We start from the raw sequence: 72,089 nt of genomic DNA, 5'->3' as shown, positions 1-72,089 counted from the left end.
AGAATGCAGTTAGCTCTTGACTGTCCTCATGAAGAGGGACTTGCCAAAACCCTTGTAACAAATCTAGGGTTGAAAAGACTTTGTTATCTCCAATATTACGTAAAAGATCACCCAGTACAGGGAGTGGAAAGCGATCTGGAATGGTTTTCGCGTTTAACTTCCTAAAGTCAATTACTGGGCGCCAAGTACCATCCTTCTTAGGTACTAGTATCAAGGGTGCATTCCAAGGGGAATTGCTAGGTGCAATAACTCCATCATCAAGCATTTGATTGATCAATTCTTCTGCGACAGCAACTTGTGAATGAGGCATTCTGTACGCAGGTATGTAGATAGGTCTAGTACCAGGTTCAAGTGGAATACGATGGGACAATAAGTTCGTTATACCCATCTTCTCACCTGGTAAAGCAATGGCTTTATGACGTTTGTTCAACAGAGTCAACAAACGCTTGACTTCATCTGGGAAGTCAGTATGAGCTAAGTCTTTCTCCTCTACTGGTGGAACAGATTGATCCAGTGAAGTGGATGAGGTCTCCCCGGCAGAAATAGCACCGACCCACTGGTCGGGTGACAACTCATCCTCTACCTGAACAGGGTAAGGATAGTGAACAAGGTCAACAAGATTGGTATTTGCTCTAAGGCGAACACTGTGACCAGAAGTGTTGGCCAGGTAGAAATGGATCTTACTATCTCTTACAACATGTAAGGATGGTTCAACAAATAGACCTTTTACTTTGCAGGAATCACTGTCAACTAGGACGTTATCACCATCTGGAACACTAGGAACAACTACAGACACTCTAGTGAGAGCACTAGCCGCAACAGAGACGTCTTTCTGCAGACGGCATGTGACATCAACAAGAGATGGCATTACTAGTTGCAAGTAATTGTTTTCCGACAAGGCGTCCCCTGTGGAGAAACTACTACTCGAACTAGCAGGCATTGCAGGGATAGGTTGTGCACTCAAGGCAATCTGAGCGTCCTCGGACACTTGAGGCATCGGACTATCCTGCAAATCTGAAGGTATAGGTGGAACACTGATGGGAGTGACAGAATTACCAGTGCCTGACCACTTGGGTACGCTACTGGAGAATGCATTAGCTTGTAAGGACTTAATCCGTACATCATACTCTGCAGCAGTATAACAGATTTCTGATCCAAGTTGGTAACCCCAGAATGGAACGATCAAGTCGTCAATTTGTGCATGCCATCGATAAGGGTCGAGCACAATGCGTAAGTCTCGCATGGAAGCAAATCCCAGTAGAAAGTCACCAGGGAAAGTAATCTGGTCGACAACAAGGAAGGAAGCAGTGAAGTCTCTACCTAGGATAGAAAAGGTTAGGGAAGTCCGACCGCAGACACGCAGGTGAGAACCAGATACTCCACTAAGGGAGGACACAGGAGTCGGTTCTACGAGAAAGACATGTCGTAACTTCTTATCCTTAAACAAACTAGACCTAATAATATTGACTTGCGCACCAGAGTCCATGAACAAATGAACGGGCGCATTATAAACAGATGCTTGCACTATAGGGCCTATGGTTGCATTGGAAGTTATGTGCAAACAAAAAGGTGGATTGTCATCAGAAAAGACTTGTTCTACTCCATCCCCAAAATCATCTATGTCAGAGACATGTGAAGCAACATCATCAGCAGGGTTGTCATTCTCGAGACTGCTTAAGGCTTCAAAGGAATTGTGAACGGGGATGGTGTACTCATAATCACCTACTGTCACCATGGGACGGTTTGACTGGGGCGCTCGAATTCCCCCGAATTGGAAGAACGAGCCTGGTTCTGGTTAGTTTGAGAATTGAAAGAATGAGCCTGATTCTGGTTATTTTGAAAACCACGAGATCTGTTTCCTCTACGGGTTCTGCGGTTGGAACGACCACGGAAAGACCTAGAGTACTGAAGGTTATAGAGAGCATTACACTCAGATGTGTCATGTCCATGTATTCTATGATAAGTACAGTAGGGAAGATCTGAGTACTCATCATCAGTACGACGTCTCTTAGGGTAACTATCAGGACAATTAATTGCAATATGGCCACGGAAACCACAGTTGTAACAATTCCGCCGACTATGGTTACTGAATGTACTATGAATACTACGAGGTGTATAACAACTCTGTACACTGGTTCTTGGTGATCTCTGAGATGGTTGACGACCACTAATTGTCTCTGTGGCGCAAACAAGAGGTGGTGCAGACTGAGGCATATGTGTGACATTACTTTTAATACAAGGGAAAGTACCCTGGGGGCACAAGGAACGTACATGATTTAAGGCTGCAAGTGGTTCCATCGTTACAGTTGGAGGATGAGCCTCATAAGCACACACAGAAGCAGGTGGCATTAGTTCTTTAATTGCTCCAAAAGCTGCTATTTTAGCAAGTGATTCTGTAAATGGTTTAGCCTCTTCAGGGAGAAAAGATGATGATTGGACAGCATTGATAAATGATGATAAAAGTTTGTCTAATCTAACAGCAAATGCACTCAATGATTCATTACTCATGGGTGTAGCATTCACTAGTTCCCTAAGAACAACATATGGATCAGCTGTTTTTACTGGGACAAGGAAAGAACGAATCAGTTCCTCATATTGTGACCACTTAGTAAGATTCCTGAAGTCTCGCATATCAAGGAGATCAACAACGTGAACAGCAGCAGGAGATCGATAAAGAGCTTCTTTAGCAAGTCTGATAAGACTTTCCTCTGAAGGAGGACCTTCACCTAGAGCACTAGCACGAGAACGAATGGCTGCAAACCATGCTTAAAGACTATGTACATGGCCATTGAATAAAGGTAACGCATCAAGGGAATCACGAGTATAACTATAATATCTCGGTGTCTGGGTCGGTCTGTCAGTCGGTAAGGAACTGTGAGGACTGATGACAGGACTAGCAGGAGCCTGAGAGGTCTGAGTGTCGACATTCACTAAAGTATCACTTGACGGTATGTGAGACATAATGGCAAAGTAGCACGAGAACAAATAAGGCAAAAATAATGAACAATAAAATGATATAAAATTCTAGAATTGAAATAAAAGATATACAACTAATTCTGCAGAAGTAATAATGTCTAAGATACACTGCAAGAGGAAGGAAAACTCAATTTAAAGGACTATTGACCAAAATAAAAATTTACATTGAAATATACAAGTAAAAATATTACTGGAGACTGAATTAAATGCAGAATGAGCTGTCTTTACTCTTGCTAATAAAGAAATTAATTAATTAAATTTTTAAATCAATATGAAAGTATAAAATAAAATTATTAAATTGTTAACTGGGAAATTTAAGTATTTTCTAAGAATGCATAGACAAAATTAAAATATAATTCATAAAAATATCAATAAAAGAAAATAATTCACTTCAGAACAAGTGCAACAAAATAAAGTGTAGAAATAATCACTGCAGTAATAAAGTGTCACTGGGAAAACTCAGGTAAAATAATGAATTAAAATTATGAAGAAAAAAAAATAAACTGAACACTTTAACTCTTAATTGTAAATTAGACAAAACAATTTACTCAAGCAGAGTAAAGAAAACACTTTACGTTAAAAGTAATTAAAATTTCATCAAGAGTGAATTTGTTCAAAGAAATATAGAAATATGAATAAAATAAAACAAAGGAACAAAACGAGTAGGTCAACACTTACAGTGGCAGAGCACACTTCATTATAATATATTCTTACAACAAAATCCTGCTGTGACTGATACAACAAAATCTTGCTTTGACTGATACGACAAAAATTTGCTGGCAAAAATAATGGTACACAGTCTGCGAAAAAAATTAGAGGAATGAGACACTGCTGGCATACGAAAAAAAAGACACACATAGAAATAAATGGATAATTTAGTATACTGGGGTGAATATCACTGCATGAAATACAATGACAATTACTGGAGAATACAACGCTGAAAGAATACAATAAAAAAAAATGAATCACTTCACACAGAGTGACTGACTGGTACACTACACAATAATACTTACTAGAGACAGGAGTAGCATAAAGAAAAACACAGAATAAAAATATAAGATAAGTGAAAACACTGAAAAATATTGTAAAAATAATGAGTCAAAGAAATACTGCGTTTACACTGAAAACACAAGGTTTAGAGTACACAAGCAATTTACTATAAATGTCTCACACACGCAAATGTCTTTAAATGCAAGAAAAATGTCTCAAGAAAATTATCACTGGAGTCTGGAGTAGTAGACGGGCGATTACTGGTGATGTGGGCGGGTGGTAGGGTGTCCCGCGCGGTGATACTGACGCCTCCTACATTCACTGTTGTCGGAAGAAATGCGCGTTCTCGGGGAACTCACATAATTGGGTTGTCGTTGGCGCCAGCTACAATCTCTTGACCAATTATGTGAGCCAAAACAGTACTAGGACCCGGTACAAGGGTACAAACAACCACAGGTAGATGAGGTGTCTAGTGGTGGGAGAGAGTGGTGGTGGTGGGGTGGTGGGTGTGACTCTGCTGGCGCTCACTGGCGCGGACTCCACTCTCTACCCACGAAGGTGGCTTGATAACCCACTCTATGCCACAGGAATGGTGAAAACCACTCTTAGCATCCAACAGGGAGCACAAAGCGATATAGACAATACATCAGAGGAACTTGGCTTACTTCTTACTGCGTCGCTTACTTCTCTCTCTCAGCTGGGTTAGAAGCTGGGTTGGCTGACTGGCTTACCCCACGAGAATGGCTGACTGGAAGACGTGTAACGATGCACAAAGCATGGAGGAGCAGTTGGATGACAGGAGACAGGCTGGATGATAGGCTGACTGGCGTTCACTTCCACAGTCTGGCTTACTGACTGGCTTAATTGCAAAATCCGGGTCAACCCCTCGGAGATTGAAGCAATTAGCACACGAACTAAGCCAGGAAGCTTGAAACGGCTGCAACAGGCTTGCAGGCTGAAGGTTGTGAGTGAGGGTATAAGCGGCTGGCTGGAGGTTGTGAGGGGAGTAGGCGGCTGGCTGGAGATTCACCTTTGACCCTGCCGCTACTCTCACAACAGCCTTCTAACTTCTTGAATTACCCTTAAAAACGTAAATCCACGCTCCACACCGGTGCCACCATTTATCATGTGGGAGTTCGATACGTGGATTAGGTAAGAAATACTCACGTAGGCTGTTATTACGTATAATTGCAGTTATGTGGAGAGAGCCCTTGCCAGCCATGCCTATCTCACTCGCTCCTCTTGTAACACTGACTGGCCGCCCACAGTACCCTATGTGAGGGGGCCTTTGATACTGCTGAGGTCAGCACAATATGAATTCAGATAGTGACTCAGGCAGAGACGGTTGGTCGTTGAGTCAACGGTACCCTGGTTACTGGTAACTGGTTACTACTACTGAGACACACACACACACACACACACACACACACACACACACACACACACACACCACACACACACCACACACACACACACCACACACACACACACACACCACACACACACACGCACACACGCACACGTGCACACACACACACACACACACACACACACACACACACACACACGCACATACACACACACACACACACACACACACCCTCCACCACTTGACACAAACACTTGACACAAACACGACACAAACACGTACCACCCCTTCCCTAACCACCTCACCTTAGCCACCTACCCCTCCCCCAAACCACCTAACGCCTCCCCAAACCATCTAACCCCCGCCCAACAACCTCCCTCCCTCCAATAACCATCCTCCCCCTCCCCCATAACCATCCATCCCCTCTCTCCCCCAAACCATCTAACTCCCTCCCCCAACTATCTCTACTCCTCTAATAACCATCCTCCCCCTCCCCCACAACCATCCATCCCCTCTCCTAACCATCTATTCCCCTCCCCCTAACCAGGATGAGGACAAGGGGCTCCAAGGACGAATCTGAGAGGGAGGAATGGGAGGTAGAGCTCAAAAAAAGGGAGGAAGACTGGGGAAGGAGACTAGATGAGCTGGGAAGGAGACTAGATGAGCTGGAAAGGAAGATGGAAGAGAGGTTAGCAGCAGAATGCAGAAGGTGGAAGCAACAGGCCACAGCAGCAGAAATCAAGATAGAGAGATTAGAAGAGGAGCTGAGACATCTGAAACAGCACAGAGACAAAGATATTACAGAAGTAGCATCGGCAATGGCTACATCGAACACAGACAACAGGTCCGAAGGAAGCATGGAAACTAAACTGTATGCAGAGGTCCTGTCAAACCCACATGGGGCCAAAACAAAGACAGGGAGCACTCTAGGACAGAAAGAGAGGTTGGAAGACATTGAAGAAACTAGGACATGTGCAAGGACCTTACCAGATACCTGTGGGGGCCAGGAGCAGGTGAGCAGGAAGGATAAACCAAGAAGCATAGGGGCCATAACTAGGGAAGGGACTGAAGGAAGGAACACTCCACGGGAAGGAACTAAAACACTTCAGAGGATGCAATGGGAACCACAGTGGGAGGTGGAAAGGGAGAGATCCGTGTTTGTCTATGGGCTAGACGAAGCTAAAGGGGAAACTTATGATGAAAGAAAGCAGGAGGAGAAAAAAGCGATTGAAGACATCATGAAGGTGATAGGCGAGGGGGACATGACCCAGGTGGCAAATTTTCGGAGAATTGGGTGGTTCACAAAGAAAAGGAATCGGCCTCTCAAAGTAATTTTCAAGGCAGAATCAACCCGAACCATGATCCTGCAGGAGAAAGCACGGCTGAGAGGCAAGCAGGAGTTCCGGAGTGTGTACCTCGACCGAGACGGAACACAGGACGAAAGGAAGACAATGAAAGAGAGAGTTCAAAAACGAAAGAAGAAATGGGAGGAAATGAAAAAGGAGAGCAGAATAACCCAGGATCAAATGGAAGGACAAGCTCACCCCCCAGAAACACCTGCAGAAGGACTCCAGCCACGACACCCCCAAGGCAACTGAACAATCCAAACCAACCATCACACACCAATCCCTCTGTTTCCACCCCCCGCACCACAGTTACAGTATTAGAACAGAAGTTGAAGGTTTGGTACACAAATGCAGATGGATTAACGAATAAACATGAGGAATGGCAAGAAAGAATCAATGAGAAGTCCCCAGACATCATAGCAGTTACAGAAACAAAACTCATGGAGACAATAACAGATGCAATCTTCCCACCAGGATACCAGATCATGAGGAAAGATAGAAGGGGCAGGGGGGGAGGTGGGGTTGCTCTGCTCGTAAAAAACAGATGGAAATTCGAGAAAATGGAAGGAATAGATGAGACGGGAGAAAGAGACTACATAGCAGGTACACTTCAGTCTGGGGAACACAAAGTGGTCATTGCAGTGATGTATAATCCACCACAGAACTGCAGGAGGCCAAGAGAGGAATATGAAGAGAGCAACAGAGCAATGGTGGACACACTTGATGAGGTGGCAAGAAGAGCTCACTCCAGCAGAGCAAAGTTGCTGGTTATGGGGGATTTCAACCACTACCAGAGTGAGAGGGGAGGATGAACCAGCAAGATTGGACCTTGTGTTCTCCCTGGGCAGCTCACACATTGAGGACATCAAGTATGAGACTCCCCTAGGAGCTAGCGACCACGTGGTTCTGTGCTTTGAATACATAGTAGAGCTGCAAGTGGAGAGAATAACAGGGGTAGAATGGGAAAAGCCTGACTATAAAAGAGGGGACTACATAGGGTTGAAGAACTTCCTGCGGGAGGTCCAGTGGGACAGAGAACTGGCAGGAAAGCCAGTAAATGAAATGATGGAATATGTAGCAACAAAATGCAAGGAGGCAGTGGAAAGGTTCATTCCCAAGGGCAACAGTAACAACGGGAAGACCAGAACAAGCCCCTGGTTTACCCAACGGTGTAAGGAGGCAAAAACAAAGTGCAATAGAGAATGGAAAAAGTACAGAAGGCAGAGAACACACGAAAATAGGGAGATCAGTCGCAGAGCCAGGAATGAGTACGCACAGGTAAGGAGGGAGGCCCAGCGACAGTATGAAAATGACATAGCATCGAGAATCAAGACTGACCCGAAACTGTTGTATAGCCACATCAGGAGGAAGACAACAGTCAAAGACCAGGTGATCAGATTAAGGACAGAAGGTGGAGAACTCACAAGAAATGATCAGGAGGTATGTGAGGAGCTGAACAGGAGATTTAAGGAAGTTTTTACAGTAGAGACAGGAAGGGCTGTGGGAAGACAGCACAGAAGGGAACATCAAGAGGGAATATACCAACAAGTTTTGGATGACATACGAACAACTGAGGAGGAGGTGAAGAAGCTCTTAAGTGACCTTGACACCTCAAAGGCGATGGGACCGGACAACATCTCCCCATGGGTCCTTAGAGAAGGAGCAGAGATGCTGTGTGTGCCTCTAACCACAATCTTCAACACATCCCTTGTAACTGGGCAACTACCTGAGAAATGGAAGACAGCTAATGTAGTCCCCATATTTAAGAAAGGAAACAGAAACGAGGCACTAAACTACAGACCTGTGTCTCTGACATGTATTGTGTGCAAAGTCATGGAGAAGATTATCAGGAGGAGAGTGGTCGAACACCTGGAAAGGAACAAGATTATAAATGAAAACCAACATGGGTTCATGGAAGGCAAATCTTGTATCACAAACCTCCTGGAGTTTTATGACAAGGTAACAGAAGTAAGACACGAGAGAGAGGGTTGGGTAGATTGCGTTTTCCTAGACTGCAGGAAGGCCTTTGACACAGTTCCCCACAAGAGATTAGTGCAGAAGCTGGAGGATCAGGCACACATAAAAGGAAGGGCACTGCAATGGATAAGGGAATACCTGACAGGGAGGCAGCAACGAGTCATGGTACGTGAAGAGGTATCACAGTGGGCGCCTGTTACGAGCGGGGTCCCACAGGGGTCAGTTCTAGGACCAGTGCTATTTTTGATATATGTGAACGACATGATGGAAGGAATAGACTCTGAAGTGTCCCTGTTCGCAGATGACGTGAAGTTGATGAGAAGAATTAAATCGGACGAGGATGAGGCAGGACTGCAAAGAGACCTGGAGAGGCTGGACATGTGGTCCAGTAACTGGCTTCTCGAATTCAATCCAGCCAAATGCAAAGTCATGAAGATTGGGGAGGGGCAAAGAAGACCGCAGACAGAGTATAGGCTAGGTGGACAAAGACTACAGACCTCACTCAGGGAGAAAGACCTTGGGGTGACCATAACACCGAGCACATCACCGGAGGCACACATCAACCAAATAACTGCTGCAGCATACAGGCGCCTGGCAAACCTGAGAATAGCGTTCCGATACCTTAATAAGGAATCGTTCAAGACACTGTACACTGTGTATGTTAGGCCCATACTGGAGTATGCAGCACCAGTCTGGAACCCACACCTGGTCAAGCACGTCAAGAAGTTAGAGAAAGTACAAAGGTTTGCAACAAGGCTAGTCCCAGAGCTCAAGGGAATGTCGTACGAGGAAAGGTTAAGGGAAATCGGACTGACGACACTGGAGGACAGAAGGGTCAGGGGAGACATGATAACGACATACAAGATACTGCGGGGAATAGACAAGGTGGACAGAGATAGGATGTTCCAGAGAGGGGACACAGGGACAAGGGGTCACAACTGGAAGCTGAAGACTCAGACGAGTCACAGGGACGTTAGGAAGTATTTCTTCAGTCATAGAGTTGTCAGCAAGTGGAATAGCCTAGCAAGTGAAGTAGTGGAGGCAGGAACCATACATAGTTTTAAGAAGAGGTATGACAAAGCTCAGGAAGCAGAGAGAGAGAGGATCCAGTAGCGATCAGTGAAGAGGCGGGGCCAGGAGCTGAGTATCGACCCCTGCAACCACAATTAGGTGAGTACAATTAGGTGAGTACACACACACGCGCGCGCGCGCAACAGGACTAGTTCCAGAGCTAAGGGAAATGTCCTAAGAACAAGGGTTAAGGGAAATCGGCTTGAGGACACTGAAGGACAGGAGGGTTAGGGGAGACATGATAACGACATACAAAATACTGCGAGGAATTGACAAGGTGAACAGAGACAGGATGTTCCAGAGATGGGACACAGAAACAAGGGATCACAATTGGAAGTTGAAGATTCGGGTAAGTCAAAGAGATGTTAGGAAGTATTTCTTTAGTGACAGAGTTGTCAGGAAGTGGAATAGTCTAACAAGCGATGTAGTGGAGGCAGGAACCATATATAGTTTTAAGACTAGGTATGATAAAGCTCAAAGAGCAGGGAGAGAGAGGACCGAGTAGTGATCAGTGAAGAGGCGAGGCCAGGAGCTATGAATCGACCCTGCAACAACAAATAGGTGAGTACACAAACACACATTCATATATATATATATATATATATATATATATATATATATATATATATATATATATATATATATATATATATATATATATATATGCAAACAATCGCAGACGGGCAATCTTAACTATGCAGGACAAGCCACTGGGGGTGGAAATCTTTAGCTCAAGTACTTTCACACTTTTCAGTGCGTCATCAGGAGCTGTGCAATGTTACAAGGGAGCAACCAAAGCAGGGAGAGAGGTCTCAGAGTAGCGTAGGTGTCACTGGCCACGGTTACCCTTAGACTGGGTTAGTGGTCGGTGCCAACCCCACCCTTCCATCATCCACCTGCTACCCATATGGGGTAGGAGGGTTTCTGAGATGTCAAGTAGGAAATTATAAGATATAAAAAGCCAGCCCCAAGCTTTTCCTAATCGTTTATAACAGGTCATATGGTTTGAGAAAAAAGTTTCTCGTTAGATACTGTAGACATGGAAAGCTATTATTCTGTGTGACCTTTTCAAATAATGAAAGGAAAGAAAACAGTGTGCCCTTTGTCCGTTTAAATGTCCTGCTCTGGGGTGCTCGAATGTTCAACCAATGTACTCAGAAGTATCTCTTCCTACATATTGTCTACTATTTTCTCAGTGGCTGTTAATATGCCATACATGGGGACTTCTATGCCTATCCTTTCAATGACGTTACAATATCCAAAGTAAATGTTCTTTGTTCATATCATCACAAAGTCAAAACCACAATGGCATTATTCATAGGCTAAACAGGCCCAGCAAGGAAGAAAGCGCGTACCTGTCCTGTCCTGTCCCTTATGTGTCTTCTGCCCCGCATTCTCCACTTACTGGCGGTGAAGGATGGGGAGCGAGAAAGAGAGAGAAAATGAATTGTTAGAACGACCTTGAATACAATGAACACGCGGTTCCAGTCACTTTATCTAGTGTGAAAACATCCTTCTTGCCTTTCCCGCGTCTTGTAGCCACAAAAAAAAATGAAGAAATATCTCGTATGTTTCTAAACAAAACTTAGATCTGCTGTATTATTTGTAATTCCACTTAGGAAAAAATAAATATTCAAATGCCAATCACTGCCTTCCTGATACCTTCTAAGAAATGCAATGAACAGGAGAATGTTATAGTCAGCGTTAAAAGAAAGTCCATCTAGATTCTAGAGTCTAATGGTAAAAGAAGCAGGCAAGGCGGAACTACAGTCTCTCACCGAAATAATAAAATAAGTATCCGGCACCTACGTTTTCCCTTACCTGGAGGTTACCTGGAGGTTATTCCGGGGATCAACGCCCCCGCGGCCCGGTCCATGACCAGGCCTCCCGATGGATCAGGGCCTGATCAACTAGGCTGTTACTGCTGGTCGCACGCAGTCCAACGTACGAGCCACAGCCCGGCTGATCCGGCACTGACTTTAGATATCTGTCCAGCTCTCTCTTGAAGGCAGCCAGGGGTTTATTGGCAAATCCCCTAATGCTTGATGGGAGGCTGTTGAACAGTTTTGGGCCCCGGACACTTATGGTGTTTTCCCTTAGTGTACCAATGGCGCCCCTACTTTTTATTGGGGGCATTTTGCATCGCCTGCCCAGTCTTTTACTTTCGTAGGGAGTGATTTCTGTGTGCAGATTTGGGACCATTCCTTCCAAGATTTTCCAAGTGTAGATTATGATATATCTCTCCCTCCTGCGTTCCAACGAGTACAAGTCAAGTGCTTCCAAGCGTTCCCAGTAGTTAAGGTGCTTGACAGAACTTATACGTGCAGTAAAGGATCTCTGTACACTCTCTACATCTGCGATTTCACCTGCTTTGAATGGAGATGTTAATGTACAGCAGTATTCCAGCCTAGAGAGAACAAGTGATTTGAAAAGGATCATCATGGGCTTGGCATTTCTCGTTTTGAAAGTTCTCATTATCCATCCTATAATTTTCTTTGCACGTGCGATCGTGGCACTGTTGTGATCCTTGAAAGTGGGATCCTCAGACATTACTACTCCCAGGTCCCTTACATTATTTTTCCGCTCTATTGTATGGCCGGAGTCAGTAGTATACTCTGTTCTAGTTATTATCTCCTCCAGTTTTCCATAACGGAGTAGTTGGAATTTGTCCTCGTTGAACATCATATTGTTTACCGTTGCCCACTGGAAAACTTTGTTTATATCTTCTTGGAGGTTAACCGCGTCCTCAGCAGATGACAGCCTCATGCAGATCCTAGTATCATCCGCAAAGGATGATACGGTGCTGTGGTGTACATCTCTGTTTATGTCTGATATGAGGATTAGGAATAAGATGGGGGCGAGTACTGGGCCTTGTGGAACAGAGCTCTTCACTATGGCAGCCTCCGATTTAACTCTGTTGACCACTACTCTTTGTGTTCGATTTGTTAGGAAGTTGAAGATCCATCTCCCCACTTTCCCAGTTATTCCTTTAGAACGTATTTTATGGGCTATTACGCCATGATCGCATTTGTCAAATGCTTCTGCAAAGTCTGTGTATATTACATCTGCATTCTGATTTTCTTCCAGTGCATCCAAAGCCATGTCATAGTGATCCAGTAGTTGTGAGAGGCAGGAGCGACCTGCCCTGAACCCATGTTGCCTGGATTGTGCAGATTTTGGGAATCCAGGTGATTTGCAATCCTGCTTCTTAGCACTCTTTCAAAGATTTTTATGATGTGGGACGTCAGAGCTATTGGTCTATAGTTCTTAGCTAATGCTTTGCTGCTACCTTTATGGAGTGGGGCTATATCCGTTGTTTTAAGTGACTGTGGAATTTCACCCATGTCCAAGCTCCTCCTCCATAGTGTACTTAGGGCACGCAAGAGGGGTTTCTTGCAGTTCTTAATGAAAACAGAGTTCCACGAGTCTGGGCCCGGGGCTGAGTGCATAGGCATGTTGTCAATGGCTTTTTCGAAATCTATCGGAGTTAGGGTAATGTCGGAAATCTGGCATACATTTATGGAGTTTTGAGGCTCATTCATGAAGAAATCATTTGGGTCGTCGATCCTCAGAGCGATTAGTGGTTCACTAAACACAGAGTCGTACTGGGATTTCAATATTTCACTCATTTCCTTGTTGTCATCTGTGTAAGTCCCATCCTGTCTGAGTAAGGGCCCGATACTAGATGTGGTATTTGCCTTGTTTTTGGCATATGAAAAGAAATATTTTGAATTTCTTTCAATTTCACTAATAGCTTTAAGCTCCTCCTGCCTCTCCTGGTTCCTGTAAGAGTCATTTAGCTTAAGTTCGATAGTTTCCACTTCCCTGGTCAGCGCCTCCTTTCGTGTATCAGATATTCTAGCACTCCTGAGGAGCTCAGTGACTCTTCGTCGTCTTCTGTAGAGGGAGCGTCTTTTTCTCTCCAGTTTACTCCTGCTCTTCTTCTTTCTTAGGGGAATATGCCTAGAACATGCTTCGGCTACCAGGAAGTTGATCCTTTCAAGGCACTGGTTTGGATCCATGTCATTTAAGACATCTTCCCAACATGTTTCGTTTAGGACATGGTTTACCTGGTCCCAGTTGATGTTCTTGTTGTTGAAATTGTATTTTGTGAAGACACCTTCACAGGTACATGCATTCTGCTGTTCAGGACCCCTATGCATGTACGTCTGGACTTCGATTAGATTGTGATCGGAATTAGTTGTTTTTGATATTCTTATGTCTCTTATCAGGTCCTCATTATTTGTGAAGATAAGGTCAAGTGTGTTTTCTAGTCTTGTTGGCTCCACTATCTGCTGGCTTAAGGTGTGTTTTTCGCAGAGACTTAGTAGCTCATGTGTGTGTGACCTTTTATCTGCGCTACCTCCGGGGATTGTTTCAGCTATAACATTATTTGCTACATTCTTCCATTTTGTATGCCTTAGGTTGAAATCACCAAGCAGTAAGATGTTTGGGGATGGAGCTGGAAGGTTTTCCAAACAGTAATCGATTTTCAGTAGCTGTTCCTTGAACTGTTGTGAGGTTGCATCTGGTGGCTTGTATACAACCACAATGACTAGGTTTTGGTTCTCGATCTTTATTGATAGAACTTCAACTACCTCATTTGTGGTGTTCAGCAACTCCGTGCAGATAAGGGACTCTGACATACAGGCCAACCCCCCCTTGTTGCCTGTTTTTTCTGTCGCATCTAAAAAGGTTGTAACCACTTATCCATATTTCACTGTCAAAGTGATCTTTTGTGCGAGTCTCTGTGAAGGCTGCAAACATTGCATTAGACTCCACTAGAAGTCCACTGATAAAAGGTATTTTGTTGTTGGTGGATGGCTTAAGGACCTGTATATTAGCAAATATGAACGAGGTTGTATTCTGTGTTTGTTGGGGGGATTTTGTTATTGGCATCAGCAGTTGTAATTCTGGAGGGCCATGGGTGGCCACTGGCTGCGCCTCCAGTCCAACAAGGCTCCAAGGTGGTGGACTGTTTTTGTTATTTCCTTCCATTTTCTTTTTTCGTTTCCTGCCACTAAAAAATCACCTGGAGTTGGGTTGTCGTAGCTACTATTGTTTGTCTTGTAGGGTCTGTGCCTCCTGGTCCCTTTTAGATGGTATGCAGGGCATTCGATGTTGTAACACTGCTTCTGGAGGACCGAGGAGTGGCACATTTTTGGGTGAAAGAAAGTACAGGAAGAAGAACGACACACTCCTTTAGACAGGAGGTCGCTACATTTTTTGGGATGGTCAAAGTTGCACGTCCCATTTTTTTCCCCTGTTATTCCATGCTTACAGATGCCCCAAGCATAATATTTGCACAAATTCACCTTTGGTTGAGAATTGTTGGTAGGTGTGTTGTCAATTTCTGCAGGTTCTGGGACTGCACTATAATCCTCAGTATCCAAGCCAGGGCCACCCCGTCCTGGATTCCATCTACTTTCCCCAGTAGAGGAAGGAGAATCCTCTCCAACATCTGTACTGTGGGCCACGGTCTTGTGCAATGATGGTTGTATATTTACTGTTTTTGTGGTGGTTTGGGTAGTGTCCCTAGGAGAGTCTGGGCTGGCAGTAAGGCTGGGGGCTGGGTCTGGGTCAGCACTGGGGCTGGGGGCTGGGGCTGGGTCTGGGTCAGCAGCTGGGCCTGGGCCAGCACCAGCAGTGTGGGTATTAGTGCTATGACTGGGGGAGCCTGGGCCAGCACCAGCACTGTGGGTATTGGTGCTATGCCTGGGGGAGCCTGGGCCAGCACCAGCACTGTGGGTATTAGTGCTATGCCTGGGGGAGCCTGGGCCAGCACCAGCACTGTGGGTATTAGTGCTATGACTGGGGGAGCCTGGGCCAGCACCAGCACTGTGGGTATTAGTGCTATGACTGGGGGATGGGTCTGGCTTAGCACCATGTGGGTGACTAGATAGTTTCGAGTCATCTGTTGTGGTATGGACATTCTGCATTTTTTGATACACTATCTCTTGCTCCCATGTTTTATATATTTTGGTAGACTATCCAAGAGGTCATCCTTGTTTTCTTGATTATTTTTATCATTTATTACTCTCCTTAGTACCTTTCTGATACCTGCCCAAAGTTCTACATCTTTATTGCACAACCAGAAGCACCTTGCTAGTTCGAGGTCATTTTTTTGAGGCTGTATTTAGTCTAGTACAAGAGATATGGTGTTTGGAAGAGCATAGGTTGCATGTGATTCTTGATTTCCTTCCAAGGATTTTTTTACATGTCCCACAGATATGCTGTGCTGACATCCTGTCTGTATCCTACTACACTCTGTATGCCACGGAAGAAAACTGATTTCCACTTTACCTTTCTCTTGCTGGTGCCAGTAATATGCAAGATGTATTTATACGAACCAAGTTTGCAGTATGTGGGTGGTGGCGTAGGGTCGGTGGTGGGTGTAGGGTGGGTGTTAGCCGGGCAGACTTGCCCACACTGCCACACTTCACTATTTTTTTTTATTACTATTATTATTATTATTATTATTTAAATTCCTTTTATGTAGTGCTGTACACTGGTTATCTCAAGGATATACACTGTATTCTTTCAAAATACACTTTTCACTGCGTTATACTGGGATCATTGTTTTATTATTTACAGAGCAGCTAGGCCTACGCTAACTTTACCCTACACTTCTATGGAAAAGATTATTTCCTGTTTAGTAGAGGTAACGGTTGTATGCTCAATTTATGTATGCTGTGATTCTCTGCACCTCAATGCTAGCACCACTCGTTTCATATCTTATGACTATAGTAGTGGCCCGGTGGCCCGGTGGCCTGGTGGCTAAAGCTCCCGCTTCACACACGGAGGGCCCGGGTTCGATTCCCGGCGGGTGGAAACATTTCGACAAGTTTCCTTACACCTGTTGTCCTGTTCACCTAGCAGCAAATAGGTACCTGGGTGTTAGTCGACTGGTGTGGGTCGCATCCTGGGGGACAAGATTAAGGACCCCAATGGAAATAAGTTAGACAGTCCTCGATGACGCACTGACTTTCTTGGGTTATCCTGGGTGGCTAACCCTCCGGGGTTAAAAATCCGAACGAAATCTTATCTTATCCGTTATTAACACTTCACTGGACCTCTGGCAATAGTTCGCTAGTGCCAGTCGCTTGTAAGATATTCCCCTATCTACACTATATATTGTACGCTATACTTGGGGATAATTAAGATTACTCTTATCTACAATTTAGTTCACTATGTCACTGCACATATATATCCTTGTCACTCACTATAGTACTTATAGATAGATCGATATTTGTTTATTTCCACTTGTGTCGACATCCAGCAATAATTCACTAGTGCTGGTCAGGTCTATTTCCCACGGTAACCGTTTCTCCACCGGCACTCTCCATGTGACACTATAATCCATATTTTCCTATTTAGCGTTCACTGATATTCCTTTTTTGTTTGTTCAAAGGAGTATATGCACTTTATGGTTGCACACGCTTATTTCCCGCATTCTGTTCCTTCTGCTACTATCAAGACACGCAGTTTTTGACGGAGCACAAACGCTCTGTCTCCCTCACACTTCAGAAGAGATTGGAAAACATGTTCTCTCAGTAATTCCTAATATAACAGCTAAGTACAAGTTTGCTAAACTCATTTAGGAAACATCAAGGAGGACAACATCTCAGTCTTTTATAGAAATGATTATTTCAGAATTACATTTTTTTAGTCTCTGAAGACAAAAGGTAGTTGCGACATCTTCGGGCATTTACTGTACATCTGTTTTCCTCTACAAAAATATTGAAGTTACAAATGAAATAAACTGAATATGAGATTAATTAATATGTTTAGTCGTTTAAGATACAAAGATTACATCCAGCACAAGAAAACCTCAAATAAGACTTCCAATGGTTATAAGGTTGAGTAGAGATGATTACACAACCACATAGAGCCTCATGGTCAAAATAAAAGCTATAAGAGATTAAAAGATCGACCTCGCTTTAGCTAGTACTGTAAGCTCATAAGAACTTACAGTTCCCTTACAAAAAAAAAGAGTAAACATCCAAATTCCTCCTGATGACCAAGACACTTGACTGTTATCAAGTTTCTATAAAGCGAGAAGTGAGTCTGACATTCAAGACGAAGGTTAGTCTCCTCGGTGACCGAATATGGCAATAAAAAGAAGGAAAAACACTGTCATCCAGTTGCAGTAACATTCAAGGAAGAGGGGTAAGAGGTACGGGGTAAGACCGGAGATGATAAGAAGGGAAGGAGAAAGAACTACCATGACGTACTGAAAAACATACAAGGTTATTTAGAGAGAGGAGTAAAGACTTATTACAACTATTTTTGTTGCCACTACTACTATAATTAACTTATATTATCACTATAATTACTAATAAAAAAATATGCTAGGGTCTAGTCTGTCCATGGTACTACTACCACCACTACTAGTCTGGTGTCTGGGACAGCAAACTAACAAGTAGATATAAAGACACGTAATGTAGAGCAAGCACTTGTTTTATTTTTTCTACATTGCGTATCTTTATAACTCCTCGTCTCTGTTAACAAATCACCCTGGGTAGTTCATACACTAACTTATGGGTTCCGATGACTGTAAGACCTTGTGGGATTTAACTTCCTCTCGTTCATCTCAGCCGGCCATGGGAAGGATTTTGTAGTTCTAAGCAAACTCTGCACTATTTTAGGTTTGATCAATATTTGCAAAGTGCTTGTCTTAAATAACTGATGTTCTGTGCTTACATTAAGGTAATCTGCTCGTGTCCTATGGTCCTGTTGGCAAAAAATCCTTTGCTCATATTTGTGTTGTATCTCCTGTTCCTTAATGTTTCGTCTGATCTACTCACGTTTCACTTGAAAAAATTCTTTATTTTATAGTGCTTCAAATTTGTATATTATCTTAAAGGTATGAAAGAGATCTCCATGTAATCTTCATGTTCCACAGGCGAACAAGTTAAGACTCGGAGAAGAAAACAAAAGGGTTGCAGGGAGAAATTCTGTTGTGTACGAATGGTATATAATACCGACAAGATGAGAGTAAGACACATGTGCAACATCTGGGTATCTTTATTGTAGACGTTTCGCCATCCAGTGGCTTTATTGATAAAGCCACTGGATTTACAATTACCCAGATGTTGCACATGTGTTTACTCTCAGAAATTCTGTTATTTCTCCCCGAGGTCACTCAAGTTTTTTTGTTTTTTTTCCTCTCTACCATTTTTTAAACTTTTCAGAGTAAGTAATCTGAGTGTTTCTTCACAGGGTCTGTTCCTTAATAAAGATAACATCGTTGTTGGATTTTACTTCACCCTTTAAAATTTATCTTCATTATTTATGTAATTTACGGTATTAATATTTTCTCTGATATTTTGTATTCGATAATAAAAATAAAATTAGGAAACTGGAGGGGTTTAAACCCATGGTGAGTGCGTCCTAAAATTCACAGGCCACAGTTTTAGAATTCATTTGCCATGAGTTCAAAACCCACCCATAATTTGTTAGTAATCATGTTATTACGATTTCTTGAATTATGAAACATATATGAGCAATGCTGTTCGAAATTTGTTATTGTTAAGAGTACTGGAACACACTGCAAATGACACTGTATTCTAAACATTTTATATTAACAGTTTTATCTTTTACAAAGAGTACGTTGATCTTAATTTATCAACATTAATTAGTTTTTCCCATCTTAGGCTAATGTGCCAAATCATTGAGGCTCTTCCGAATGCCGTGTAACCCCGGTGTTCGAACGTACCGGACCTGGCTCACGAAATCGTAATGACACGATTGCAAACAAACCATACCACGGGCGGGATTTGAACCCGCGGTCAGAGAGTCTCAAAACTCCAGACCGTCGCGTTAGCCGCGGGTTCAAATCCCGCCCGTGGTATGGTTTGTTTGCAATCGTGTCATTACGATTTCGTGAGTCATGTTAACAGCTTTGAGGGGACTTGAGCTAGAGTTCGTCACGACCACGCTAGCTGGAGATTCGTCTGTAAAAACTTGCATTTGTGGTCACAGTGGTGCCTATGCTAACCTTCCTATGGTGTAGAAATATACCTAGTTGGATGAATCTTATTGTGGCTAGCTGGTCCAGTGGCTAACGCGACGGTCTGGAGTTTTGAGACTCTCTGACCGCTGGTTCAAATCCCGTCCGTGGTATGGTACCGGACCTCGAATAACCCGGAGTCCGAACAATTTTGTTCAGAAGAAATTGATCCGATCTTTGAACGTTTTTCCGGAGACCGAACGCAGTGACGTTTAAAATTAAGTTGTAAAAAACTTTTACAGGAAAGACCTGTTTCAAAAGTGCTTTGAAGTGACCTCTGACACTGACCTGACTCTCAGAGACTTTTGGAAGTCATTTCAACATCCTCCAGTTGATAATTAAAACAAGATATGAAGCCTGGGAAATACTGTTTTGGACACTGAACTCTTCGCAGTTCGAACACCAACTAGGACCCAATTAAGTTCGAACACCGGGGTTCCACTGTAAATCTACAGTCGCCCCCCTCCCTCAAGGGAGGTTCCATGATGCTGGTGAGGGTCTCTTGATCTAGGGAATTGGATCTGTGCTCCAGTTCCCTGAATTGAACATGAATATCATCCATCCTTCCCCCCCACACACAGGCACTGTATAATCCCTACGGGTTTAGCGCTGCCCCATAATTATAATATAATACAGTCGACCAAAAATGTGGTCTGCTTTCCAAACTTCGTGTTATCATTCACGTGAACTCTACTGTTTTTGATGTCACCCGCATTTTGAGGTCATTCAAATAATTTATGAAAAAGATTGAGCCACGAACTTATCCTCGAGAATTTCCATTTGTTACTTTCAGTGATGCAGAAACTTTCCTCTCAAAACCACACCGCTGTTTTACGCGCGCCACAATAATGCCACAAGTTTTGTTTCCTACACCTTGTGACTTTTGTAATTAACAATCTTATAAATACCTGTATACTGAATGTTTTCTGGAAATCGAAGAATACATCTGCGGGGACTTTTGCATCCCCTGTTTGTGTACATATACAACTGAAGAATGAAGCAGGGGTGAAGGCAGGGAGAGAAGGGGAAGAGGCTGGGGCGAGGAGGGGCAGGATAAGAGAGGTGAGCGCCCAGAAGTATAATGACCCCACGTTACTCTTCCTTCTCTGTCTACTCCTTCAATCCTTCTTCTCCTTTCCCCACCTAACAAGTAGCACCTTTCAACTCTTCCTTTCCCTTTCCTCAACCCAGGCCCTCACAGATTCTGCCCATCCTTCCCCATCCTCCTTATACTCCAATAGGCTACATAATTCAAATATAATTGTGTAGCCTCACACTGCAGGTGTGTCAAAGCTTGTTACCCTTCAGAGGGCAAGGCAGACTAAAATGCAGATTTTGAAAGTGATTTCGTATGAGGAGATAGAGCCACTCGATGTAAGGTCACTGAGACCATCCAAACAGAGTTGTGAAAGTAACATCTCGGGCAATTGCAGATATTCGAACACCGAGTATATGCGGTCCTGCCCGTTTGGGGTATAACAATTTAGAATGTTGCAAGGTTGCAATTGTTGAAAAAAAACGAAATAAATATTTTTTAAATTTATTATAAAAGTAGACAATATAAAAAACATAAATGGAACTTGTTTCTGAACAATTTATAAGCAGTAAAAAAATAGAAGTAGGAACTACTTATCAACAATGACACATTGCAATGAGATACAACTTACAAATGAAATATTCTTGAGTTCCCTGAGAAAGAACAATCCTTTTACATCACTAATTTCTGCAATGAAACTTTATGAAACAATTTCTATCCTTCTTGATGGATAGATTTACTTTGCATGTGGCACAGGAAAATGAAGATGCGACATGATTATTCTTGTTGCTGCAATACTTGCATGTAAGCAAGTATCTTCTTCTTGTTCAATTTCTTCTTTTTGGATGGTGGCATAGCTTCCTTCTCATCTGTTGGCACCTCTGCATCTTGTGGCAAGTATTCATCATCAGTTTCCACCACTTCCAGGTCATCTGGATCTTGATCTGAGTCACTGTCATCCCAAACACAGACAAATCTCGACTTATCCTTGGAGGACTCACCGTAGAACAATTTCTTATTGATCTGGAAGGACAATAAAAACGTTCTGTACACACCCAGACCATTACTGAATTCATATATACACTACCAAATTTTATGGAAATATTTATATACCGAAACTTGAAAACTGCACCTAAAAGGGCAGGAACGGCCGTCCTTGGTCCTATTTTGTTGCACTTTTTTCATTTGCATGGTGCACTCGTAATATGCTTCACAACGCCTTCATATATATATCAAAATATGGCTAAACTATTCATTTACACACTAGACACACAAATCAGTACTTACCGACATTGTATTGGGTGAAATGCTTCAGTATATAAGGAGCACTATACCGAGAAACACGAGTTTTGGCGCCGGCAAGGTAGAAGTGTTTACATTCTGCTGTCTCGACCAATGGGAAGCGAGCAGCCGCCATCACCGCTCAGCCTGGGCGACTCAGGGAAGGTCTGTGATTGGTCAGAAATAGAGAATGGGAACCTAGATACGCGGCGGGAGTTGTAGGACGTGCGCAAAAAAACCACGCTATGATGACCGCCTACACTCGGGTCTGCCCGGTAAAGGGGTTAAGCACCCACCCTAATAGACAACGCTACCCTCCCTCACTCTCCCACCCATCTCCCCCATTACCCAGGTCCCAAATACACATTAACGAGATATACAATGTTTTATTTTGCAACTAGCTTAACGATGTAACCTGCCCTTGATAAATGAATGCAATACAGTCCAGCTTAATCCTGCTCAACTTATCTTGCATCAGTCTAAATTTGGTTAGTGTTGCTTAGTATAAAAGAAGCATTGTCAATTTCTTGATGTTCAGGCTGGTTGTAGGTTAGGTTAGGTAAGGTTCGTCAGGAAACAGGACAAATGTTTCCTGACGCGGGTCTTAGTCAGATGATGACCCGCCTTTGGAGCTTTTGGTCATCTGACCGAGGCCTTCCGCTGGCTTACCGGTCCACCCCTTTAAAAATTATGGTCATTTATAACCATTGTTATTGCTGGTTGTAGCACAACTATTGCAACAGTGGATTTACGTTGTCTATGTATGTACACGTGAGTAAATGGGGTTTAGTAGTTAGCGTCTTAAAAGTTTTTTGCGTCACTTTGTAATGTGGAAGATATCTTCATAAATTACAATTCTCCTGTGTGGAGTAGGCCATCCTGAGATATGGTAATTCTAAAGTAACAAACTCCAGCTATGCTGGCACGAAACTTTTGAAACTGCCGTAGCTTCTGAACCTTCACTGAAATACTAGAAAATACCCTGATTACCCTACTGAAGTCTCCCAGCTCAGGCTGATAGATTTCATCACGTGATAAAACCTACCCTATGTGATGGAATATGGCAGGGCAACATAGCTAAGTTTTGTTCCCACTATGTAGCTAACACAGAGTAGGGTAACTGTGAACTGCAGATATATTCAATGTCATTTAATAAAAAAAAAAAACATTATATATTCCCTACCCCCAAACATCTGTCTCTTTCCTCCATTAATTCTCTTTTCCCAAAAGACCTCGACTGGAGCTTGACCTCGGAGTCAGTGACCTGCATGGCCTTGAACACTCTGACAGACGCTTGAACCAATACATTGTTTTTTTCGAATCAGCTTTATTATTTGCATGATTAACCGTATTAAGAACGATAATAATGATAAATAACAACAATTAGATATTTCGGCTCAAAACTGTAAGGACCCAGGTTAAATTTTGGATGGGAGCAAGACATATGGGCACCTCTCACCCGTGTTCATTTGGCAGTAAACAGATATTAGTTGGTTGTTGTAGGTGGCATCATGGAAAAGGACCTAGGAACCTTAACGGAAATAGACGCTGCTTCACTTTTTTTAGTTATTCTGAGTTATTAAGACTCTGGCGTTAATAATCCATGTAAAGTCTTGATCTTCATCATGGGGATATTTTCTTGCATCAGCCTGAAATACATCTACACTATCTTCTAAAAGCGAAGGTTGGTATAAAAACTGGGAAGTGTAGTCTCGTATTTGCGAATTATTAAACCAATTTTGGAGAAAACTGCTCTTAACCTGCTGGATAAATAAGATATACTTCAAGTTGCATGGGATAAGTTATTTTCTGACACCACTAACTTACTCCTGCCCCAGCCAAGCATATTTCAAGGGATAAATAATGCCAAGGGTGAGTTTTAAAGGTGCTTGTATGACCGAGAAACATAAGAATGACCTATAAATGATAAAATATATAGGAGAGTACAGATCGACTACCCTGGGCGTTTGATGTACGTAGGTGTGTGTGGGGGGAAGAGAAGGTGAGTTGCTGAGGTGTGAGAGTGAGTTGCTGGGATGTGAGAGTGAGTTGTTGGGGTGTGGGAGCAAAATGTAGGGCTATAAGAGTGAACTGTGGGAGCTGACATTCTTCAGAAACATCTAGGGATATGGCAACAAGTCCAGAAGTTAGAGCACAGTCTCCCCAAAAATAGCTAGGAGACAGTAGAAGAGCTAGGACCCAGAACTCTACACCCTGCAGCACAACTAAATAGATGATAGAGCCAGCAGCTGGAGATCAACACAGTTAAAATATATCCTGGTATATGGTAGTAGGTTCAAGAGCTAGTCCATCTACATATTTACCAAAAAAATATTTAGTATCATCCCTGTTCTAGTTTCTTAAGGCACGACAAGATTTCTTAATACCCTATCCAATAACAGAAAGCATGTAAGAATGGCTAGCTCCTCCTGCCTATGAGAGAAGAGGAAAGGGAAAAATAAAGATGGTATAATCATATATGAACGAATATATAAATATATATAAATATATATATATATATATATATATATATATATATATATATATATATATATATATATATATATATATAATATAAATATATATATATATATATATATATATATATATATATATATATATATATATATATATATATATATATATATATATATATATATATATATATATATATGTCGTGCCGAATATGTAAAACTGGTCAATTAGCAACAACTCATTTAAAATTGAGTCCTTTCTAGAAATTTCTCTTATACGTTTAAAGATACATTTTTTTCATTAATTTTAACGTAAAAACTTTTAATTTTGCACCAAAAGAATCTTAGAAAACTAACCTAACCTTATTATAACAAGCGCAATTTATTTTAGCCTAACCCAACTATATATATTTTAGATACGTTTACAATAATTTAATACTAAACAAACACAATGAAATATATTTTTTTCTCCTTAGGTTCAGAATAAATTTGACGAAATTATTGCATACACAAATTTTCACTTGTCCTATATGGCAAGATGAGCGTTGCTATTTAAGCCAAGATCGCAAGTTCTGTCTATTCGGCACGACATATATGTATATATATATATATATATATATATATATATATATATATATATATATATATATATATATATATATATATATATATATATATTGAAAAGAAGCATTTAAAAATCCTCAAATCCATAAATATAAAGCACCTATATGAAAACAGTACAGAATGGGTCACATAACCAGAGACCAAACAAAACGTTACTCGTCAGTCCTAACCAGCTTGATAAGAAGGGCTAAAAAATTTTATTATGAGAACAGATTATCCAAGACTCAAGAAATCGTAATGACACGATTGCAAATAAACCATACCCCCGGCCGGGATTGAACCCGCGGTCATAGAGTCTCAAAACTCCAGCCCGTCGCGTTAGCCACTAGACCAGCTAGCCACAATAAGATTCATCCAACTAGGTATATTTCTACACCATAGGAAAGTTAGCACAGGCACCTCTGTGACCACAAATGCAAGTTTTTACAGACGAATCTCCAGCTAGTGTGGCCGTGACGAACTCTAGCTCAAGTCCCTTCACTGCCGTCAACATGACTCTGTAAAAACTTGCATTTGTGGTCACAGAGGTGCCTGTGCTAATTTTCCTATGGTGTAGAAATATACCTAGTTGGATGAATCTTATTGTGGCTAGCTGGTCTAGTGGCTAACGCGACGGGCTGGAGTTTTGAGACTCTATGACAGCGGGTTCAATCCCGGCCGGGGGTATGGTTTAGATTATCCAACTTAAAAGGTGATATAAAAAAAGACCTGGAAAACCCTATCAGAAATTCTAGGAACAAAAAAGATATCAGGAAACAGAACAGTCAAACTAACAAAAACAGATGAACCCCAACTCCCACCGACTGAAACAGCAGACTCAATGTTTTCTTCTCCGCCATTGGAAAAAACCTGGCGAGCAAAATCCCAAGCTCAAACACCCCACCCAATGACTACCTCACTGGCAACTACCCGAACACACTGTTCCTAGCTCCGACCAACCCAACACAACTCTCCCTTATTATCAACACACTAAAGAACAAGGCAATAGATTTAAATACCTTACCACCCTTTATATACAAAAAAGCTTCACAAGTACTGTCACCAATTATTGCAACACTCTCTAACAAATCCATCGAATCCTCCACCTTCCCCACAGTTCTCAAAATAGCGAGGGTCACCTCGATATATAAAGGAGGAGATCAAGCAGACCTGAATAACTATAGGCCAATACCCAACTTACACCCTCTAAAATCTTTGAAAAATTAATTCATAGGCGAATCTATTCCTACCTCATCTCCCACAATATATTCAACCCCTGTCAGTTTGGGTTCAGGCCTAATAAAAATACGAATGATGCTATTATACACATGCTAGAACTAATATACACTGAACTGGAAAAAAAAGAAATCCCACTGGGAATCTTCATTGATTTACGTAAAGCTTTTGATACAGTTGACCATGATTTGTTGCACATACATTTATCACACTAGGGTATAAGAGGGCACTCCCTCAACTACCTAAAGAAGCTAATATGTGTACACAAATGGAGCTAACTCTTCCACACAACCAATTACAGTTGGTGTCCTACAGGGAAGTGTCCTTGGCCCTCTTCTCTTTCTCATTTACATAAACGACCTACCAAATGCATCTCAACTACTCAAACCCACACTATTTGCAGATGACCCTACATACGTCATTTCTCACCCAAGCCCAGTCATACTAGCCAATATTATAAATGCTGAATTACAGAAAATATCTACCTGTACGATGATTAACAAGCTTATTCTCAATATTAACAAAACCTACTTCATTCAGTTTGGGAACAGAACTACAAATGTTCCACTTAACATAATGATAAACGGATCACCTATCACAAAGCTCACAGAGGGAAAATTCTTAAGAATCCACCTTGACAATAGACTCAAATTTCAAACGCATGTACAACAAATTTCCAAGAAAATCTCCAAGACCGTAGGCATACTATCGAAGATACGATACTATGTTCCACAATCAGCTCTCCTGGCCCTATATCACTCAAACCATACCCCGGCCGGGATTGAACCCGCGGTCAGAGTCTCAAAACTCCAGACCGTCGCGTTAGCCACTAGACCAGCTAGCCACAATAAGATTCGTCCAACTAGGTATATTTCTACACCATAGGAAGGTTAGCACAGGCACCACTGTGACCACAAATGCAAGTTTTTACAGACGAATCTCCAGCTAGCGTGGCCGTGACGAACTCTAGCTCAAGAACCCTCACTGCCGCCAACATTTGTGGTCACAGTGGTGCCTGTGCTAACCTTCCTATGGTGTAGAAATATACCTAGTTGGACGAATTTTATTGTGGCTAGCTGGTCTAGTGGCTAACGCGACGGTCTGGAGTTTTGAGACTCTCTGACCGCGGGTTCAATCCCGGCCGGGGTATGGTTTGTTTGCAATCGTGTCATTACGATTTCGTGAGTCCTATATCACTCACTCATTTACCCCTATCTCACCTATGAAATTTGTGCATGGGGATCAACAACAATAAATCATCTCAGATCATTAATTACCCAACAGAAGTCTGCAGTCAGAATACCAAATTCCCACTCCAGCGTGCGCATTTTTATGGTCTGTGTTTATGGTGCTGGTTTTACCCCATAGGGTTAATTCAGTTGTTCAAATGCGATATGTTTATAGCAAATGTACTTTTTTCCATGTGTATATACCAAATAGTGGAATTGTGATGAGTAAACATTGCATGCCAGTATGGAGTAAGGTTTATGTTGTATGCATTGGCCTTGGTCACAAGGTTTCATAATTTTTTTTTTTACATGGGGGGGGGGGGTTAGTGGAGGTAGGAGGCATGGTGCCAATACTATTGTAGGCTGCAACCATTGTACTAGTTGCTCATGTATTTATTTGTTGGTGGTTTGCTTGTTAGGTAACCGTTGTGTTATGCATGGTGTCTTGTTTTCACGACCTGGTGTAGTGGCCGGTTGAGTTAATGTTTATACCACACACATAATTTTTAAAGGGGTGGACCGGTAAGCCAGCGGAAGGCCTCGGTCAGATGACCAAAAGCTCCAAAGGCGGGTCATCATCTGACTAAGACCCGCGTCAGGAAACATTTGTCCTGTTTCCTGACGAACCTTACCTAACCTAACCTAACCACACACATTGCATCTTTTCTTGTGTACCTAACCATGTATGAATAGGTATGAGCGGGTTCTAATAACATTAATATGCTATGCATTGTGTGTTTAGGTAGGAGTGTGTATTTATATTGTATTGTTTATGGTATAGGTTATTTTCCCTTTTAAAGTTAATGTTCAGTTGTATATATGCGTTATGTTTATTGTGAGTGTAATGTTTATCCTTTGTGTTATGGTTTATATGTATTTCGGCCTTGGTCACAGTGTGTCATATTCCAGGCAGCATATTCCACCAATATTCAAAATTCTAAACTTACTCACCGTACAAAACATCCATACTTATTATTATGCCTACTACATACATACAACACTTAACTCAGATATAAAGCCTCCCCTCAACAGAACACACGACCATAACACAAGACACAGATCACTCTTTGATGTTCCCCGTGTCAATCTCACACTTTGTAAAAACTCAATGCATATAAAAGGCCCAAAAATTTGGAATTCATTACCTGTGAATTCAAAAGAAACACTGTTTATCAATTCAAGACTCTTCTTAAAAACCACTTACTCACCCAAAACTAAATACACAGTACTTAACTCTACCAACAAAATTAACAAATCACTTTCTACTGCCTCAAAATATCATTAAACACTGTGTTACTCCCCTAGTCTCAGAACCCCATAATTAAATGCTCAAAGATCAATAAATATTGAATAACTGTATTTCATAAATGAATAACCCGTGAACCTATTAAACTACGTTTTTAATTGCATTACCTAATGCACAGTAACTCATCAAATGACCATATGAGCTGTTTGATTTTATTCGATTTGATCGGATTAATAAATTGTATGACTACATATAGTAAATTGATCATTGTTGTATTATACATTGTAATGCTACAAATTTGTACAACTATAATACTTCATAATTGAAATGTTCAAATTTCATTGTTTAAAATACTCAGTTGTACTTCATGTTGTAAATTGTTTACTGTGATTTTTACCACTGAATATCATAGCTTAGTTAATTTTAAGTCTGCCTATAATGCTCTGCATACAAGGGGCTTTTGGCATGTACACCCAGCTACTATAATTCCTTGTACAACTATGTATCATGTCCAAATAAACTATTATTATTATTATCATCATCATTATTATCATTAATCACAGCAATGAGGTCAATGATGCCAGATAAGCTACGACAGCCGAACCAACCAAACTCTTCATAAATAAAGGAGAATAAAATTGAAGATGAGCGAGAAGGCCCACCTCCACAACAAAATTAAAAATACCACTCTCCAGGAAAATAGCATGATCATGGAAGAGAGCGAGAGCAGGTAACCCACACTGTGACCTTGGCAGCCATGGAAGTATTGTACCTGCGCCACATCTTTCCTAAAGAGAAGCACTCGACCAGCAGGTGCTGTACGCTCAGGGAAGCCCTACAATCATCACAAGTAGGAGGCTGACTCTGGTACATTAAGTAACCATGAATAAGGAGAGTGGGGTATAAATTCAAGCAAATGATTGCCATCACCCACCAATGTGGCAATCCAGGAATACTGCCCAAAGCGAATCTACCTTATTACTTCTCGGAACAGTCACCTAGTAATGCTGCCAAGACACAGAATGAATTATCGAGAGAAAGTTCCCACAAAGGGCAAGAGCAACATCCACAAGTATCCAACAAAGTAACATCTCAATAACGTCATCTTTTCTAAGTTAGTCACTATATGATGCTCTTGATCCACAGAATTAGACGTTTCCATCCTTTCCTTGGATCGAACTGATTGCCTTCCATTTTTTTCCGCTGTACGACCCCTACGAGATGAGTGCTTCCCCAATGAATGCACTTATACATTGTGATGTATACTGTAACAGGAGACCGAAGAAACTTTTTTTAGCCCTAATTTAATTTAAATCAACAAAGAATGTAACGAGTTCAGAATTTCTACAATGTACAGCCTACATAGGAAATAATGACTGAGAGCAAAAAATGGCATAAATTTTTGAGGTCAAAATAGATACAGCAATATGAAAATTTCTATTGGCTAAACCCAGAACCGACACTACCAAACCCAAATTCCTGCACCGGACAGATCATACGAAAAACTGGAACACAGCCTACGTAGATGAAGAAATAGATATGAAAACTACAAAAGCAAGTACATAAAAACAGAAGTGATACAGATACAAACATACAGACATTATAGAAACTAAAACAGACGAGCGAGAACAGACAAGCGGAAACAGGTTGGCGATGCATAGAAGCAGATAATATCTGAGAAGTCGATGCAAAGAGTGATAAAGAGAATCAAAGATACAAGGAACACCGAGTGTAAAAGAGTTAACCATTATTGACAAGGTTACAAGACTGGCAATTGTCGCTACAAGAAGGTTGTCCCTCTGTTGACTTACTCCAACTGTGATGCTGATGGTACCACTGTTGACTGATTTCAACAGTTGTGCTGGTGTTACTACCACTGTTGACTCAATCCAACAGTGGTACTAATACCTTGTTGACTCCCTTCAACAGTGGTGTTACTGCTACTGTCACTGTAAACTCCAACAATGATGGTATAACAACCAACGTTGATTTGCTTGTGGAGGCTAGTACATCAAACGGGGAGTAGAATGAAATTAGATCTGAGGCACCCACACCATCATATGTCCTCGGATCATGGCACAACACCTAGCTCTGCTAGGTGCGTGATTTTTGTAGGATTGTATGGTCCAGTGGGATAAGAAAAAGATATATATATATATATATATATATATATATATATATATATATATATATATATATATATATATATATATATATATGAAAAGATGGGGTGGTAGGGAAAGTGGAATATTCAAACGGCTTCAGGAAGAAATCCAAATATTCATCCTTGAAGCCTTTTTATCCACTTTTCCGAGGCTATGGGTCCCACAATTTACACCAGAGGTGGACCCCATCCTATATATATATATATATAAAAGGAGGTACCACCTCTCGAACTGTCCTGGGGACCCTCATCCTCAGAGAAAAGAATAAACTTGTTTCAGGGAAAACTCAAGGTTCTCCCTGAAGCTGTTTGAAAGTTATATATGTCATGCCGAATAGGTAAAACAGGTCAACTGGAAAGAACACATTTAAAATTAAGTCCTCTAAAATTTTCTCTTATATGTTTAAAGATACATTTTATTCTTTTATGTTAATGTAAAAATTAATAATTTTGTATCAAAAGCGCCTTAGAAAACTTAACTAACCTTATTATAACAAGGGGAACTTAATTTAGCCTAATCCAACTAAATATATTTTAGATAAGTTTACAATAATTTAATAATAAACAAACACAATGGAATATATTATTTCGTTAGGTTCAGAATGATTTTTGCGAAATTATTGCATACACAAATTTTCCCTTGTCTTATTCGGCAAGAAGAGCGTTGCTATTTAAGCCAAAATCGCAAGTTTTACCAATTCTGCACTACACACACACACACACACACACACACACACACACACACACACACACACACACACACACACACACACACACACACACACACACACGCCAGGAGCTCGGACTCGGGGCCAGGAGCTCGGACTCGACCCCCGCAACCTCAACTAGGTGAGTACACACAAGTGGAGGGAGAAGCAGGAAGGCCAGGACGAATGAAGCCAAACTACAAGAAAGGGGACTACACAGGAATGAGGAACTACCTGAACGGGGTTCAGTGGGACAGAGAACTGGCAGGGAAGCCAGTTAATGAGATGATGGAATATGTAGCAACAAAATGCAAGGAGGCTGAGGAGAGGTTTGTACCCAAGGGTAACAGGAATAATGAAAAAGCCAGGATGAGCCCATGGTTTACCCAAAGGTGCAGGGAGGCAAAAACCAAGTGTGCTAGGGAATGGAAGAAATATAGAAGGCAAAGGACCCAGGAGAATAAGGAGAACAGTCGTAGAGCCAGAAACGAATATGCACAGATAAGAAGGGAGGCCCAAAGACAATATGAAAATGACATAGCAGCGAAAGCCAAATCTGACCCGAAACTGTTGTACAGGCACATCAGGAGGAAAACAACCTTCAAGGACCAGGTAATCAGGCTAAGGAAGGAAGGAGGAGAGACAACAAGAAATGACCGTGAAGTATGTGAAGAACTCAACAAGAGATTCAAAGAAGTGTTCACAGAGGAGACAGAAGGGACTCCAGAAAGACGGAGAGGTGGGGCACACCACCAAGTGCTGGACACAGTGCACACAACCGAGGAAGAAGTGAAGAGGCTTCTGAGTGAGCTAGATACCTCAAAGGCAATGGGGCCAGATAACATCTCCCCATGGGTATTGAGAGAGGGAGCAGAGGCGCTATGTGTACCCCTAACAACAATATTCAATACATCTATCGAAACAGGGAGATTGCCTGAGGCATGGAAGACAGCAAATGTAGTCCCAATCTTTAAAAAAGGAAACAGACATGAAGCATTAAACTACGGACCAGTGTCACTGACATGTATAGTATGCAAAATCATGGAGAAGATTATCAGGTGAAGAGTGGTGGAACACCTAGAAAGGAACGATCTCATCAACAGCAGCCAACATGGTTTCAGGGATGGGAAATCCTGTGTCACAAACCTACTGGAGTTCTATGACATGGTGACAGCAGTAAGACAAGAGAGAGAGGGGTGGGTGGATTGCATTTTCTTGGACTGCAAGAAGGCGTTTGACACAGTTCCACACAAGAGATTGGTGCAAAAACTGGAGGACCAAGCAGGGATAACAGGGAAGGCACTACAATGGATCAGGGAATACTTGTCAGGAAGACAGCAGCGAGTCATGGTACGTGGCGAGGTGTCAGAGTGGGCACCTATGACCAGCGGGGTCCCGCAGGGGTCAGTCCTAGGACCAGTGCTGTTTCTGGTATTTGTGAACGACATGACGGAAGGAATAGACTCTGAGGTGTCCCTGTTTGCAGATGACGTGAAGTTGATGAGAAGAATTCACTCGATCGAAGACCAGGCAGAACTACAAAGGGATCTGGACAGGCTGCAGACCTGGTCCAGCAATTGGCTCCTGGAGTTCAATCCCACCAAGTGCAAAGTCATGAAGATTGGGGAAGGGCAAAGAAGGCCGCAGACGGAGTACAGTCTAGGGGGTCAGAGACTACAAACCTCACTCAAGGAAAAAGATCTTGGGGTGAGTATAACACCAGGCACATCTCCTGAAGCGCACATCAACCAAATAACTGCTGCAGCATACGGGCGCCTAGCAAACCTCAGAACAGCATTCCGACATCTTAATAAGGAATCATTCAGGACCCTGTACACCGAGTACGTTAGGCCCATATTGGAGTATGCGGCACCAGTTTGGAACCCACACCTAGCCAAGCACGTGAAGAAACTAGAGAAAGTGCAAAGGTTTGCAACAAGACTAGTCCCAGAGCTAAGAGGTATGTCCTACGAGGAGAGGTTAAGGGAAATCAACCTGACGACACTGGAGGACAGGAGAGATAGGGGGGACATGATAACGACATACAAAATACTGAGAGGAATTGACAAGGTGGACAAAGACAGGATGTTCCAGAGATTGGACACAGTAACAAGGGGACACAGTTGGAAGCTGAAGACACAGATGAATCACAGGGATGTTAAGAAGTATTTCTTCAGCCACAGAGTAGTCAGTAAGTGGAATAGTTTGGGAAGCGATGTAGTGGAGGCAGGATCCATACATAGCTTTAAGCAGAGGTATGATAAAGCTCACGGCTCAGGGAGAGTGACCTAGTAGCGATCAGTGAAGAGGCGGGGCCAGGAGCTCGGACTCGACCCCCGCAACCTCAACTAGGTGAGTACACACACACACACACACACACACATATATATATATATATATATATATATATATATATATATATATATATATATATATATATATATATATGTATATATATATATCGCAATGAAGCCACGAAACAAGTGGTTTTTAATCATTTGCCAAACTGCGGCAGACCAGGGATTAAATATATATGTGTGTGTGTGTGTGTGTGTGTGTGTGTGTACTCACTCATATGTACTCACTTCTTTGTGGTTGTAGGGGTCGATTCACAGCTCCTGACCCCACCTCTTCACCGGTCTCTACTAAGTCCACTGGTCCACTCTCTCCCGGCTCCAATAACTTCATCGTACCTCTTCTTAAAGCTGTGTATGGATCCCGCCTCTATTCACTCTTCAAATTGTTCCAATTCCTGACAACCCTAAGGCTGAAGAAATGCTACATGATATCCCTAAAACTCATATGAGTTTTAAACTCACATCTCTGAAACTTTCTGTTCCTGTTCACCTTGTCAATTCCTCTCCGTATTTTGTACGTAGTTATCATATCCTCCCCAGCCCTCCTGTCCTCCAGTGTCATCAGGCTTAGTTCCCTTAACCTCTCTTCATAGGACATATCCCTTAACTCCGGGACTAATCTTGTTACAAATCTTTGTTGGCAATGTGTGGGTTTCATAATGGTGCTGTATACTCCAATAAGGGCCTGATGTACACGGTATACAGTCTCGTGAATGACTCCTTACTGAGATGTCCAAACGCTAGTCTTTTATTTGCCAGACGCGCATATACTGCGGCAGTTATTTGGTTGATGTGCATCTCAGGGGATGTGCTCGCTATGATACCCCAAGATCGTTCTCCTTGCGTGAGGTTTGCAGCCTTTGCCCCCCCCCCAGCCTGCACTCTTGTCTACGGTCATCGTTGTCCTTCCCCAAGCTTCATAACTTTGCGCTTGGTGGGGCTAAACGCCAGGAGCCATTTGCCGGACCAAGCTTGTAGCCTGTTCAGATCCCTTTGCAGCCTTTAATGGTCGTCGTCCGTTATATTCTCCTAATTAGTTTCACGACGTCTGCGACAGAGACACTTCTGACTCAACTAGGGGTAAATTTACTCCTTGGGGGTAAAAAAATTACCTGGCAAAGGGTAAATATGTGTGTGCTATTTTTTTTTTTTTTTGTGCAAAACCTGGATAATTTATTTTTTCTGACCTTGTTTTTCTGTCCCTTTATGATGGCGATAAATTATTTGTATGGAAGGGGGTAAATGAAGGAATACATCAAGCCGAGGGGTTAAATGATGGAGGAAACGTTGAGAATCCCTGCGGCTTGTCATGTCATTCACGTATACAAGGATGAACACCGGCCCTAGGACTGACCCTTGTGGAACCCCACTAGATACCTGCACCCATTCCGACACCTAGTCACGTACCATCACTGGTTGTTTCATTCCTGTCAGGTAATCCCTGATCCATTGTAGTGCTTTTCATATTATTCCTGCCTGCTCCTTGTGTGTGTTAGTTACCTTTCTGTCCTAGGCACATGTCAATTAGACACTACGCCTGTTGTATATGCATGCGTGCAAGCGTGCGTGCGTGTGTGTGTGTGTGTGTGTGTGTGTGTGAGAGAGAGAGAGAGAGAGAGAGAGAGAGAGAGAGAGAGAGAGAGAGAGTTACCATACTATCCTAGGCACATGTCGATTAGACACTATGCCTGTTGTATATGTGTGCGTGCGTGCGTGCGTGCGTGCGTGCGTGCGTGCGTGCGTGCGTGCGGGGGGGAGGAGGAATTCAGGGAAACCGGAAACAAGTCCTGGAAGTGGTTAAGTGCTTGCACTATGAGGGAAGGCTGGAGATGCTGCAATTGGAGGGTAACTGAATTGTGACATCGATACTGGCAAGACAGTGATTGAATGAATGATGGCGAATGTTTCCTTTTTTGTGGGGAGGAAGGAGGTCGAAGAGGTAATTTATCTATGATTTAAATGTGTGTGTGTGTGTGTGTGTGTGTGTGTGTGTGTGTATGTGTTCACTGTTGCACAATGGGTGATGGAACAAGTCAAAGCTCTATATGTAAGTGTGACAGTGAGGTACCCCAACGTTCAACACTACAGCAATACTTCCTGATAATGTCTTACAACACCTGATAAATCGTTCTCCTCTTAATCTCCCTCTCTCTTCTCCTCTCTTTTTCTTTTACATAATCACTACTAATACCCATTTAGTAAACTCTCCATTCTTGTGCATTCACCTTCTCATTCTCCCCTCTCTTTTCTTCCTTCATTTTCGTAAGTTTATCCTTTCTGTCGTCGCTGTTGACTAAAAAAAATTTATTTTGTATTTGTACGTCATCACACGACAGCAAAAAAAAAATAATGGTGTAGTTTTGCAAGCTAGTTAGGAAGGCATGAGGAAGTTCTGGAGCTTTCCAGCCTGTGTGCATAGTGGGTTAGTGTCCTGGGTAGGTTGTTGTGTCTGTGAGCACAGTATCTGCTGTTTTGGGTAGGTTGTCGTGTCTGTGAGCACGGTATCTGCTGTTTTGGGTAGGTTGTCGTGTCTGTGAGCACAGTATCTGCTGTTTTGGGTAGGTTGTCGTGTCTGTGAGCACAGTATCTGCTGTTTTGGGTAGGTTGTCGTGTCTGTGAGCACAGTATCTGCTGTTTTGGGTAGGTTGTCGTGTCTGTGAGCACGGTATCTGCTGTTTTGGGTAGGTTGTCGTGTCTGTAAAAAGGGTATCTACTGTCCTGAATAGGTTGTCGTGTCTGTGAGCGTCGCTCCTACCGTCCTGGATAGGTTACCCTGCCTGTGGTCACTGGACATGTCTTTCTAGTCAAAGTTGCAGTTCTCGGTACGTTGTCCTGCCTGTTGTCACAAGACCTGGTGTACCAGGTAGGTTGTCCTGCCTGTTGTCACAAGACTTGGTGTACCAGGTAGGTTGTCCTGCCTGTTGTCACAAGACCTGGTGTACCAGGTAGGTTGTCCTGCCTGTTGTCACAAGACCTGGTGTACCAGGTAGGTTGTCCTGCCTGTTGTCACAAGACCTGTTGTACCAGGTAGGTTGTCCTGCCTGTCACAAGACCTGGTGTACCAGGTAGGTTGTCCTGCCTGTTGTCACAAGACCTGGTGTACCAGGTAGGTTGTCCTGCCTGTTGTCACAAGACCTGGTGTACCAGGTAGGTTGTCCTGCCTGTAGTCACAAGACCTGGTGTACCAGGTAGGTTGTCCTGCCTGTTGTCACAAGACCTGGTGCACCCGGTAGGTTGTCCTGCCTGTAGTCACAAGACCTGGTGTACTAGGTAGGTTGTCCTGCCTGTTGTCACAAGACCTGGTGTACCAGGTAGGTTGTCCTGCCTGTAGTCACAAGACCTGGTGTACCAGGTTGGTTGTCCTGCCTGTAGTCACAAGATCTGGTGTACCAGGTTGGTTGTCCTGCCTGTGGTCACAAGACCTGGTGTACCAGGTAGGTTGTCCTGCCTGTAGTCATAACACCTGGTGTACCAGGTTGGTTGTCCTGCCTGTGGTCACAAGACCTGGTGTACCAGGTAGGTTGTCCTGCCTGTAGTCACAAGACCTGGTGTACCAATTTGGTTGTCCTGCCTGTGGTCACAAGACCTGGTGTACCAGGTAGGTTGTCCTGCCTGTAGTAATAAGACCTGGTGTACCAGGTTGGTTGTCCTGCCTGTGGTCACAAGACCTGGTGTACCAGGTAGGTTGTCCTGCCTGTAGTCATAAGACCTGGTGTACCAGGTTGGTTGTCCTGCCTGTGGTCACAAGACCTGGTGTACCAGGTAGGTTGTCCTGCCTGTAGTCACAAGATCTGGTATACCAGGTAGGTTGTCCTGCCTGTAGTCACAAGATCTGGTGTACCAGGTAGGTTGTCCTGCCTGTAGTCAAAAGACCTGGTGTACCAGGTAGGTTGTCCTGTCTGTAGTCACAAGACCTTGTGTACCAGGTAGATTGTCCTGCTTGTGGTCACAATACCTGGTGTACCAGACAGGTTGTCTTGTCTGTGGTCACAAAACCTGGTGTACCAGGTAGGTTGTCCTGCCTGTGGTCACAAAACCTGGTGTACCAGGTAGGTTGTCTTGTCTGTGGTCACAAGACCTGGTGTACCAGGTAGGTTGTCTTGCCTGTGGTCACAAGACCTGGTGTACCAGACAGGTTATCCTGCCTGTGGTCACAAGACTTGGTGTCCCAGACAGGTTGTCCTGGCTATTGTTCTTGGCAAGTTGTTCAACGTGGGGGTACAGGATCTGCTGTCTTATGCAGTCTTCCTAGGAGTGCTACATCTGTTGCCCTGGAAAGATTGTATACTGGTGTGAGTAAAGGACCTACTGATCTGGATTGCACTAGTGTGAGTGAAGGACCTTTGACCTGGATTGTACTGATGTGGGTGAAGGACCTGTTGACTTGGATTGTACTTTTGTGAGTGAAGGATCTTTGACCTGGATTGTACTGGTGTGAGTGAAGGAATTGTTGACCTGGATTGTACTGGTGTGAGCGGAGAACTTGTTGAACTGGTAAGATTTTACTGATGTGAGTGAAGGAACTGTAGACCTGGAAAGATGGTATTGGAGTGAAAGACCTGTTGACCTGGAAAGATTGTATTGGTGTGAAGGACTTGCTGACCTGGAATATCTGTACTGATGTGAGGGAAGGACTTGTTGTCTAAAAATATTGTACTGTTGTGAAGGACCTGTTGATCTGGAAAGATTGTACTAGAGTGAAAGACCTGCTGACCTGGAAAGATTGTAGTGAATTACCTGCTGACCTGGAAAGCTTGTAGAGTGAAGGACGTGTTGACCTGGCAACATTGTATTGGGGTGAAGGACCTGTTGACCTGGAAAGATTGTAGAGTGAATTACCTGCTGACCTGGAAAAATTGTAGAGTGAAGGACGTGTTAACCTGGAAAGATTGTATTGGAGTGAAGGACCTGTTGACCTGGAAAAATTGTACAGGAGTGAAGGACCTGTTGACTTAGAAAGATTGTACTGGAGTGAAGAACCTACTGACCACAGAAGGATGTACCATCTGTCAAAGAAAGATAATTCATCCTGCAGGAGCAGGATGAGTTCTCCAAGGAAGTGTCCTGGCGCAGGAGGTAGGACCTGTTTTGCTGGACCACCTGTGAACCAACTGTTGGCCGGGGTTCCTGGCATTGCAGGAGGGGGGCGGAGCTTGCTGTGTCCCGCCTCTCATCCCGCCTCCACCCCCCACGCTCCTCTCGCCAAAATTTTGGGAGTTTTGACTTCTTGGAGTGTTATTTTGGTGATGACCTACTTATGAGGTCAAAAAGGGTTAAATAAGAGGTTAGTTTAGGGGTCAAAACTGGTATAGCGTCCTCGACCCTTGCGGGAGGTGAAAGTGACCAGGTTGTGGAGGTGCGCGGCGCCCAACACAACCACCTGCGCATGCGCTGTTTCCAGGTATATAAGTAAAGGTAGCTGTTGGTCGGGGACCTCAGGAGTGCACCATGATACGTCGAGTTACTACGCCGCTTCTCGCCCTCCGTGAGTGACAACTTCTGCCTTGTTAATTTTATAAAAGCGTCCTACTTGCGGCACAGTTTAGGGTGGACCTACGGTGTAAGATAAGGATACGGTGAACGTTGTGCTGGGTGTTACAGTATGTAGTGTACCCTCCGGCTCCCTCACTCCCCGCCCGTCCTTACACCTCACACTGCTCTCAAAGTCAGTGTTTCACTCTCGCAATAAGCGTGACTTGAGCTTCCAGTGTCAATTCCTGAGAAAGTTTAAGCTGTGATGGTGCATGAGCCTTGCACACTAACTGTCCTTAAACCAGCAGTCGCAGCTTTGTCCTGAAAATTCCAACGGAGTTGGAATTTTAAGATTACATCTTTGTTACCAAAATTCCGTTGGAATTTTCTGCTGTGCATTCAGAATATCTCTGCTATGAGTGCCGTAACTTAGAGGCAGGTGTTGCTTATGCAACCCACACAGTGACATGTGGTAGCAGCAGTGAAAGTGTCTTTGTAGCGATGGGCGGGTGTGACAAAACCCTTGCACTCTCCCACCCTCACACTCTCCCACCCACCACACCCTCACACATGCTCCCACCCACCACACCCTCACACATGCTCCCAACCACCGCACCCTCACATTCTCCCACCTCCCACACCCTTGCAAATTCTCCCACCCGCCACACCTTCACACATACTCCCACCCACCACATCCTCACATTCTCCCACCCGCTACACTTTCACATATACACCCACCCACCACATCCTCACACATTCTCCCACCCACTACACCTTCACACATACTCCCACCCATCACACCCTCGCACATTCTTCCACCCACCACACCTTCACACACACCTATTGCATCCTCACACTCTCCCACCGACCGGCTCTTCACACTCTCTCCCACCCACCGCACCCATCACGATCTCTCCCACCCACCGCACCCATCACGATCTCTCCCACCCACCGCACCCATCACGATCTCTCCCACCCACCGCACCCATCACGATCTCTCCCACCCACCGCACCCATCACGATCTCTCCCACCCACCGCACTCTCACACATGCTCCCACCCAACACACCCACACATTCTCCCATCCCCCGCATCCCTCACACACTCCCACCCACCACACCCTCACACACTCCCATCCACCTTACCCTCACACACTCCCACCCACCACACCCTCATACACTCCCATCCACCACACCCCTCACACACTCCCACCCACCACACCCCTCATACACACTCCCACCCACCACACCCTCACACATACTCCCACCCACCACACATTCACACACACTTCCACCCTCCACACCCTGACACACACTCCAACTTACCACACCTGGACACATTCTCCTACCCAGCACACCCTCACACACCCTCCCACCCACCACACCTTCACACACTCCCCCCACCACACTCCTCACACATTCTCCTACCCACTACACCCTCACACACATTTCTATCCACCACATCCTCACAAACACTCCCACCCACCACACCCTTATATACACTCCCACCCACCACACCCGTACACACTCCCACCCACCACACCTTCACACACTCCCATCCACCACACCCTCATAAACTTCCATCCACCACACCCTCATATACACTTCCACCACGCCTTCACACACTCCCACTCACCACGCCTTCACACACTCCCACTCACCACGCCTTCACACACTCCCACTCACCACGCCTTCACACACTCCCACTCACCACGCCTTCACACACTCCCACCCACCCAGTCTTAGACAACATGTCGAAAAGAGGTAATACAATAGATGAAATTTAAATAAGATAATAAACATATATCACTTGAGACTTAGAAAAGAAAATAATTGTAATATAATAACTAATTTCTTTAGTTAGTCTAGTAACAAATAACCGCTGGTGGCGGAGTACAAATACGTAATGCCTGACAAGACCATCATTGCTGTTTTCAGTAAGCGCTAAAAACGTAGGAGTCACACAACACCTTGGGAATGGGAGACAATAGGTTTGATTCACTGAAGGGGAGAGTAGCTTCAAATTTTTGGGTGAGGAGCATTTCAGCATCACAGTATCTACCGTGAAGGAAACAAGATCAATGTGAAACATTTTCCTTCTACGACCCTAACAGACTCGCCTTGGTGCTGGTGAAGGTCTCTTGATCAAAGGAAATGGATGTACTCTCCTCGTCTTTCTATCAAACCTTATTACCTCCGATGTCGTGAATATAACAACAACAATTCTTCAGTCTTAACGGAGTTAATCAAGGTGTTTAATTCACATTAAGATTACATCTTTGTTACCATTAATGTACAGTAAGTCCTCACTTAACGTCATTTCTTCATAATGTTGATGAGAAAAAAATTGGATTCTCGGCCGGGGCGGCCACTGTCTGTGTGAAGTTTGCACGTTCGTTTTTGAACGGCGTGAGAGCAGGAGGTGTTCCTTCAAATTTTCGCTTTGCAAACAACTCTGTTGCAATTAGTGTTAAAGGTTCACTATGCACTCCTGATGTTTATATCAATTAGCCTATGATAAACTCAGTTTCGTTATACGTCGTTTCGCTTAAAGTCACAGTTTCCAAGAAACTATCGACGATGTTAAATGAGGACTTATTGTAGTTGAGAGCGCCCAGCCGTGTGTCCAACCTGTGCTGCATATGTCATCTTCCTGCTATCTGACACCCTATCTTCATTACTATACTTTAACTTCCTTAAATACTTTTTTTCTTTTGATTTTCAAAACTATAGAAAATCAAGAGTGCTTATTTTATTATATATAATAAATAAAAAAGGTCAGAACTTATTTTGAAAACTTCGAAAAACCGTAAACGCTCCAAACACTTCTACATTCAAGGTATGAGGTGTACAGCTCAGTGAAAGTTCACGCCAGGGTGCAGGTTATTTCCTTGGCACTCTGTACCTTGTTCCTTTTCGTATTACCTAGGGTAATTTTGTTCTTCCTCATTACCTAGGATAAAGTTGGCCTACCTTGCTCGTCCTTAAGTTACCTAGTGTAAAGTTGGTCTACCTTCGCTCGTTCTCATCTTACCTAGGGTAAAGCTGGCCTCCCTTGCTTGTCCTCTCGTTACCTAGGGTCAAACTGGTCTACTTTGCTCGTCCTCACGTTACCTAGGGTGAAGTTGGTCTACTTTGCTCGTCCTCACGTTACCTAGGATGAAGCTGGTCTACTTTGCTCGTCCTTACGTTACCTAGGATGAAGCTGGTCTACTTTGCTCGTCCTTACGTTACCTAGGGGGTGGGTAATTGTCTTATTCTAATTCATTTATCCTACATACAATAATATACTTTCAGAGATATTCAGAGTAGTATAGTGGAACCCACTGAGTAAAATAACTGGACATACAAAACAGAATTATAATATATGTTAAATAATAAAAATATGATAATAGGTCAAATACGATATATTAAGTATGTTAAATACGACAGGTTAAATATCATACAAAATATAGTAAAAAATTCAATGAATTATTTAGTGTGATAATAAACTAGTAAGTGGAATCTTCCGATGAGAGCTGAAAACATTGTTGCACTCTCTGGTCGTGATTATTTGAGGGCTTTATCATGTTAGCTGAGATGTACTAATACAACAGCTGAGTCTTGTCCTATAGCTAAGCGTTGCATGTACAATTACTGAGCCTAGCCGGTACATTAGTTGAGCTTTAGCAGTACGATAGCTTGCCCTTACCAGTACCACATTTTAGCCTCATCAGTTCGATAAGTGAAGCCCTTGGAAATAGTTTGTGAACCCCCTTACTGTGAAATCTGAACCCCCTAAATATAAGCAAACCCCCTTGAATACAATAAGCAACACTTGGCTAAAACCAAATAAAAAAGGGACTTTTCATTGAATTTTATTCTCTACCTTTATGTTATTTAGATAAGAAGTTATTTTACGAAAAAAATGCTTAATCTTTCTTATATGACAGTCCAATGTTTACTAGACATTCTAGTGTGGGAAGTACTGGGTAATTAATGTCTGAAATGGTTCGTTTATCCTGCAAACTGTATTATGGATCTTTCAGCAGTTACTATATCCTCTATTTTGAAATGTACCATTTGTTTGATCAACTGTTGAATTAGGTGTTGATTAGTAACTTGTTCGATAGTTAGATGGTTTAACTGTCAAAGAGATAATTGCTTGTTAGTGAACTGTTATCTCATGAACGACTTCGGTTTCTAAATAGGAATTTCTTAAGGAGAGTTTTGAACTGTCAGTGGTCTTTATTTAGCTCTTTTAGACTCTCCCTGTGTTGTGTCATCTTAACTGACTGCCACTTACCTTCTCCTCTCTACCTTTACCACGTTCCATGCTCCTATCTCCCCATCATCTTTTCTCATCTTACCTCCCTCTTCTTCCGTCTGCCTAGTCTCCTCGTTCACCCAATTCGTCCTCTCTTCGACCCTATTCTCCGTGTTCATTTTTTCCCTTATCGTCAGTCCTGCTTTCTCACTGTCTACCGTTCTACCCTTTCCCCTTCATCTCTATCTTTAATGCTCACAGCGGATGCTTTGCTCTCTTCCTTTCATTCCTTATCTTCTCTCGTCTTTTTTCTCCCTTTCCTTCTCTAAAACCCTGCTTCCTTTCAACCTTCATATCCTCCATCTTCATAACTGCTTTCCCCTACCCCCATTCCTCTACCTACTACTATTCCTACCACTATCCCATACCTTTCCACTGAGCTACCTTTACATCCCTTTCACTTAGTACACCCTACGCCTCCCTCACCCTACCTTACCCGCTCACTGCCTATTTATTTTCTTTACTCCTACCACATGAGATCCCACCCTCGCCTTACCCTACCTTTAAGGGCATTCCCTGCCATACTTCCTGGCTTCTTACACTTGAGTCCATATAACCAACCTTCCTTCTCATACCTACCCCTTGATTTCCTGCCTCAGTCTTACTTTCTCTTACTGATCCTCTTCAGCATCTCCCTGCAAACCCTCCTTCCTCCTTTTTTTTTTCCTCCTAGCTCCTATTGTCGTGGCGTCATTACCCTACCCAACCTGCACTCTACACCCCTTTTTGCTTCTTCGTCTTTTAAATGCCACATACTGCCCTTTCCGTATGCCTTCCTGTCTTTCCTGCACCTTCACTTCCCTTTATATAGTCGTGGCTGCCTTTTCAATAACCATTATTCCTCTTTTCTTACAGCCCATTCCATACGCTTTATTGCCATTCATATAGCCTGCTGCACTTCTTTCCATGCCCTTACTATTCCGTCACTCTCTACCTTTCCCATTCCTCTCTCTCTCTCTCTGAACATTTATCTACTTATATTTGTTGATATATATGCCCATATCTCTATCCGTCCACACATCTATTAGCCGCCTTAATAGCCATAATTCTCCCGGCTCAGGATGATAGATTTCATTGCCTCCTCTATGACACCCGCCCTGTGATGGAATATGACAGAAAAATATGACTTGCTGTCTTTTGTTCCTAAATTTTTTCTCGTATAGAATAGAACAGCAGGACAATGTTGATGTACCCAATTGGGTTACATGAATAAATATATATAAAAACTCTGCGGAGTGAAACAATCATCTCCGCGGTCGCCGTCACAGATGAGTCATGACGAGCTGTCTTTGCAAAAGCTCTAACACTTCGTCTAAGAGGTACGGCCCTGAACATTTAAAGTCATGCCCCCTAATTGTGTGTGTGCGTGCGTAAACTCACCTAATTGTAGTAGCAGGGGTCGAGTCATAGATCCTAGCCCTGCATATTCACTGTATAGGAATGCGTGCGTGCGTGCATGCGTGCTTGCGTGTGTGTGTGTGTGTGTGTGTGTGTGTGTGTGTGTGTGTGTGTGTGTGTGTGTGTGTGTGTGTGTGTGTGTGTGTGCACTCACCTAGCTGTGGTTGCAGGGGTCGATTCACAGCTCCTGGCCCCTCCTCTTCACTGATCGCTACTAGGTCACTCTTCCTGCTCCATGAGCTTTATCATACCTCTTCTTAAAGCTATTTATGGATCCTGCCTCCACTACATCACTTCCCAGACTATTTCACTTCCTGACAACTCTGTGACTGAAGAAATACTTCCCAACATCCCTGTGATTCATCCGAGTCTCCAACTTCCAATTGTGACCCCTTGTTGCTGTGTCCCATCTCTGGAACATCTCGTCTCTCCACCTTGTCAATTCCTCTCATTATTTTATATGTCGTTATCATATCCTCCCTATCTCTCCTGTTCTTCAGTGTCGTTAGGTCGATTTCCGTTAACCTTTCCTCGTAGGACATGCCCCTTAGCGTGTGTGTGTGTGTACTCACCTAACTGTGGTTGCAGGGGTCGAGACTCAGCTCCTGACCCCTCCTCTTCACTGATCACTACTAGGTCCTCTCTCTCTCTCTCTGCTCCCTGAGATTTATCATACCCTGTCTTAAAGCTATGTATGGTTCCTGCCTGCACTACATCACTTGCTAAACTATTCCACTTCCTGACAACTCTATGACTGAAGAAATACTTCCTAACATCCCTTTGGCTCGTCTGAGTCTTCAACTTCCAATTGTGACCCCTTGTTTCTGTGTCCCCTCTCTGGAACATCCTGTCTGTCCAATTTATCTACTCCATGCAGTATTTTGTATGTCGTTATCATGTCTCCCGTAACCCTCCTGTCCTCCAGTGTCGTCAGGCCGATTTCCCTCAACCTTTCTTCGTAGGACATTTCCCTTAGATCCGGAACTAACCTTGCTGCAAAAATTTGCATTTTCTCTAATTTCTTGACGTGCTTGACCATGTGTGGGTTCCAAACTGGTGCTGCGTACTTCAGCATGGGCCTGACGTACACGGTGTACAGTGTCTTGAACGATTCCTTACTAAGGTATTGGAACGCTATTCTCAGGTTTGCCAGGCGCCCATATGCTGCAGCAGTTATCTGTTTGACGTGTGCTTTCGGAGACGTGCTCGGTGATATGCTCACCCCAAAATCTTTCTCCTTGAGTGAGGTTTGCAGTCTTTGTCCACCTAGCCTATACTCTGTCTGCAGTCTTCTTTGCCCTTCCCCAATCTTTATGACTTTGCATTTGGCTGGGCTAAATTCGAGGAGCCAGTTGCTGGAACATGTGTCCAGTGTGTCCAGGTCTCTTTGTAGTCCTGCCTGATCCTCACCTGATTTAATTCTCCTCATTAACTTCACATCATCTGCGAACAGGGACGCTTCTGAGTCTATCCCTTCCGTCATGTCATTCACATATATCAAAAATAGCACTGGTACTAATACTGATCCCTGAGGGACCCCGCTCGTCACAGGCGCCCAATGTGATTCCTCGTCACGTACCATGACTCGTTGTTGCCTCCCGGTCAGGTATTCTCTGATCCACTGCAGTGCCCTTCCTGTTACACGCGCTTGATCCTCCAGCTTCTGCACTAATCTCTGGTGAGGAACTGTGTCGAAGGCCTTCCTGCAGTCCAGGAAATCAATCCACCCCTCTCTCTCGTGTCTTACTTCTGTTACTCTGTCATGTCATGTGTGTGTGTGTGTGTGTGTGTGTGTGTGTGTGTGTGTGTGTGCGCGTGCGCGCGTTTAGGTGGTTGAGGGTGCTCGTGGCTTGGTTGATATCGTCCTCAGCTCACACACTGAGCGTTCATGATCAATCCCAGGTGAAACGTTGGGCACATTTTCTGACACTTGCATTAAGTAGGTAGTGATGTCAGCTAGGTCCGTAATACTTATATAATGTACTTGTAGAAATAAAGATAATTATTTTAAATATGTGAAAAAGTATAATTCCTTTCAGTAAAAGGTTCTGCTGTTGTCAAACCATCCATGCCATCAAATAAAACAGTTCATCTTAACAAGATTTGAAACCTTGTGTCTAAATTTAGCCTGACAAAACAATGTCGCGCCAATCATTATTGACTCGATTTTTTTTTACTATCCAAAGGCAGGTCTAAATAAAAAGACAAACAGCTCCTTAAATAAAAGTGTCAGTCGAATAAAGAAAAAAAATAAATTGAACAAAATTTTATTTTCGTCGTGTTATGGTTGGGTATCTACATGACAGTTTTTGCAGATTCCTTCACGCTAACTTAAATTTAGAAACTCGCATTTACATTAAGAAAAAAAAAACAGAGCTGGCATCATGTAGGTGTATTTGAGCTGGTGAAGAGGAAGCGGAGAAAGCGGGCCTGGGATTTCTTGGATGGCTGCCATCTACTGACTTTCATGGTGGAGGTGGTCTCACTATCTCGATTTCACGAATCACACACACACACGAAGTCTACCATGCTCTGCTACGTAGAACTGTTTGCATATCTCTGGTCAGCAGACCTACTGCTCTTATGGGTGTTTCGTTATTCAGGTTTATATTGTGATTCATTCACTTTCTCCCTCTCCTTCTCTCCTCCTCCTCTCTCTTATTTCTCTTTCATTCCTTTTCACATCCCCTTACACTAAAGTGTTAATACAACATTCTCATCAACGTAAACCTGAAACCTGAGAGTGAAAGGAAATTCTGCTTGCGTCGTGTCTGGCTGTAAAAAAATGTTTTGTAATCTGACCAAACTTGTTCTTGACACACTTGATGTAGGAGACACACTGCTCACCTGTGACTCACTCTGTGATTGTTTCTTCACACTTCTCACATTCTGTACCTGCCTGCATCATCTCTCTTTCTGTACCTGCCTGTATCATCTCTCCCTCTGTACCTGCCTGTATCATCTCTCCCTCTGTAACTGCCTGTGTCATCTCTCCCTCTGTACCTGCCTGTATCATCTCTCCCTCTGTAACTGCCTGTATCATCTCTCCCTCTGTACCTGCCTGTATCATCTCTCCCTCTGTACCTGCCTGTATCATCTCTCCCTCTGTACCTGCCTGTATCATCTCTCCCTCTGTACCTGCCTGTATCATCTCTCCCTCTGTACCTGCCTGTATCATCTCTCCCTCTGCATCTGCCTGTATCATCTCTCCCTCTGTACCAGCCTGTATCATCTCTCCCTCTGTACCTGCCTGCATCATCTCTCTTTCTGTACCTGCCTGTATCATCTCTCCCTCTGTACCTGTGTCATCTATCCCTCTGTACCTGCCTGTGTCATCTCTCCCTCTGTACCTGCCTGTATCATCTCTCCCTCTGTACTTGCCTGTATCATCTCTCCCTCTGTACCTGCCTGTATCATCTCTCCCTCTGTACCTGCCTGTGTCATCTCTCCCTTTGTACCTGCCTGTATCATCTCTCCCTCTGTACTTGTCTGTATCCTCTCTCCCTCTGTACCTTCCTGTATCATCTCTCCCTCTGTACCTGCCTGTATCATCTCTTCCTCTGTACTTGCCTGTATCATTTCTCCCTTTGTACCTGCCTGTATCATCTCTCCCTCTGTACCTGCCTGTATCACCTCTCCCTCTGTACCTGCCTGTATCATCTCTCCCTCTGTACCTGCCTGTATCATCTCTCCCTCTGTACCTGCCTGTATCATCTCTCACACTGTAACTGCCTGTATCATCTCTCCCTCTGTACCTGCCTGTGTCATCTCTCCCTCTGTACCTGCCTGTATCATCTCTCCCTCTGTACCTGCCTGTATCTTTATCTCTCCCTCTGTATCTGTCTGTATCTTCATCTCTCCCTCTGTATCTGTCTGTATCATCTCTCTCTCTGTATCTGACTGTATCTTCATCTCTCCCTCTGTACCTGCCTATATCTTCATCTCTCCCTCTGTACCTGCCTGTATCTTCATCTCTCCCTCTGTATCTGCCTGTATCTTCATCTCTCCCTCTGTATCTGTCTGTATCTTCATCTCTCCCTCTGTATCTGTCTGTATCTTCATCTCTCCCTCTGTATCTGTCTGTATCTTCATCTTTCCCTCTGTATCTGTCTGTATCTTCATGTATCCCTCTGTATCTGCCTGTATCTTCATGTATCCCTCTGTATCTGCCTGTATCCCTCTGTATCTGCCTGTATCTTCATGTATCCCTCTGTATCTGCCTGTATCTTCATGTATCCCTCTGTATCTGCCTGTATCCCTCTGTATCTGCCTGTATCTTAAGAACATAAGAACATAAGAACATAAGAACATAAGAACGAAGGAACACTGCAGAAGGCCTACTGGCCCATGCGAGGCAGGTCCAAGTCCCTACCGGCTTAAGCCAATGCACCCAACCTAGTCAGGTCAGGTCACATTGACTCAAGGGAGGAACACGGCAACCGACCCGTTAGCACAAGCTATCAGGTCTAACTCACACCCACCCACATCTACTCATGTATTTATCCAACCTATTTTTAAAGCTACACAACGTTCTGGCCTCTATAACGGTACTTGGGAGTTTGTTCCACTCATCCACAACTCTATTACCAAACCAGTACTTTCCTATATCCCTCCTGAATCTGAATTTTTCCAACTTAAAACCATTGCTGCGAGTCCTGTCTAGGCTAGATATTATCAGCACACTATTTACATCCCCTTTATTTATTCCTGTCTTCCACTTATAAACCTCAATCATATCCCCCCTAATTCTACGTCTTTCTAGAGAGTGCAGTTTCAGGGCCCTTAGTCTATCCTCATAGGGAAGGTTTCTGATACATGGGATCATCTTTGTCATCCTCCTTTGTACATTTTCCAGAGAATTTATATCCATTCTGTAATACGGTGACCAAAACTGTGCAGCATAATCTAAATGAGGCCTAACCAAGGATGTATAGAGTTGAAGAACAACCTGAGGACTCCTATTATTTATGCTTCTTGATATGAAGCCAAGGATTCTATTAGATTTATTGCGAACACTTATGCACTGTTGTCTTGGTTTCAGATTACTGCTAACCAGAACTCCTAAATCTTTTTCGCAATCCGTAATATTAAGATCTACATTATTTAGTTTATATGTGGCATGGTTATTGTCCTGTCCAACATTTAGAACTTTGCATTTGTCTATATTAAACTGCATCTGCCACTTCTCCGACCACTGCATCAGTCTATTCAAATCTTCCTGGAGTGCTCGAATGTCCTCGTCAGAATGAATTCGACGGCCTATTTTGGTGTCATCGGCAAACTTGCCGATGTCGCTCTTTATGCCCTCATCTATGTCGTTTATGTAGATTGTGAACAGCAGGGGGCCCAACACTGACCCCTGTGGAACACCGCTCGTGACGCTTCCCCACTCTGATTTCTCCCCATTTATGCAAACTCTCTGCTGCCTATTTGTCAACCATGCCTCTATCCAGGAAAAAATTTCTCCTCCTATTCCATGTGCTTTAATTTTCCTCAATAGTCTCTGATGTGGGACCCTGTCAAAAGCCTTACTGAAGTCCATATACACAATATCATATTCGTTACCATGATCTACCTCCTCAAATACCTTAGTGAAAAAAGTTAATAAATTCGTAAGGCAGGAACGTCCCTTTGTAAAACCATGCTGAGATTCGTTGATTAATTTATGCTTTTCAAGGTGGCTACGAACTGCCTCGGCAATTATTGATTCCATAAATTTTCCCACTATGGAGGTTAGGCTTATTGGTCTATAGTTCGAAGCTAAGGACCTGTCACCTGTTTTGAAAATAGGTATCACATTTGCCATTTTCCACTTATCTGGCACCATGCCAGTTTGTAGTGATATGTTGAAAAGATTAGCCAAAGGTGTGCTAAGCTCCTCTTTACATTCCTTTAGAACCCTTGCATACAGTTCATCAGGGCCTGGGGATTTGTTAGGTTTTAATTTATCTATTTGCCTAAGGACCATGTCACTTGTGACCCTAATAGTGCACAGTTTATTATCGTCCTGTTCTACATAATTTATCATTACTGGAATATCACTGGTATCCTCCTGTGTAAAAACTGAGAGGAAGTATGTGTTAAAAATTCTACACATTTCCTTATCACTGTCAGTGAGCTGACCCGAGGAACTTTTGAGTGGGCCTATCTTGTCCCTGATCTTACTTCTGTATACCTGAAAGAATCCTTTTGGGTTAGTCTTCGATTCTCTTGCAACTTTAACCTCATAATCTCTTTTTGCTTTTCTAATTCCCTTTTTTATTTCTCTCTTTAACTGAATATATCGATTTCTTAATTGCCCCTCTCCTCTTTTGATTTGCCTATATATGCCTCTCTTTTGACCAATCAGATATTTTAATCTATTGTTCATCCATTTAGGATCATTTTTGTTTGATCTGATTTCCCTATTTGGAACATAATTTGACTGAGCAGCTAGAACTATGCCCTGGAAAGCATCATATCGGCAACCATCACCACCTACCTGACCCCTAGTCAGGTCATTCCAGTTCAGCCCACCTAAGTAATTTTTCAGTCCTATGAAATCAGCCAAGCGAAAGTCAGGGACGGAGACTTGATTGCCATTATTAGGGGAATTCCATGATATGTTAAAACTGAGTGATTTGTGATCACTCTCCCCAAGCTCATCATTAACCTCAAGATTATTAATTAGTGTTTCCCTACTGGCAAGAACCAAGTCAAGGAGGTTATTTCCCCTAGTTGGCTCTGTCACAAACTGTTTTAAAAAACAATCCTGGATCGTATCAAGAAAGTCACCCGACTCTAAATTTCCTGTCAAATTGCTCCAGTCAATCTGTCTATAGTTGAAATCTCCCATTAGCACAACATTTTCGTATGTAGATGCCTTACGAATTTCGTCCCATAGAAGTTTACTGCACTCCCTATCAAGATTTGGGGCCCTGTAAATCACACCCAAAATTAGTTTTTCTCGGCCCTCGAGAAGCTGTAACCAAACAGATTCAGTGGCTGACGCTTCTAATTTAATATCTTGTCTAACACAACAATTTAAATTGTCTCTGACATACATCGCTACTCCACCACCTTTCCTGTTGACCCTGTCAGTGTGGAATAATTTATAGCCTTGTATGTGACATTCAGATGGCATCTCTCTATCTTTCAGATTGAGCCAGGTCTCTGTTATAGCAATAATATCTATGTTTCCTGCACTTGCAATTAATCTTAGCTCATCTATCTTATTTCTAACACTCCTGCTATTAGTATAGTAAACCTTAAGGGAGCTAGTCCCTTGCTGCCCTCTGCTGTCCCCCTTTGTTTTCTGACCTGTTCTATTGTCTTTATTTATAACTTCATGCTGAATGCCTTTTATACATTTACTGTTTCCAACCCTAGTGTTGCAACCTGCTTGTTTCCCACACACACCCATACCTCTATCTTCCATCAGTTTAAAATCATAGGCATTTCACCAATGGCCTTCTCAATCGAGTCTGCAAGTGCTACCACCCCTGCCCCAGAGAGATGAACCCCATCCCTTGCATACATATCATGTTTGCCATAAAAGTTGTTCCAGTTGTCAATGAATGGGATTGCAAGTTCCTTGCAGTATCTGTCTAGCCAGCAATTTACACCAATTGCCCTAGACAACCATTCATTTCCTACTCCCCTTCTAGGCAAGATGCTACATATGATTGGGATCCCTCCCTTAGACTTAATGAAATCTATAGCTGACCTGTACTTATCTAGCAGCTCTTCTCTCCTACCCTTCCCAATATCATTTCCACCAGCACTGAGACAGATAATGGGCTTGTTCCCATTACCTGACATGATATTATCCAGTCTGTTGACAATGTCCCCAACACCAGCTCCAGGGAAGCACACTCTATCTCTCATCTTCTTATTCCTATTACAAAAAGCACGGTCAACATATCTTACCTGAGAGTCACCAACCACAAGAATGCGCTTACCTTCATTAGCAGGGGCAGTAGTACCCTTACCTTCACTGGCCACTGAAGTACATTCATCCTGGAGAACAGAGAAGCGATTTCCTACCTTCAGATCTTCACTCTTAACTTTCCTTACTCTGATGCGCCTCCCATTACTGTGAACAACTCGCCACTTGTAGCAGGTGCTGGGCTGCACCTCACTGCTGGTACCCGTTGCTACCTCCCCACCTACAGCCTCCTCACAGTGAGAGACAGACTGCACCTCACTGCTAGAAGCCTCATTCCCCACATCTCCAACCACCTCACACTCTCTCCCAGGCCCATTGAGGTGGACCTTCAGCCTCCTAATCTCCTCCTCTTATCTACATGTTTTGCTTCTCCCTACATGTTTCTACACGTCTCCCTCTGTACTTGTATATGTTTTCATTTCTTTTTGAAATTTTCATCACCCTACATGTTAATTCTTTTACACAGGTATTTGTGTTCGCTGATTGATTGACATTTGTCTGTCTATAATATAGCCAGGTTATACTTTAGTTTTTTTATCGTTCTTTTGGAGGGGTGAACTATTTTCAAGGTCATCATTATTACCAAGCAACTGACGTATTAGGTGTTTATGTAGTAAGTTATGCATGCTATAGTGTTAATATGATACTGCATACCAGCTTAATCTTATGATTAAGATTATTTGTCTTGACTGAAAGATATACAATATGTTTATGTTGTTTTTCATGTTTGTGTTAAATAATGTGAGTAATACCGTGTTGTAACCAATGTGTTTGTGTCCACAGTGCTAGCAGGATGGGTGGTCGCCCAGACCACAGACATGGACCCAGAACAATATTGTGCTCGCCGCGATGATGAATACTTCAGAAAAGATTTCGGCGACCCTGCCGAATTCGCTAGTGATGTACGTATAAGACATACAACAAATGTTTATACAATGACTGCACGCCGCAGTGAACATTATTACGGGATGAATTGCAAGGGCCTCGAGTTAGCGACTCGCACGAGTGGTCTTTATTTAACTTACAAAAAAAAAAGAAAAAACACTAAACCCGAATGAGACATTCAGCACCACTCACAGGAGTGAGACGACCACGTTACCTCTGCACCATCCACATTAAAATTATTATAACCGGTACTCATACTGATAAGACCCCAGAAGGGCAACAGTAAAACTTATCATAATCCTGGAACTCGTGTATCAATTAATGTTCGAATACTTTTAAGGTCGGTCGTACAGGGTAACATGTGCGAGGCTACACGCTTCCTGGCTCTTAAATTATTAAATCATTTCACAAGTCTGTTAAAGTACTTGTTAATATAATTTCCTCCACCATGAACTGATGCATTACTGAAACAGTTCTAGAGTAAAGTGACTATTTTGTGGTGGCGAACACAGTAATAATTACAACTGTGTCACTGTTTTTGTTTCCACTGTTATCAGTATTATTAAAAATTAAAAGTAAAATAAAAGAATATATATATATTCTAACCTTTTTCTTTTGTACAATGAATGCAATTTTTTTTAAGATTTTTCTGTATTACCTTGGTCTAGGTAGCGAAGGTTGGCTAGCAGACCCCTACGGGGTCTGCATGACCTCGTACGGGTTATGCAGAGCCTAAAGAATGGGAGGTAATTAAGGTCGATTCAATGGAGGGGAGAATAGCTCCAGTTCTTGGATTAAGAGACCGTCATGGGATCGAGGCCTCCACTTCCCCATGAAGGTTTCACTTTCCATAAATCTCAAGTTATCAGAAAATGTATTACCAGCTTCCTTATGTTTCGTATGTAGTCTAGAAGACCAAGCAAAACTCTCATCTAATACCTCTCCATCTTTTATAAAGGCAATAATAAGAGTTGAATTTTAACTAAAACGTGTGTCTTGGATTTTACAGTACAGAGCGAACTGCGGCGTGTACTACCGGTGCGTGCCAGCACCGGCTGGCAAGAGGTCCATCAGTGCCTCCCAGTGCCAGAGTGAACTCTTCTTTGATGTTCAGCAGCAAATCTGTGAGCGAAAGTCTAAGGTCACCAACTGTGAACAAATTGACAGTAAGTAACAGAGCTCTTTTGAACGTCTAAAGTATGGTGTCTTGCCGAATAGGTAAAACTGGTCAATTAGCAAGAATTCATTTAAAATTAAGACCTTTCTAAAATTTTCTCTTATACGTTTAGACATAATTTTTTCATTTACGTTAATGTAAAAAATAATTATTTTGTACCAAAAGAACCTTAGAAAACTTACCTAACCTTATTATAACAAGTGCAATTTAATTTAGCCTAATCCAACTAAATATATTTTGGATAGGTTTACAGTAATTTAATGATAAACAAACACATTGAAATAAATATTTTCGTTAGGTTTAGAATGTTTTATGCAAAATTATTGCATACACAAATTTTCGTTGGCCTTATTCGGCAAGAAGACCGTTGCTATTTAAGCCAATATCGCAAGTTTTAACTATTCGGCACGACATATATATATATATATATATATATATATATATATATATATATATATATATATATATATATATATATATATATATATATATTTATATTTATATATATATATATATATATATATATATATATATATATATATATATATATATATATATATATATATATATATATATATATATATATATATATATATATATATATATATATATATATATATATATATATATTAGATCACAGTAAACAGGTGACATCACAATATGTAAAACAACCACCGTGAAAAAATAGCGAAATTCCAGGCGATCTCGTGACTTCTCACATTATCAAGGAACTATAAAAAACAAAACATCAACAAGAAGGCATATAGAGGGGCAAGACTACACCTCACAGTCAGGTCACCACAACAATACTACACCTCAGTCGCGTGACAACACCCGACTCTGTGAAACACACCTGATTCTCTACCCAAGCGTTAAGATTTTTTACTTGTCTAATGTATCATTAAATTCTTCCCAAATTTGATTAATTATCAATGAATCCAATTTATATAAACCAAAAGAAATATTCATATTATTTTCAAAACTGCTTTTTATGAAACATGATTCTATTATATTCCTGTCGACCATGGACTTGCTTGATACAACTTTCTCAGCCTTTTGAAAATCAATTGGATGGTTAAAGTCTCTCACGTGAATAAACAGAGCATTAGAATCTTGTCCAGTTTTAAGGCTATATTTAAGTTGTTTTAATCTTAGTTCGAGACTTTTACCAGTTTGACCGTAATAAACTTTATCGCAAATTTTACAAGGAATCTTATAGACATATCCGTCAGCATTTTGGGGGGAATTTTTTATCAAAAGTTTTTTTACTATATCAAGATTTTTAAATACAACTTTGATATTAAAAGTCTTAAGAAGAGAAGGCATATCAACCAAGTTTTCATGGTAAGGGAGAACCAACATATTTTTAGTTGAATAAGGTTGGTTGCCCCTTTTTCGATTGTAAAAAGTATTTCTAGCTATTTTAGAAGATTTATCAATTACGTTCCTTGGGCATTTTAGATCATTAGCTATTTCACAAATTTTAGAGATTTCTTCATTTATGAACTCTGGACTACAAATACGTAAAGCTCTCAAAAACAGTGAAGAGAAACCCGACAGTTTAACTCTATCTTGATATGAAGAATAAATGTGTACATAGGAACAGTTATTTGTAGGCTTTCTGTAAATCTTAAATTTAAAATCATCGTTACCCTTAATAATTAAAACATCTGTGAGGTGTAGTCTTGTTGTGGTGACGTGTTGTGTTGCCCCTTTATATGCCTTCCTGTTGATGTTTTTTATAGTTCCTTGATAATGGGAGAAGTCTCGAAAGCTCTTGGAATTTCGCTATTTTTTTCACAGTGGTTATTTTGTGTATATATATATATATATATATATATATATATATATATATATATATATATATATAAACACTGATCTCTGGCTGAAGGAGACTCGAACCTACGAACCTTAGAACAAGGTATGCAGTGCTATGCCAATCTACCCACACTGGACAATACCTTGGCGTGTAGCTAGCGCTACACGTTGATCCAAGGCAGCCTGATGTAACTGATGCATGCAGGGGATGAGATGAAAAGCTGTAAGTCTTCTCCCTGAAAGCTGGCTGCCTTGGATCAACGTGTAGCGCTAGCTACACGCCAAGGCATTGTCCAGTGTGGGTAGATTGGTATAGCACTGCGTACCTGGTTCTAAGGTTCGTAGGTTCGAGTCTCCTTCAGCCAGAGATCAGTGTTTGTGTATATTTCGCCTGCTCTTGCGAATTCCTTGTATATATATATATATATATATATATATATATATATATATATATATATATATATATATATATATATATATATATGAAAGAGAGGGAAAGAGAGAGAGAGATTAAGAAAAACAGAAAGGAATTTGGAGGGAGTGAATTCATCTAGATACTTAGGAATGAATATGTCGGTAAATGGGTCTCCGAACGATGAAGTGAATCGCAAAATGATGAGGAAACGAAGGAATGATGAGGAATTATGATATTTCCACATTAGCTGGGCACCTCTCGTGTGAAATTTCATGTTCCAGGTCAATGTTTACAGTGAAAAATTTGTACAAAATAATATATCAAGAAATTACAGTGTGTAATAGTATGAATAATATAATTCAAACAGTGTTAGAGAGGTTGTTGACATGGACATGTTGAACAGCTGGAGCAAGCTTAACTGATTAATAAGGCGTATAAATCTGAGATGAAGGTTATATTTAAGGAACGCCGAAAGATGGGCTGGAAGGAGGGTGTGAAGAAGATTTTTAGATAGGAACTCGAGCATCTAGTAAGCATGTACAAGTGTGTTATATCAGATCTGAATAAAAGAGATGTTTTGAGGGAATTTTATATTAAGGGGAAGGGATTCAACAAAACTGGTTAGACGGACTTTAGTAATATCTGTCGCACGCATCCTTAAAACGGTGTCTGGGTCACTCAACGTGCTGACTACCCTGAGGCTGAAGTTTCTCTGGGGATTTTTCAGACATGTTCTTAAAACCCTTCAAAAAGTTTCTAAAATATGTTGAACGTTATTATTAAGTTTCCCCTGGCTCTTCTAGCATCTAAGGTCATCAGGTTCAGCTCCTGTAATCTCTCCTCGTAGATCAGTCGTCTCAGCATTAGGACTGATCTCCATGCACATCTCTAGATTCTCTCTGGTTACTTTACACGCAATCAGATGTGAGATTCAGGCTGGTGCTGCATACTTCATGACTAGTCTGACACATGTCGTGTATAAATCCAGAGTAAGCCTTCGGTAAGGTCCTAAACGATGAGTGTGAGAGAGAGAGAGAGAGAGCGAGAGAGAGAGAGAGAGAGAGAGAGAGAGAGAGAGAGAGAGAGAGAGAGAGAGAGAGAGAGAGAGAGAGAGAATGTCCACATATGTTTGAATATGCGTGATTCCCCAAGAATAATCAGAAAACAATTACAGAAAAGCTGTGCACTGCAGTCTTAAATAAACCATCGTTTATCAAAGGTAATTTTGAGTGTTTCCCTGTGTGACGGTTGTTGTTGTGTTGCAGAGGAGCACCCGCCACAGCCTTTCTGGCCCTTAAGGGAAGGTGAGGAGTCCCAGTGCAAGTCTGGGGAGATCATGTGCGGATCAGGAGAGTGTCTTCCCCAGCACCGCTTCTGTGATGAGAACTCTGACTGTGCCGACGGCTCCGACGAGAACATCTGCAGTAAGTCACCCGCTCATTCTCATTTCTAGGTTCGAATTATGTATTTACGTGAAGCGAGAAATTTGTGTGGGACAGTCAGCACAAGTACTGATGGAAGCTTGAACTACTGTACACGAATCTCGAGATAAAAGCAACTCTGGCAGCCAGGCTTCATATTAGACTTGAATAACATACTTTTACACACACACACACACAGGTACGATAGCTAGGATGCCTAGTTATCTGCGGCTCTTTTCTCTTCACCTTTGACAAATAAGGCTATGTGAAAATCCTATTAAGAAAATCGATTAGTTGCAGCCAGAGTCTGCAGCAATCATTTCCTATCCCGATTATTTAAAATTCGCCCTAAATGGTCAACTATAATATCTTTTTTCTAGGAATGCAAATTACATTATGCAACAGTGGGAGAGACAAATATTGGTTACATTCTAGGCTAATGCCGACGATTACAATGTGGTGGTGTAAGTTTGGGTCATCGATATAGCTAATTTAAAAATAATATCCACCAAGCCAAATTCAGTTTGCCAATACATAAGTATCAGCAGCCTTTATGAGTTCACACTTTAAATTATACTTGAGCCTGTTAGGATGATAAACCTTCACGTATTGTAAATGAAACTTGAGTATCATGACATCCCCCGAAGTAAATTAATAAATATTACTGTTTTAGTAAACCAATTTTTATATCCATTGAAATTTAAAACCATAAGCTTTTCCTGCACTTGCAAGTCGGCCTCTTTAATTCTTGTCGTTATCTCTGCAGCTCCCGACAAAGATCCCAACCGTGCTGATGTGTGCGAACCCCGCACCTGCCTGTGGTCTCAAGGTTGTTTCTGCTCTGTGGATGGCACCCGTATCCCTGGAGACCTGACCGTCGACCAAACGCCACAGATGATTACCATCACCTTCACCGGTGCTATTAATGAACGTAACTTCCGCATCTTCCAAGATGTTTTCAAGGACACCGTCAAGCACAAGGGCAACGACTGCACCCCCAAAGGCACCTTCTTTATCTCTCACGGATTCTCCAACTACTCCGCCATCCAAGAGTTGAATCGCGTGGGCCACGAGATCGCCGTCAGTTCCATCACTAACAATGACAATCCTGATTACTGGAGCAAACTCTCCGCTCTAGATTACGAGGCCGAGATGGATGGTGCTCGTCTCATTATTGAGAAATTCGCTAATATTACTGCCAATGAGGTCTTAGGAATCCGCGTCCCCAAGCAGCGAGTTGGTGGCAACAGGCAATTCCGCATGATGGTTGATTGGGGCTTCCTGTACGACTCGTCCATTTCTGCTCCTATGGGTCGCCTTCCGCTCTGGCCCTACACCCTCATGCACCGTATGCCCCACAAGTGTTTGGGTAACGATCAAAACTGCCCATCTCAGAACTTCACTGTATGGGAGATGGTCATCAATGAGATGGATCGACGAGACGACCCACAGTTCGACGAACGACTGACTGGTTGTCACTTTGTGGACCAGTGTGCAAACATTCAGTCCCCGGAGCAGTTCCGTGCCTTCCTCGACAACAACCTTGCCCGTCATTACAGAACCAACCGTGCACCTCTAGGCCTTCATTTCACATCTGGCTACTTCGAGACTCGTCGTGACTTCTTGAGAGAGTTCGTAAAGTGGGTGAGAGAAACCGCCCTAAGTGGCGACTATTTCTTTGTCACCATGCAACAAGTCATCAACTGGATGGAAGCTCCAACTGAACTTACTGCAATAAACAATTTCCAGGAATGGAAAGGCAAATGCGAGGTAAAGGGTCAACCATATTGCTCTTTGCCCAACCCTTGCCCTAAAAAGGTACCTCGCATTTTCCCCAACGAAGAAGAAATGTTCCTCTACACATGTATGGAGTGCCCCAACACTTATCCCTGGCTTGGGGATCCTCATGGCAACGGCTTCCTCGATATCCCTGATTTCTAAATTCTCACCCATTGTTCCTATCTTCTAAGTCATCCCCCAAAAAATTCAGTCCCCTTTAATACTAAGAATGCTGTCAAAACACAAAGCAATTATTGTTCTGTCTTGTCTTCGTTTCCATGGCCACTATACAGTTGGCACAACCGTCTGTCGGCCGTAGGTGTTCGGATAGAAGCCTACTAAAACAGTAACACGGAGCTTTATGACCGTCCACGAGGCTCTCGGTGTATCAGCCCTTCAGAGAATCCTCTCCTAGACAATAACCAGACACACTGTAAACTTTCGGGACGACAAGATATAGGCAAGCGAACCGGTATTAGGGAGGCCCAGATATTATTTCCATTATTCTTGGGTATTGTGTTCCTGGATATCATTTGCAGGTAGTTTTTTCTAGCTACTGCTCCAGAGTACCGTGTCGAAGTAACATAGCACGGCGGCGTGCCCAGGTGGTGTGTGTGTGCAAACATGGAGCCAGCGTGAACCGCGGCGAGAGGGGCAGGTGTGCGGGGTGCCTCTTACCTGTATTACCCAGTATATGTGACCTACTGCAGCTTGTTGTACACATGACTATTGCTGTTGTATTATAGTGTACAGTTATTTTTTGTTATTCGTTTAAAGTATTTCCAATTAAATAAACACATATGAACAGTTGTTTCAATTTAGATTCCAGAAATAAGAAAATATATCATATTACAGTACATGAAGAATAAAACGATGTTAAACAGTTGTGACATAATACCGAGGAAATTATGTCTCTTCCCTCTGAGCTAATTCACCCAGTGGACAATGATAAAATATGTTTCTATCAGTGTGATACCAGAAAACCAATTTCTTATAACGTTATTTGCTGAAGGGGTACAGTAATAGTCAGTCAACCAAATAATTTTTTCACAGTAAGCGGTATAGTACATCAGTAGTAGTAATAATAATAATTGCTAGGTAAAGTTGATATATATATTTAAGGAAAGATGTATTTATGCTTTCCTAGGTGGCAATTTCTAACTAAACACACTCATGATAATTTCACAACGACGTGAAAATAAATCATAGCGATATACAATATACAATTTCTCCACTTCAGATGGACTCACCTGCAACGATTATGGATCAAGCTAACCAAGGTGAAGCATAACATGATTTGAAGAATGAAATACTCGCGCAACGTTTGGGAATCTTTAATGAGGAAACGTTTCGCCAGCCAATGGCTTCTTCAGCCCAATACAGAGAAGAACAGCGGAAGATGAAAAGTTTGAGGTAATCAGTCCCTCAGCCTGGAGTCGATGTGTTCAGTCCATTAATATTGAGAACTGTACATTTCTCAAGATTGATGGACTGAACACATCGGCTCCAGGCTGAGGGACTGAATACCTCAAACTTCTCATCTCTCACCGTTCTTCTCTGTACTGGACCGAAGAAGCCACTGGTTAGCGAAACGTTTCCTCATTAAAGACTCCCAAATGTTGCACAAGTGCCTCATTCCTCAACTTGTCAGTTTTCTAAACCATTTACATCACATAACATGATCTGACTTGACCTCCATTAACCTGACTACCAGTAATTTTGTGGAGAATGCCACCCACCTCGATGCGAATCATTGCCCTGCAACCACATTGTATTTTTACACGAACTAAAGTTTGGAAGTGATACAATATGATTTGTGATTAACACTCTCTTCTCTCTGATATATAAGACATATGTAACACTTGTGTTGTACATGTGTCTTCCTCACAGACTTGTTGGTAATGAATACCACCAACAATATAATTATCAAATTTAAATACTAGTTTGCAATTATCACAGTCACTCCCTATGAAAGCAAAAGACTCGACAGGCGGTGCAACATCCCCCCCTCCCCCAGTGAAAAGCAAGGGCGCCATGAGTAAGAGACAACACAATGAGTGTTAGGGGCAAATTCGTTCCACAAAATAGAGCGAAAAACCAACGTCAAAGACCTGGGAGTGATCATGTCGGAGGATCTCACCTTCAAGGACCATAACATTGTATCAATCGCATCTGCTAGAAAAATAACAGGATGGATAATGAGAACCTTCAAAACTAGGGATGCCAAGCCCATGATGACACTCTTCAGGTCGCTTCTTCTATCTAGGCTGGAATATTGCTGCACACTAACAGCACCTTTCAAGGCAGGTGAAATTGCTGACCTAGAAAATGTACAGAGAACCTTCACGGCGCGCATAACGGAGATAAAACACCTCAATTACTGGGAGCACTTGAAGTTCCTGAACCTGTACTCCCTGGAACGCAGGCGGGAGAGATACATGATTATATACACCTGGAAAATCCTAGAGGAACTAGTACCGAACTTGCACACGAAAATCACTCACAACGAAAGCAAAAGACTTGGCAGACGATGCAACATCCCCTAATGAAAAGCAGGGGTGTCACTAGCACGTTAAGAGACAATACAATAAGTGTCAGGGGCCCAAAACTGTTCAACTGCCTCCCAGCATACATAAGGGGGATTAACAATAGACCCCTGGCTGTCTTCAAGCAGGCACTGGACAAACACCTAAAGTCGGTACCTGACCAGCCGGGTTGTGGCTCGTACGTTGGATTGCGTGCAGCCAGCAGTAACAGCCTGGTTGATCAGGTTCTGATCCACCAGGAGGTCTGGTCACAGACCGGGCCGCGGGGGCGTTAACCCCCGGAACTCTCTCCAGGTAAACTCCAGGCCCAAGACTGCTCAACTGCCTCCCAGCATATATAAAGGGGATTACCAATATACCTCTGGCTGTCTTCAAGAGGGAGTTGGACAGGCACCTAAAGTCATTACCTGACCAACCGGGTTGTGGTTCGTACGTTGGATTACGCGCGGCCAGCAGTAACAGCCTGGTTGATCAGGTCCTGATCCACCCGGGCCGCAGGGGCGCTGACCCCCGGAACTCTCTCCAGGTGAAGGGCTACGTGGAATTCCATAGTTCTGGAACCTTTAACAAAGTTCTGATTTTAAACATTATTTAAAGCTCTTTAAAAATGTTCAGGTTTATCAATACGTAGAGCTAGGGATTGAAACATCCGTACGTCTCGGTATCAATGAGCAGTTCTAATTGGGCGTTGTAAGTTTATTCAGGTATACACAAATAGTTACATAGATTAGCATACATAGCAGCATATAGCAGTTATTTGTCTAAAATTACTATCTAACTTGCCTTGCCTTATGACATTTTCACTCGTCTACGAGAGGAAACCGATACTTTCTTGGAAAACATAAATAACCTAATCAGGGTATCCTTCTTATTCTTATAATGAGAGAAATTTCACTATTAGAGTGTACTGTTTACCACAAACCTACACATCTGCTAACTAGATATCAATCAATCAATTTTTATTTCCTTGCAAGATTACATTGAGATTATGAAATTACAAAAATGAGTTGCAGTGCAAAGAGCCACTATCATGCTTAGGCATTATGGGCAGACTTAATCTAATGGCTTACTGACTACTTAATACTAAAGAAATTGAACATAGTATGTTTAATTTGAATATCTTGTTTATTTATAGTACACGGTAATTTTACTCAAATTACAATAGTTTCAGTTGTAAATATTGAAATTATGTTATGGGAATATAACATTGCGAGTTGTTGAAAGTAGTTTACAGTATGAGAATGCTACAATTATGCGTAAGGCAGTAATGTTTTGGGTAGGTATTTATACTACAAGGCAGTTTTAATCAATGTATGAACTTTGGGCGTCACGTTTTGAAGTTTTAAGATTTAGGTAATTGAGAGATTTTTTTTTGGTAAAGTTCATTACTGAGTATTTAGTTTAGGGCGAGTAAATGGTTTTTGAGAAGAGTCCTAAACTGATGTTCAGACCGGGTTACTTTAGTATTTACTGGTAATGAATTCCAAATTTTGGGGCCCTTTATGTCTACCTGGAGGGAATTCCGGGGATCAACGTCCCGCGGCCCGGTCCACGACCAGGCCTCCCGGTGCATCAGGGCCTGATCAACGAGGCTGTTACTGCTGACCGCACGTAATCCAACGTACGAACCACAGCCCGGCTGATCCGGCACCGTCTTTAGGTATCTGTCCAGCTCCCTCTTGAGGACAACCAGGGGTCTTCCCGTAATGCCCCTTATTGCTGGTGGGAGGCTGTTGAATAGTCTTGGGCCCCGAACACTTATTGTGTTTTCTCTTAGTGTACCAGTGACGCCCCTACTTTTCACTGGGGGTATGTTGCATCGCCTGCCAAGTCTTTTGCTTTCGTATGGACTGATTGCTGTGTGCATATTAGGGACCAGTCCTCCAGAATCTTCCAGGTGTAGATTATGATATATCTCTCTCGCCTGCGCTCTAGTGAGTACAAGTCAAGTGCTTCCAGGCGCTCCCAGTAGTTAAGGTGTTTGATGGAACTTATACGTGCAGTAAAGGTTCTCTGTACATTCTCTATCTCTGCAATTTCACCTGCCTTGAATGGGGATGTTAATGTACAGCAGTATTACAGCCTAGAAAGAATAAGTGATTTTAAAAGGATCATCATTGGCTTAGCATCTCTTGTCTTGAATGTTCTCATTATCCATCCTATCAGTTTCCTAGCAGATGTGATAGTGGCATTGTTGTGATCCTTGAAGGTGAGATCCTCTGACATTACCACTCCCAGGTCTCTCACATTACTTTTCCTCTCTATTGTGTGATTGGAGTTTGTAGTATACTCAGTTCTTGTTATTATTTCCTCCAGTTTTCCATAACGGAGTAGTTGGAATTTGTCTTCATTGAACATCATATTGTTCTCCGTTGCCCATTGGAAAACTTGGTTTATATCTTCTTGGAGGTTAACAGTGTCCTCAACGGATGACACTCATGCAGATCCTAGTATCGTCTGCAAAAGATGATACAGCGCTGTGGTTTACATCTCTATGTCTGATATGAGAATAAGGAACAGGATAGGTGCGAGTACTGTGCCTTGTGGGACAGTGCTCTTCACTATGGCAGCATCTGATTTAACTCTCTTCACCACTACTCTTTGTGTGCGATTGGTTAGAAAGTTGAAGATCCATCTGCCTACTTTGCTGGTTATCCCTTTAGCACGCATTTTGTGTGCTATTACACCATGGTCGCACTTGTCAAAGGCTTTTGCAAAGTCTGTGTATACTACATCCGCATTTTGTTTGTTTTCCAGTGCATCTAGGACCATATCATAGTGGTCAAGCAGTTGCGAAAGGCAGGAGCGACCTGCTCTGAAACCATGTTGCCCTGGGTTGTGCAATTTTTGGGTAAGTAAGTTTATTCAGGTATACACAAATACAGTTACATAGAATTATCATACATAGCAGCATATGTGTAGAGAACCTAGGATAACCCAAAAAAGTCAGACAGAGTGACTTATTTCCATTGGGGTCCAGGTGGTTTGCTATCCTGCTTCTTAGAACTCTTTCAAAGATTTTTATGATGTGGGACGTTAAATTATTATTATAATCAAAAAGAAGCGCTAAGCCACAAGGGCTATACAGCGCCGCAGGGCAGGAAGGAAGCGAGGGCATTAGGTGGCAAAAGGGAGGTGGATGAGTAATAGGTTACGGATAACAGCGGAGCAGTGGATGGTGAAAGGGTAAAGGGCAGCAAGAGACTGAGCTAGAAAGGGCTGAGGGGAGTGCGTAAGGTATCATCATCAGAGTTTGTGGAGTAAATCAGTCGTTGTCAAGAAGTCAATGAGAGAGTCAGGATTAAAGGAGGGTCCATCAGCAAGAAGGGAAGGAAAAGAGAGAGTAGTAGAACGAAGACGGCGTTGGAGGTAAATTCTGCGTGCTCGTTGATAGAGAGGGCAGTCTAACAGAATGTGGCTAATCGATACTGGAACTGACACTGCTCACAGAGAGGTACAGGGTGCCTCTCCATGAGATACCCATGAGTAAGACGAGTGTGGCCAATGCGAAGACGGGAGAGAGTGGTCTCCCAACCACGGCACTGATGACAAGAAGACGGCCAGTAACCTATGCTCGGTTTAATAGAATGAAGTTTGTTACCAAGCAGAGTTGACCAATGTTGTTGCCAACAGGCGCGAAGGTGGGCAGCTATTGTAGCAAAATAGTCCAGAAATGGAACACCTCTATAGGAAATTGGTAGGTCATGTACTGCTGACCGTGCAGCAGTGTCTGCCTGTTCATTGCCCTGTACGTCGACATGACCAGGGACCCAACAAAAAATAATATCTTTATGCTTCGTAGAGAAACGGCGTAGCCAAAGTTGGATACGGAGAACTAGGGGGTGAGATGTATCAAATTTTCGTATAGCCTGTAGAGCACTAAGGGAGTCTGAGACTACCACAAATGATGACACAGGCATAGATGCGATACGAATAAGTGCTGCAAGAATGGCATACAGTTCAGCAGTAAAAATGCTAGCCGAAGATAGTAAATGCCCCTGCACGACGCTGTCCGGAAACACTGCTGTGAATCCGACGCCGTCTGAAGACTTAGAGCCATCTGTGTACACAGCGGTGGCATGAGAATGGGAGTGGAAGTGATCAAGAAAAAGAGAGCGGGAAGCCACCGTAGGCAGTTGAGCTTTCGAGCAAGGGAGTGAGAAAGAACAGACCCGAACAGCTGGAACTTCCCAGGGGGGTAGGGAAAAGTGAGATGCTACATGAACATATAAAGGTGGTAACTGAAGGGAAGACAAGAGTGAATGTAGGCGAAGAGAAAAGGGACGGAGCAAACAGGGGCGGCGAACGAATAAAGAATGTCTACTAATATCAGTGACCATTCTATAAATGGAAGGATTGTGGAGATCGTGAGAGCGTACATAGTAGCAAAGGCAATGGGCATCACGGCGATCAGACAAGGATGGAACATTCGCTTCTGCATAGAGGCTCTCAACAGCGGAAGAGCGAAAAGCACCAAGGCACAAACGTAATCCTTGGTGATGGATAGAGTTAAGGCTAGAGAGAGTAGCAGGAGAGGCCGTGGAATAAATCTGGTCACCATAATCGAGTTTCGATAAAACGAGGGCTGAATGTAGGCGAAGCAGAGTTCGACGATCAGCTCCCCAGGAAAGATGAGCAAGGGTTTTAAGAAGGTTTAGCCGGCTGTGAAAAGTTGCCTTCAGAGAGGTAATGTGAGGTTTCCAGGATAACTTACGGTCAAAGAGAAGGCCTAGAAACCTGACTGTATCACGTTCGGGGATACAGGAGCCATAGAGATACAAAGGATGATCGGAGATAACAGAGCGTCTAGTGAAAGTAATTTGGTGAGTTTTGGTACTTAAAAATTTAAACCCATGCGTGGTGGCCCAAGTGGAAACACGGTCGACCGCATGCTAGAGAGAAACTGCAATAAGATGACAGTCAGCACCTGCACGAGCAATAGCGAAGTCATCAACACAGAGTGATGACCAAATATTGGGTGGAAGAACAGAGGCCAAATCATTTATAGCAAGGAGAAAAAGTGTTGTGCTTAGAACACATCCCTGAGGGACACCTTCAGCTTGGACGAAGTCTGGGGAAAGAACATTATTGACTCGAACACGGAAATGTCTGTCAGTTAAAAAGTTCTTAAGGAAGGATGGTAGATTGCCTCGGAGGCCTAAGGAATGGGCCTGGGCCAAAATATTATACCTCCAAGTTGTGTCATATGCCTTCTCAAGGTCAAAAAATATAGCAATAACTGAGTGATTATTCGCAAAGGCATTACGAACATATGTATCCAAGCGTAGTAAGGGGTCTATGGTAGAACAACCCTTACGAAAGCCATATTGACTAGCGGAGAGACTGTTGTGTGTCTCTAAATACCACATTAAACGTCGATTTACGAGACGTTCCATCACTTTACAAACTGCACTAGTAAGAGCGATGGGACGATAGTGGGAGGCATCATGTCCTGTAGTACCCGGTTTGCGGAAAGGGAGAACAATGGCAGATTTCCACAGCTGGGGAAGAACTCCTTGTGCCCAAATAAGATTGAAGAGGTGTAAGAGGACTACAAGGGCTGACCGATGTAAATGTTGTAACATACGAATATGAATGTCGTCAGGCCCAGCTGCCGATGATCGGCAAGCTGAGAGCATTGCCTCTAGTTCTTGAAGTGTAAAAGGCACATTATACTGTTCTTCCCTGAGAGAAGAAAAGTCCAAGGGTACTAACTCTCTGGCAGACTTTGAGGAAAGAAACGAGGGGCATAGATGGAGCCCTCGGGAAATATGGACCAGATGTGTGCCAAGTTCAATGGCAACGTCGAGAGGGTTTGCTACATCAACACCAGCGACCCGTAGAACAGGAGCCGGGTCAGGAGAGTATTTACCACTCAATTTCCTCACTTTTTTCCAGACTGCACTCATAGAAGAAGCGGAGGTGATGGTGGAAACATAGTCTCACCAACAAGTGCGTTTAGCTTCACGGATGACACAGCGAGCGATCGCATGCTTCTGCTTAAAATCAAGAAGTCTCTCAGCTGTTCTATTGTACTGGTACCTGCCCCATGCAGCGCGTTTCAAATGTACTGCACGAGCACAAGCAGGAGACCACCAAGGCACGCACTTCTGAGAATGCCTGCCTGAGGTTTAGGGTATAGAATGAGAAGCTGCGGTAGAAACTGACGTCGAGAAGAGGTGTAGGAGCTCATCAATGGAGGATGAAGAAGGAACCTCACTAAAAGCAGTGAGGTGTGAGTAAAGATCCCAATTTGCCCGATCAAATTGCCAGCGAGGGCTACGGAAAGGTGGTGAATAGGAAGGAGAAGTAAGAATGATTGGAAAATGATCGCTGTCATGTAAGTCCGGTAGAACAGACCAGGTGAAGTCTAGTGCAATGGAGGAAGAGCAGACTGATAGATCGATGCAAGAGAGAGTATGAGTACGAGGATCAAAATGGGTGGGAGTACCCGTATTTAAAACATGGAGGGGGTGAGAGGCGAGAAAAGCCTCCAACTGGATGCCACGTGAGTCACAATGAGACCCCCCCAGAGGAAACGGTGGGCATTAAAATCACCAAGTAACAGAAGTGGTGGTAAGGATGAAACAAGAAAGGCAAAGTCTGGGATAGAAAATGCTCGAGAAGGAGAGAGATATAAAGAACATATTGTAAACCACTTATTCAAGTGGATACGGGCTGCAGTGTAATGCAGCGACGTATGGACAAATAGTTGACAGTACGGAATATCATTGCGTAGAAGAAGGGCACTTTCATTAAAGGTCCCATCTGAGAAAGGATCCGAAGAATACAATAAATTATAGCCTGAGATAGGTTGGAAAACAGCCGAGTGTAATTTTGGTTCTTGTAAGCAAGCACCAACAGGGGAAAACCTGGAAAGCAACATCTGAAGCTCACCCCGATTACCCCTAAGGCCGCGGATATTCCACTGTAAATAGGCCATGATTGGCGATGAAGAAAATACCAGGAATGTGTAGGTAAAGGTACCTACGGACTAGAGGGGTTAGAAAAGTCAACGTGTGGTGACATTGGAAGACGTTCAAGCAGCGAAGGAACGGAGCGTTGCGAAGAATGGGGTTGTGAAGATGGAGGAGAGGGAAGAGAAGGAACAGGAAGTGAATCAGTGTCCATTGAAGGTTTAGTCTCTGCAATATATTCTGAAATGGCTTCAAGTGTTTCTGAATTCAAAGATGTATGGGAGACCATATTGGAGATAGAAGGAGGAGGGTGAGTAAAGATTGGGACAGTAATGGACTGTACCAAAGTAGAGGGGGAGGGAAGAGTGTAAGGGACTGGAGATGAAGTGTGGGGGGGACAGAAGAGGCAGAAACCTGGGAGGTAGCAGAAGAGGGAGAAACTTGGGAGGGGACGGGGGTGGAAGGCATAGTATGAGGAGGAGGGTGAATCTCCACACTTGTAATAGAGCCAGAGAGAGGGGAAGAACTAGGTACAGAGACTGGAAAGGTAAAGTGTGGAGGTGGAAGAAGGGAAGGAAGGGGCAAAGAAGATTTGAGCAATGTGGATTTTTTGGACTTCTGAGAAGTAGAGGGGCGATTGGTATTAGGTGTCGTACGAGGTCTTGTCGATACTGGGGCTTGTGAGGAGGGACGCGAAGATGTGAGAACAGACTGAGTTGTAGTCGGGACATCAGAGCCTGTGAAGGCTTACTCAGCCCTGTAACAACTTCAGACAGTATTACTCAGGCTGGCTCCTCCTCAGGAAAATTAATGAATAGAAAAGGAAATAATAATTCACAAAGATAAACACTATTTATTAAATCAAACATAAAACAACAAAACATGAAAGGTATATCCTATTTGAAAGAAAAATGAAAAATGAAATGAATAAAATAACATTTGAACTCAACGCTAATATCTACAAGGGTGTCTGGTGTTGGTGACACTGTTGTTGAAACCGTAGCCGTTGCTGATGATAAGGGGGGGGAGGTCGCAGGTGTTGGTGACCATCCACTGGCTAGTTCTTCACAGAGAATCGCCGTGATTATCCCGATGACAGGAAAGCAGGTTCTTTACCGCTGCAATGCTGTGGAGTTATGTCCTGCACTTTCATACAGGTTCACAGGTAGTTCAATACAAAATGGAGAAGTCTCTGGACGTTAGTCCTTCTCCTGTTCTTCTCGTTGATTGACAGGTGACCCTCACTGTCATCCAAGCTGAAAAGATAGACAGGTTACCCACTGCTTAAATAATCACTCTCCATGGCAGTGTACATTACTCAAAAGACGTGGTGATTATTACAACAGTCAACCTAGAGCAAGACAAAAAGGACTAAGTTTATTATTGGTCAAAAGTGAAGCTTTTAACCAATAAATCCACTAGAATACAAGGCAGGCATGTACTTACAGTAGTGTTGGGAGCTGTGATTCGAGTGATTTACTGTTTGACCAGAGCCCCACACGTTACCTTTCGAGGGGGGGGTGGAAGAGGGAGGGGAAGGGATAGCGGGAGCTAGACTGACCCTACGTTAACAAGCAGCCGGCAATCAAACTATCACTTTCAGGGAGGGGGAGAAAAGGCAGGAAAAACAGGAGCTTGACTTACCCTACCTTAACTAGTAGCCGGCAATGAAACTATCACTTTCGGGGAGGGGGAAGAAAGGCGGGAGCTTGACTTACCCTACCTTAACTAGTAGCCGGTAATGAAACTATCGTTACTATATCTCTACTATTATCTATTGAACTTTTCCCTCACACTCCCCCATACCAAGACTTATAGTCAAGGAGTATAAGAAGAATAGGCTAGGAAAAAGTTCTAACATGTGGAAGTCGCATAAGGCAACAAATCTTCTACTGACTGTCACGACTTAACCAGTCAGAGAAATAATTGGATGAACCATTGATATACACAATATGG

General features: G+C 42.8%; 1 protein-coding gene across 1 annotated transcript; it reads left to right on the top strand.

Moving 5' to 3' along the window:
• The first annotated feature begins 39,403 nt into the window (after positions 1 to 39,403).
• On the top strand, positions 39,404 to 61,475 carry LOC128697765 (chitin deacetylase 1). The gene is made up of 5 exons (XM_053789671.2): positions 39,404 to 39,559; positions 53,959 to 54,077; positions 55,070 to 55,226; positions 58,736 to 58,894; positions 59,658 to 61,475. Exons 1-5 carry the CDS (start codon positions 39,523 to 39,525, stop codon positions 60,830 to 60,832), a joined length of 1,647 nt encoding a protein of 548 aa, XP_053645646.1. The 5' UTR covers positions 39,404 to 39,522; the 3' UTR covers positions 60,833 to 61,475.
• The last annotated feature ends 10,614 nt before the right edge of the window (positions 61,476 to 72,089 follow it).

The sequence above is a fragment of the Cherax quadricarinatus genome, chromosome 31 (genome assembly GCF_038502225.1).
Source record: "Cherax quadricarinatus isolate ZL_2023a chromosome 31, ASM3850222v1, whole genome shotgun sequence".
Taxonomy (NCBI): Eukaryota; Metazoa; Arthropoda; class Malacostraca; order Decapoda; family Parastacidae; genus Cherax; species Cherax quadricarinatus.
Note: the sequence above shows the minus strand (reverse complement) of the source record. Positions and strands in the feature narration are given on the sequence as shown.

Bases quoted from the DNA above. Each gene is read 5' to 3' on its own strand.
- LOC128697765 (XM_053789671.2), top strand. From the start codon at position 39,523: ATGATACGTCGAGTTACTACGCCGCTTCTCGCCCTCC. The intron at 54,078-55,069 runs GTACGTATAAGA...TGGATTTTACAG, and splicing joins CTGCCGAATTCGCTAGTGAT to TACAGAGCGAACTGCGGCGT. The intron at 55,227-58,735 runs GTAAGTAACAGA...GTTGTGTTGCAG, and splicing joins CAACTGTGAACAAATTGACA to AGGAGCACCCGCCACAGCCT.